The sequence below is a fragment of the Mauremys mutica genome, chromosome 1 (assembly GCF_020497125.1).
Source record: "Mauremys mutica isolate MM-2020 ecotype Southern chromosome 1, ASM2049712v1, whole genome shotgun sequence".
Lineage (NCBI taxonomy): Eukaryota > Metazoa > Chordata > Testudines > Geoemydidae > Mauremys > Mauremys mutica.
Genome location: NC_059072.1, coordinates 359,410,016 through 359,481,212, shown reverse-complemented (window position 1 = coordinate 359,481,212; position 71,197 = coordinate 359,410,016). Strand labels below are relative to the sequence as shown.

Below are 71,197 nucleotides of genomic sequence, written 5' to 3'. Positions count from 1 at the left end.
TCGTGTAACAGGTGTTGTGCATAAATTACATGCAACCTCTATTACACTCCCCTTTCCTACCCCTCAGCTCTAGTGTTTTCTGAGCCACAAACTCTCAGTTCTTTTCTCTCAGGACTTTTTGGAAAGTCTTGCCCAGGTATTACAGAGGTATTGTGTTCATGACCCTGAATGTAATTGTTAGAAACAGTTTCTGGTCAGTTACCAAGAGACAGTATCATACAACTGTTCACAGAACAATGTGTTAATTGCACAAAGCCATTTCAAATACTATTTGGAGAACTTCTGAAATACGTTCTAGAGTAAAAGCCATAGAAGCACAAAGTTACCACATCTCCTTGCCTTAGAGATTGCAACAACTCTGCAGCTGGCTCTCAACATATATTCATGTCATGAAAGGTTAGTCTGTAATATTTGTATTACAATGGAAAGTTCTGGCATAACATTTACACACTGTACTTTGGTATACACACGTCAACCCATTCTGTCCCCTCTGATCTTCTTTCAGAAAAAAAGAAGCAACAGCTCAAGAAAAGCCGTCTCTTAGTCACCACTCCAGGGAAGTGGAGAGAAAACAACGGAGCTATATGCTGGCAGAGCCTATTTCTGGACTCCAGCCATGCTGCTGAGTTTACAATGCTGAGAAGCTCTTCAGGCTGACATGCTCAGACATCGCTGGGAAAGTCTGAAGTCCCTCGGCCTGCCCAGGTCCCCATCAGAGTGGATCCAGAATGGAGCTAGCCTGCAGCCTTTACTCTTCACTTTGCATTTTAAAGACAGTGAAATCTACCATCGTACCCAATTCCTGCTTGATTTGGAGCCACTGACACTAGATGTCTTCACCCTAAAGGACAAGGAGTCATCAGAGAGGTTGCACAGGCAGCAGGCAGCATCTGTTCAGACAGGGAGGCAGCTGTCTTTATGAAGCATGTCTGCACATTCCCTTGGGGGCCACTTGGCCATCAGGGAATCTCAGCTGCTTGGCTTTGTGTGCACCAACTTTAAACTGCAGGAGGCCAAATCACAGGGGATCTGTGGTGATGTTACCCAACTGGACTGCAACACAAGCCCTGCTGCAGGCTCTATTCCTGGAATCTGGGCGTGTCATCACTGTTCGTATGGTTATGATTAGTCACAGGGCTATCTCGAGGGCGGCTGAGCGGTAATGACCATACTGTCACAGCTGTGATCTTTCTGAAATTAATAATAATAATAATAATAATAATAATAATAATAATAATAATAATATAGGGCTGGATTTCTCCCAGGCAGCCCCCTTTCCTGCATTACAAACCCAGGGTGCAGGCCAGGGAAGTGAGATTCCACAAGGCTTGCCACATGGAAATTTCACTTGGATTGTTTCAGGAGGCAGGTTTCCCTTCCCTGCTCCCTGAGGAATGAAAAGTTGGACAAAGTTAGGCACAGGGATCCCCAAAGTTATGCACAGATCTCAGTGATCCACTGGTAGCTCGGCCTCCCACCCACAATCTCTGGGCCTCCACACCTGCTCTAGGACCCTCACCAGCTCCCTGCTAGCACAGGTTCATCAGAGATGTGCTACCAGGGCCCGTCACAGTTGCCACTGACCACTGGATCTGCTGAAGGGGCCTTGTACACGGTGGAGGGGGCTGCACAGAGATTGGAAGTGCACAGTGCAGCCATAGATTCCGTCAGTGCCACCTTCATTTATGTTACGAGGAGGAGGCAGATGCAAAGACTCCCATTTCTCTTGGGGTACTCCAGGTGGTTGCGGCTGGGCAGCATCCAAAACAGATTACACCAGCCCTATAACAGAGGGATCCCCTGCCAAAGGTTTGTCTGCCCTAGCCCATCCATCAGAGCAACAATTTAAGAACATAAGAATGGCCATATTGATTCTGACCAATGTCCATTTAGCCCAGTATCCTGTCTTCTTTCAGTGGCCAATGCCAGGTACTTCAGGGGGAATGAACAGAACAGAGAAATTATCAAGTGATCCATCCTCCTTCATCTGCTCCCATCTTCTGACAGTCAGAGGTTTCGAGACACCCACAGCATGGGGTTGCATCCCTGGCCATCTTGGCTAAGAGCCACTGATGAACCTATCTTCCATGAACGTATCTAGTTCGGTTTTGGACCCAGTGAAACTTTTGGCCTTCACAACATCCCCTGGCAATTAGTTCAAGAGGCTCACTATGCATTGTGTGAAGAATTACTTTCTTTTGTTTGTTTTAAACATGCTGCCTATTAACTTCATGGGTGACCTCTGTTTGTTGTGTTATGTGAAAGGGTAAATAACACTTTCTTATTCACTTTCTCCACACCACTCATGATTTTATAGACCTCTATCTTATCCCCCTTTAAGCTTAAAAGTCCCAATCTTTTTAACCTCTCCTCATATGGAAACTGTTTCATACCAATAAACATTTTTGTCACCCATCTCTGTATCTTTTCCAATTGTAATATATCTTTTTTCAGATGGGGCAACCAGAATGGCACACAGTATTCAAGGTGTGAGTGTACCATGGTTTTATATAGAGGCAATATGATATTTTCAGTCTTGTTATCTATCCCTTTCGTAATGGTTCTCAATATTCTGTTTGCTTTTTTTCACTGCCACTGCACACTGAGTGGATGTTTTCAGAGAACTAGCCACAATGACTCCATGATCACGTTCTTGAGTGGTAACAGCTAATTTACACCCTATCATTTTGTATGTATAGTTGGGATGATGTTTTCCAATGTGCATTGCTTTGCATTTATCAACATTGAATTTCATCTGCCGTTTTGTTACCCAGTCACCCAGATTAGTGAGAGCCCTTGGCCTCCACACTTCTTTATCTGCTCTGTGCTTAAGTATATTGAGTCATTTTTCTCATCTACAAATTTTGCAACCTCACAGTTTACCCCTTTTTCCAGATTACTTATTAATATGTTGACTAGGACTGGTCCCCATTCTGCAAAGTGACCATTTATAGTTACCCTTTGTTTCCTGTCTTTTAACCGGTTACTGACCAATGAGAGCACCTTCCCTCTTATCCCATGACTGATTACTTTGCTTAATAGCCTTTGGTGAGGACCCTTGTCAAAGTCTTTCTGAAAGTCCAAGTAGGCTATATCCACTGAATTCCCCTTGTCCACGTGCTTGTTGACCCCCCTCAAAGAAATAGAACAGATTGGTGAGTCATGATTCCACTTTGAACAGCTGTGTTGATTCTTCCCCAACAAATCGTGCTTATCTGTGTATCTGATCATACTGGTCTTTACTATAGTTTCAACCAATTTGCCTGGTGCTGAAATTAGGTTTATTGGCCCATAATGCCAGGATTGCCTCTGGAGCCTCGTTTAAAAATCAGCATCACAATAGCTATCTGCTAGTCATCTGGCTCAGAGGCTGATTTAAGCCATAGATCATATATCAGAGATGGTAGTTCTGCAATTTGATATTTGAGTTCCTTCAGAACTCTTGGGTGAATCCCATCTGGTCCTGGTGACTTATTACTGTTTAATATATCAGTTTGTTCCAAAACCTCCTCAACAAAAATGATTAGGGGTATGGAACGGTTTCCGTATGAGGAGAGATTAATAAGACTGGGACTTTTCAGCTTGGAAAAGAGATGGCTAAGGGGAGATATGATTGAGATCTATTAAATCATGAATGGTGTGAAGAAAGTAGATAAGGAAGTGTTGTTTACTACTTCTCATAACACAAGAACTAGCGGCCACCAAATGAAATTAACAGGCATCAGGTTTAAAACAAACAAAAGGAAGTATTTCTTCACACAATGCACAGTCAACCTGTGGAACTCCTTGCCAGAGGATGTTGGGAAGGCCAAGACCATAACATGGTTCAAAAAAGAACTAGATACATTCATGGAGGACAGGTCCATCAATGGCAATTAGCCAGGATGGACAGGAATGGTGTCCCTAGCCTCTGTTTGCCAGAAGCTGGGAATGGGAGACGGGATGGATCACTTGATGATTACCTGTTCTGTTCATTCTCCCTCTGGGGCACCTGGCACTGGCCACTGTAGGAAGACAGGATACTGGGCTAGATGGACCTTTGGTCTCACCCAGTAGGGCCATTCTTATGTTATCTTATGTTATGTTACTGACACCTCAATCTGGGACAGTTCCTCAGATTTGTCACCTAAAAAGAATGGCTCAGGTGTGGGAATCTCCTTCACATCCTCTGCAGTGAAGACCGATGCAAAGAATTCATTTAGTTTCTCTGCAACAGCCTCATCTTCCTTGAGTGCTGCTTTAGCGCCTCAATTGTCCAGTGGCCCCACATATTGGTTGGTAGGGTTCCTGCTTCTAATGTAATTTTTTAAAAGTAGCTCTTAATTATTGTGTCTTTTGCTACTTGCTCTTCAGATCTTTTAAACTGGGTGCGCAGTATTGCTAAATCCCACTTAAATATTATGAGTACGTCACTAAAAAATCATGAAAATGGTTTAAAAATAATGAGATTTAAAAGTATACTAGTGTGGGATTTGTTTTCATGTGGCTCTCATTTCTGAGTGTTTCGGGTCACCTGCTACAGGTTTTCTAAGCTGTCTGCAACTCACTTTTTAAATTAACTTTCTTAGGAAAATGGAAAGCCGAGATTCCTGCGCAGTCTCTTGATTCCAGAATTTGCGGCTTTTAGAAATACAGGAAATAATGTGAAACTCCCAATAAAATCCCAGGAGTTGGTGCTGCTGGCCATTTCTCAAGCGGAGCACCCACACATGAAAATACTGAGGGTTGGTTAGGGGACATTTCTGGTCACACAGTGCATCCATGGCAGAGACGCTATTTTCCTCTGCACTGGGTCAGAGAGCCTCCTCTTTTAGGGAATAGAGTTATACCACAGAGGGCTGGACATAACAGCGACTGGCTCCCAGAGTCAATAGGTACCTGAGGCACAACTCAGAGAGTCTCTTCCTCATGTTCAGGCATGAGACATGCACTCACCGGGTAAGCAAGGCCATGCACATTATCAGTAGAAAGGGGCATGACCCAAGCCCAGCTCCAAATGCCTGCTGCTAGCTCTCTATTGGTCCCAAACAACCCCCTCCCCCAGATCCAGCTGTCCCTAACTTGGTGATGTTGAAATTTGGATGCAGGGTGTGAGATCTATATCCAGCGCTAAAGTGGCTCTCATTGCTCATGGAGTGGGTGGGGGTCAGAATCGGACCGAGGGGCAGCCCAGCAGGGCTCTGTTTGGCCAGGTAACTCTCTCCAGACCCTTCACTCTCTGAAAGACATCCTGATTCCCCCTTTGCCCCAAGTGGCAAAAAAAAAAAAAAAAAAGACAAGGGGCGGTACTTCGGCGGCAGCTACATTGCGCCACTTCTTCGGCAGCAGTTCGGCAGTGGGCCCTCCTTCTCTTCCTCTTCGGCGGCAATTCGGTGGCAGCTCAAAGAAGAAGAGAGGGAATGAGTGACCAGCCGCCGAAGACCCGGATGTGCTGCCCTGATACCAGACAGAGCGCTGCCCCTTTGAATTGGCCGCTCCAAGCACCTGCTTCCTACAGTGGTACCTGGAGCCGGCCCTGCCTCTGAGAGTGATAAGGAGGGACCACAAGACGCCCACTGGTGGGAAGAACCGTGGAGCCATATCCACCCCGCTAGAAGCAGAAGGGCAGGACAGGAAGGGGAAATACAAAAGTCGGGCCGCTCAGCTCAGTTGTGCTGTAGCCACCACAGGAGACAGATGCATCCCACATGGTGCTGGAGCCTGCAGAGGAGCTGCCAAGGCTGCCCCTGAGCAGTGGCCAGAGTTCTCTGGGCTGCCAGCTGGCTGAGATGCCGAGGGGCTGGTGGGACTGCCTCCTGAGGACTGTCTGGATCTCCCAGGACCGTTGGATGACCAAAGCTCCGAGGAGCTGCCGGGGCTGCCTCCTGAGGACTGAATGGATCTCTCTGGGCTTCCGGCCAACCGAGTCGCCGAGGGGCCATTGGGGCTGCCTCCTGAGGACTGGCCAGTGTTCCCTGAGATGATGGGCACAGGTACACCCAAGGGGGAGAGTAGGAAGCAGCCCAGGGGAACCTGGCAACTGTCTGGTTGGTAAGTGGCCTGCTACAAGGTCAGCATGGTGTGGGTGGATCCTCGCGGACCCAGAGGTGGGCCATTTTGAGGACCCTTGCTGGGACATGGAGGAGTTGGGTGGGCCTGTGTCCACCCTGCCCATGGCAGTACTCCCCTTTCTTAGGCCAGGAGCCCTGTGCTCCTTGGGCCCCATTCCTGTATTCTCAAACCCCTAGACATCATGTGCTCACCCTTCCCCGGGCCACTAGATTGCCAGAGCCGACCCATTACTTTTCTGTCCTGCCCTTACTGGGCCTGGGCCTCTTAGACTGCTTAGCCGCTCTGCCCTGATTGCAGGCCAGAGCCTACCCATTGGTTACTGCCCCACTCCGGCTGAGGGCCTGGGTCCCAAGGACTAGTAAATCGCTCCGTCCTGCTTGCGTGTCAGACCCCATCACCTGTTGGCTGCCGTACTGTTCTGCCTGGCCAGAGGACCAGAACACCAGGTGTAGCTCCAACACTTCCCACAGAAATCCACTTCCTACCCCTCACTCTCACCCCTGAGCACCCCTACATCTGCCACAGACACCACGGTGCTGGAGTCACGGGGCTTCCCAGAAGCAGCTCTCACAGGAGGCTGTGGGAAGAGGCCTTTGATAGACAAATGTCTGAAGTGTTGCTTTTCTGTGGAACCCTGACACAGCCCTGATCTTAGGTCTCAGAGAATTTATGCTCCCGCCATGGCTGTGAGGCAGGGCAGGGTTATTATCCACCTGTGCAGAGAGTTGGAGACACCCAATGGCTTGGCCATAGTCACACGTGGCAAAGGAATCAAATCAGACCACAGGACCAGCCTTCCAGCCATCCGAGTGGTGACAGGCCCGGCTGGATTCTCTGCTGTGCCAGCAGAGCTCCCTTCTGTGCTGCAGAGAGTGGGGAGGTCAAGAGCCAGTTATAGGAGTTTGATTCACTGGCCTGTTCTCCCTCTGCCTCAGCGGAGTTTAGAGCAGCCTGGGGGCTGAGCTGACATCTTCCCATTGGTAACGGCTTCCAAGAGCACAGCCCACTCTGGCCAACTTCCTGTGGATGGGGGCCACCCCAGAGTGCCCTGTTCGGGTCCGAACTGGCCCTGCAGGCTCCCTGCCCTTCCCTCTAAGCTCCTTGCAATGACTTATTTTCAGCCTGGATTACTTAAAACAAGAGCCCCTTTGTGTGCTCGCATAAATTTGGCCTTCTCCAAAACATAAGGTCTCTTAACCCCCAGCCCCATCCTCCTCCTTTACTCAGGAGCCCCCCAGTGCTCTACTTGCTGGGGTCAGTGTGGGTTCAGGCTTGCGGCACCCCCTGATCCTCCTTTTCCACTGAGGCCCCGACCCCTGCCCCATCTCTTCCCACTAGGCCCTTCCTCCTGCTCCTACATTCCAGCTGGAGCTGGTCCATGGTAAGAGCAGCCTGGGGAGCCCAGACCACTGTGGGGAGCCCTGGACTCTCCACCTTCCTTTACGTCCTGGATGGCAGGTTGAGGTCTTCTCTCTGGACCCCCATCCCTCTGACCAGGGCAGGTGGACAATCCGGGGCTCCTCACTGTGGCTCTGCCTCCCTGGGCTGCTCATCCCACAGCCTGGCACTGGCTTCTGGCCTGGAGAGGGGGTGGAGCCTCAGATAAAGAGGATCCACATGGTGGGGTTTTGGGGGAAGCAGAGGATGGGATCTCAAGGCAGAAGAATAGGGGAGGGGCGAGGTCTCAGGGGGAACGGGGCTCCTGCATGTGTCCTGCTTTTGCCTTTTGAAGATGTGGTCACTCTACACTGAATGGGCTGGGCTGGGATAGTAGGTAGCTGTGCCTCTGTGGGGGAGCTGAGGACCATTTCCACCCCTTTGCAAGCACCTGGGGTAGCACAAATGCAGGGGAAAAGGAGGGACTCTGGCCCTGAGTCTCTTGCCAGGACTGATGTGTGTCAGATCCTCACTCACACACGCAGCTCTGCTCTGCTTTGGGGGTATTACAGTTGGATGAGGGTAGGCTCAGTACATGTGTGGTGTGCAGAGCCGTCAACGAGAGAGGGGGCTGCCTGAATGGCTTCTCCTGGGGCTCCGGTGTTAAACATGACTCTGACATGACTCAGTCACAAGCACTTGGCTGAAGGCGTGGGGGAAGAGTGGGTGTCCATGCCCCTTGAATAGCCCCTGACCACAGCTGGTGCGGCCCCCATGGATAACAAAGCACCCAGAGCGCTCAGGAAGAGCCAGGAATGCAACTGCACAACATCTCTGAAGCTTTTTGCCTGCCCCATGGATGTTTAGCCAGAGACATGACAGTGACAGGCCAGGTGTAATGGGAAACAACATCCACATCCCTTCTCTTTATTGACTATCAACAGGAATTCTAAGGTTGGAGAAGCCTCCAATACGACTCTTTATGGGCCAACATCACACTGATTCCCTGGCTCTCCACGAACACAGTCACTTTGTAAATGCTGCTGCCTGCCTTGGTTCTCCTTCTCTGACTGCACTGTACTCCCTCACTAGCGGGTGGGGACATCCCTCTCCCATTCCTCCAGGCCTTACACCCCATTGGAACCTCTCTCTACAGAGGGGAGATCTGTAGCTGATGTCATCTGAGATGTAAAGGTCTGGAATAGAATTTGGGGCCAAAGCAGGTGTTGTTCATCTCCCATGTCAACAGCGATGGAAATGGGTGATAAGCAGACTCTTCACTTGATGAACACCCTGATTATCCTCGCACGAAGGTGTTTGCTTTTCACGCTGTACACAATTGGGTTCATCAGGGGCGGAACCAGCAGAGACATGTAACCCAGAAGAATCTGAAACAAAGGAGAAGATCCTTTCCCAAATCTGTGTATCACAGACAGGCCGATCTGTGGCGTGTAGAAGAGCAGAACGGCGCAGAGGTGGGAGATACATGTGTTTAGGGCCCTAAGGCACTCCGTGTGGGACACAATGCTCAGCACTGTTTTGAAGATAATCATGTAAGAGAGGAAGATGAGCAGTGAGTCCAACCCCATTGTTAAGAGTTTAGCAAACAAGCCATAGATGCTATTGACTCTGATATCCGAACAAGCCATCCTCATGATGTCCTGGTGCAGGCAGTAGGAATGGGAGAGGACATTGGCTCGACAGTATCGGAACCGTTTCAGGAGTATGGGGAGCGGGAATACTACAGCTACACCTCTGAGCACAAACACCGACCCCATCTTGGCTATTCTTGGCAGAGTTAAGATGGAAGCATATCTCAGTGGGTCATGGATTGCGAAGAAGCGGTCAAAGGCCATCAACAACAGCACAGAGGATTCAATGCATTCAAGCGAGTGGATAAAGAAGAGCTGAGCAAAACAGGCATTGAGGCTGATCTCCCTAGAGTTAAACAAGTATATGCCCAGTATCGTTGGCATGGTGGCTATCGATAAGCCAAGGTCTGTGATGGCCAACATGGAAAGGAAAATGTACATGGGCTCATGGAGGCTTGGATCTGTTTTTACAATGAACAGAATGACTGAATTTCCTAATATCGAAATAACATACATTAAGCAAAAGAGGATAGAGATCCAGAAAGGGACGTCTTCCAGCCCAGGTATCCCAGTGAGAAGGAACACTGCAGATTGGAGTTTGGTGTCATTGACAGTTAACATAATGTATTAGGCAGGTCCAAGGAGTTTTGAACTTTCCTTCCTAAAAGGAAAAAGAATAGGAAACTAGATGATATTTAACAAGACATCTTTCTGCTCCCAGTGGATATTTAAAGACAGCAAAGAGCTCAAGAAAGATCAGCAAAAACACAGTGGATCAGACATGTAGTCCATCTAGCCCATGGCCAGGTTCACATGCTTCAGAGGCAGGTGGAAGAAGCTCCGCAATAGGCAGCTATGAGATAACCTGCTCCCATGGAAAATTTCCCCCTGACTCCCTCTAGTTAAAAATATTTTGTAAATCAAAGAGGTTTAGAGCCTATCTGAAACCTGTTTTAAACATTCCTCACTACTGTAATTGGATTTTCTGGTTACCCATATAAATATCCAGTCCCTCTTTGAATCCTGCTAAGCTCTTGTCCCTATTGATGTCTTGTGCTTTTGCATTCCTACTTGAGCACTGTGTGATTTTTACAATTGTAACCTTCCAAAAGAAACCCTTTCCAGACCTCCACTTCTGAGTGTGGCCCATTGTATCAGGACATGTGTGTTAACACACGGAATATTCATAGTGAAAACAGTTATTGTATTTATCTGTCCTGCACTGAAGATATTTATAAACATTTTCCATAGCCTCATTTTATATATAATATATATATATAATTTCTCCACCCCTGAGAATGCAAATTATGCCACTACCTCTTTGTAGTACATAGGTAAATTCTTGGGCCAGCTTCTGAATCCAATAACAGTGACTTCAGCTACATCACTCCAGATTTACACGTGTAAATTCGATCAGAAACAGCCTCTATTAACTTTCCCTTACCAAATGCTCCTGGTGATAAACTCTGACCCCCAAGAATCCCTCCAAGAGAAGCTGAAGTGCATTGCCTTGCTAATGTTCAATGAATCCGAAGAATTTGATCATCCTACAAGTTTCTCTACCTCATCACAGCATCTGCATCCTCTGCCCATGTTAGGGTCTTTGGATACTTGGAAAGTTACAAGCCAATACAGTTACTTCAGTAGGTTGGAGGACAGTCACAAATGGGTGAATAGTGCAAACAATAGGTTTTCACTAATATCCACTTCAGCATGCAAGTTACTTCAGCCATGTTCGTGTAAGAGACAATGGGCATAAATTACATGCAACCACTATTACACTCCCCTTTCCCAGACTCAACTTTACTCTTTGCTGAAACACAGACCAGCAGCTCTCTTCTCTCCTGACTTTTTGGAAAGTCTTGCACAGGTATTGCAGAGGGACTGTGTGCATGACCCTGAATGTAAGTGTCACAAACAGCTTCTGAACAGTTGCCAGAAGACAGTATCATACAACTGTTCGCTGAATGAAGAGTTAATAGCACAAACCCATTGCACACAGTATGTGGAGCACTTCTGAAACACTTTCGAAAACCAAAGCAATTAAGCAGCAAAATTGCCACTGCTCCTTTTTGTAGAGATTCTAACAACTCTGCTGCTGGCTTTCAATATAAATGCATGTCATGCATAGTTTGTAATATTTGTTACTACAATTAAATGTTTCGGCATAACATTTACACATCTGTACCTTAGTACACACGTCAACCTATTGTTTCCCCTCTGATCTGCTTTCAGAGATGATTTCTCAGGTTACAGTGGGATTGAAAATGTAGCTTCTGTCATCGGGATTTCTTCAGAATCTGAAAAGATCCCAGCATCTCAGCCATTCAGTCGCTTGTCAGCAAACAAAAGTTTAGTAGCTCCTCTGTCCCTGGGTTAATAGCTGACTGGTTCTCCTCAGGTTCTGTTTTGTCAGTCTGTAGCCTGTATCCAGAGTGATAACAGCTACTCGGGTCAGTGTAGAAAATCTTCATTCCCTGAGCTCTCACGCTCTAGTACATAAAAAGAACAGGAGCACTTGTGGCACTTTAGAGACTAACAAATTTATTTCAGCATGAGCTTTCATGGGCTACAGCTCACTTCTTCGGATGCATAGAATGGAACACACAGACAGGAGATATTTATACATACAGAGAACATGAAAAGGTGTAAGTATGCATACCAACTGAAAGAGTCCAATCAACTGAGATGAGCTATCGTCAGCAGGAGAAAAAAAAACTTCCCAGCTCCTGTTATTTAGGCACGATGAGGGTTTTCAGGAAGTTGATTTCAAAGTCAAATGCCTGGGTATTCATGGAAATGGAACTTCATTTCCCACAGGAAAGTCGTCTATTGTTCTCTCTCTCTCTCTCTCTCTGTCTCTGCCCTGTATTCATAAAATATGTAGCACCCGGGAACAGCATTGTGACAGATATGGAGCTGAGCTGCCATATTTGGTTACACCAGTATGGCTCTTCTCACTTTAATAGAGGGCTGCTGGAAAAGAAGAAGGAAGGGAACTAATGGGTCAAGAAAAGCCACCTCTCAGTCAGCACTTCCGAGAGGTGGAGAGACCCAACCAGAGCTACTAGCTGGAAGAGCCTATTTCTGGGCTCCAGCCACGTTACACAGCTTGTTTTGCCAGCGCTGGGAGTCTGTCCAGAGCTGGGGCAGCTGTTGCTGAGTAGCTCTTCAGACTGACAGGCACAGACACTGCTGGGGAAGTCTGAAGGCCCTCGGCCTCTCTGAATCCGTGTCAGAGGAGGAGGGCTTGGGGCCAGAGATGTGTACAGACTGCTGTATAAAAACCCTCTTATTCTCCCATGTTAGACTTTATTCTTTCTGTTCAGATTAAATTACATTTTAGTTCCAGAAGGCTGGCTGGTCACTCGTCTCACCACTAGTCACAGACGCCCAGAGGGAAGAACCACAGGTGCCGAACGCACTCAGACCTGCTCGGCAAGCCCAGTCATCCCACAGTGTGCGTAGCCCAGGGCCCAGCCTGAGGGTGGGAGGATCACAGGATTCCATGGAAGGCTACGAGGCCTGACATCTAGCATTCACAGATCAGAGAGGGGGAAGAGATGCCAGTAGCCTTGTAACTCGGATGGGTAACCACAGCATAGAAATGCTGGAGTCCTCAGCCAGTCAGGAAACAGAAATATGCCCTGTCGGACCAGTTACCACAGAGTAACACAGCTCTGAATTCCTGCATTCACAATCGAGCCACAGAAGAAAACCTTTGAAAATGCATTTTCTGGTTAAATTTCCATGAGAAAATAAACCTGAGACAATTTGGGAACTAGTCACTGATATTCTGTGGGGTCTCTTCTCGCTCAGCCCCTGGCAGGATCAGGCCCAGAGCACACAGCACCTCTAGAAATGGAGGCCCTTGAGAAATCCTGATGCCGGGCATTGGGGTTTTAACACTCCAATCTCACTGTGAACATCAGATCTCTCTGTAACTTCAATAACCCACCATGCATCATGTGCAGATGTATGGGAGGGGTTTCCAAGCTAACTAGCACTGCCTGCCCTACAGCTACTATCACTGAGTCACCCCGACAGCCCAGCTGAGAGCCCTCTGCCACTGCACAGAACATCTGCCAATGGAAACAGCTCACAGCCTTTTCCCTTCACTGTGCATTTCAAAGAGAGTGAAACCTGCCAACGTACCCAATTCCTGCTAGAAGGGGAGCCGCTGACAACAGAAGTCTTCACCCTAAAGGATAAGGAGTCATCGGAGAGGTTGCCCAGGCATCAGCTAGTATCTGTTCAGAGAGGGAGGCAGCTGTCTTTATGAAGCATGTCTGCACATTTCCTTGGGGCCGACTAGGCCATCAGGGAACCTCAGCTGCTTGGGTTAGTTGGCACCAGTTTTAACCTTTGTCACAACCAATGGCAAACTGCAGGAGTCAAAATCACAGGGGATGCAGGATGATGCGACCCTGGAATCCGGGCTTGTCATCACTGTTCATATTGTTCTGATTAGTCACATGGCTCCCTCGGTGGCTGCCGAATGGTGAGAATGAGGCTGTCACAGGTGTGATCTTGCTGCATTACAAACCCAGGGTGCAGGCCAGAGAGGGTAGATTCCACCAGGCCTGTACAGGGAACTTACCCTCAGATCATTCTAGTAGGGGGGAAACTTCCTAACTGTCAGGGTGGTTTAGCACTAGAATAAATTGCCTAGGTAGGTTGTAGAATCACCATAATTGGAGATTCTTAAGAATGGGTTAGACAAACACCTGTCAGGGATGGTCTAGATAATACTTAGTCCTGCCATGAGCCCAGGAGGCTGCACTAAATAATCTCTCGTAGTTTCTTCCAGTCCTACAATTTGCCCAGAGGAGTAAACAGTGGGTCCCAGGATCCCCGTATCCCAAAGACATGCAAAGAGCTCAGTGATCCACTGGTAGCTCAGCCTACCCACCCACAATCTTTGGGCCTCCACAACTGCTGTAGGACCCTCCCCAGCTCCCTGCTAGCACAGGTTCATCAGAGATGTGCTACCGGGGCCTGTCACAGCAGCCACTGCCCACAGGATCTGCTGTACAGGGTGCAGGGGGCTGCACAGAAATGGGAGGGCTGGTTAGAGTAGCTGAGGGGCACAATACTCCAGCCATAGACTGGCCAGGAGATTTTGACCTTTCCATACCCCAAGTTCAGCCGTAGACTCCATCAGTGCAACCTTCATTTATGTTACAAGGAAGAGGCAGGTGAAAAGCCTCCAATTTCTCTTGCTGATCCAGATAGATGCAGCTGGGCAGCATCATGGCAGCTGAGCTTTCAGAGAAAAATTATCTGTTTTCTGTGAGAAATTACCCCAAAATATGGATAAAAAGGAAACATTTTAATTTGAATCAAAAAATTTCTTGGGAGAAAAGAGTCTTTTTTCCAGCTCAACTCTAATTCAAATTTACTCCTGGGGCAATTCTGCAACAAAAAAATAAAAAATTCTGCTCAAAATATTTTCAAATAATGTAAAATTCTGCATATTTTATCTGTCAAAATAACAGAATGTAATCACTCCAATTTCAATTATTTTTGGTCATTTATTTCTAAATACCTGTCAACAAGTATGCCTGCCTGTAACAATACAGAAAACAAAAAAGATTCAGACAAAATTTGACAACGATTTGACAAAGTGATTCCTTATGAGATATATTTGTAAGCAGAGTCAGGTGGTGAATTATGGCGAGTGTAGAAAAGAACTTCAGGGGCTGATATTGTTTGCATAGGCACACCCACCCTGTATAGCATGAGCCCACGGCAGCCCAAAATGGTCACTTTGACAGCTGTGAGATCCCAAATTACTCTGTTATTGGGGCAGGAGGAATAAATTGCTATTACCCTGATTATGTGAATGAAGGACTATGAAACTGTTTTATGGCAGAGGGTCTCACCATCAACTAAGTAGCACTCGCTAGACAAAGGACATGGGTTCCAAAACCCAGTGAATTGAGAGAGGTTGGGGGCAGGTATCAAGTATCAGAGGGGTAGCCGTGTTAGTCTGGTTCTGTAGAAGCAGCAAAGAATCCTGTGGCACCTTATAGACTAACAGACATTTTGCAGCATGAGCTTTTGTGGGTGAATACCCACTTCTTCGGATGCAAGCATCCGAAGAAGTGGGTATTCACCCACGAAAGCTCATGCTGCAAAACATCTGTTAGTCTATAAGGTGCCTGGGGGCAGGTATGTGTATCTGGGGGTATGCCCCTTGAGGGCCTGGAAAATCAATTGCACCATCTACCCTCTCTACTGTTAAATAGCTGAGCTAATTTTGATTCCATTAGGAGTCTAGCTAGAGGCTGCTGAGCTCAATTCACTTTGGGCCAATGGTGCACCAGAGCTCCTCTACTATAAGCTGAAATCACTAGAAGAGCTAAAATTACTGAGCGCTGTCTTAACTCGTTGGGGAGCCGGAAGCCATATTGCTGAGCAGTTTGCAGGACAGTTGGAGCGGCCCACGAAACAGTGAGGGGAGCGGAGCTGAGCAGTTTGTGGGGACAGCTGAAGCGGTTCACGGGACGGCTGGAGGAGCGGAGCGGCTGGTGGAGCGGACCCATTCATGGTGAAGGCTGCAGCAGAATTCCACAGAGAGGCAGGGCAGTCGGCCTTGGCCCACGTAAGGTGCCCCTTAACACCCCGTGTGCCCCCCGTCCTTTTCACCCAGGCTGGGAGGGTAAAACTCTGCAGATAAACTTTTGAACTCTGGGGCGGCACTGACCAGGGACAGAGACTTTTGGGTTGTTGGACTTTGGGGTGATTGGACTTAAGACCCTGAGGGAAAAAGGACACTGCCAAAACTTACTTGGCGGTGGGTCTTTTGCTCATGGTTTGTGTTATGAATCCTGTTTGTGGTATTTCCCCAACATGATTCTGCATTGTTTCCCTCCTTTATTAAAAGATTTTGCTACACTCAGACTCTGCTTGCGAAAGGGGAAGTATTGCCTCCTAGAGGCGCCCCGGGGGATGGGGGTATGTAATTGTCCCAGGTCACTGGGTGGGGGCTCAAGCCGTTTTTGCATTGAAACGGAACCCCTGGATACTGAATCCGGCCCTTGGTGCTGCCAACTCAGAGGGGCAGAAGGGTTACATATTAATGCAGAACTCTGAGAATAATATAAAACCATATTTCCCACACCCCTCAGAATCACTGCAAAGGCTTGGGGGAGTCAGGGGTAATGGAGGAGCTGAGGGAGAGGGAAGAAATTGCTGAAAATGTGCCTGGGTGTGAACTTGGAGGGTTGTTGAGTATGGGTGGGAAACGTATGGAACAGGTTTTCTGCAGGGTTGGACTGTTAGGCAGCTTTCCCTATCCATACCCTGGCTGACCCCTAGCCTTTCCCACTCGGTGAGGAACATCTGCCCCTGTCCACATGTTTCCCTCAACCCCTCCTCCCCCCATCCCTATGTGTCCCTGCCTCACAGCCTTTCATCTCTGTGCCCCCACTCAGCCATTTTCCTTCTCCCATGTGACCCTGCATCTCCCTCCCCCGTGTGGTCCTGCCATTCAGCCCCTGCCCTAGTCTATCCTCCCCAACTAGCCCTTCAGAGCCCCTTTCTGGCCCCGCAGTAGTCCCATGCTCTCTGTCTCCCCATGGGCCCTGTCTCCTGACCTGCCTCGACAGGTGCTGTGAAGAAGGCAGGCTCTTTCTCTTCCATTGCTGGCTGGGAGGTGCTGCTCTGTTCTAGTGCCACAGAGCCCTCTGTGCAAATTTAAAAAAAAATGCACGGCTTATTAATTATGCACATGCAAAGTGCACAGAATTCCCCCAGGACTACTCAAACCATGAGCCTTTGTCACTCTGGCTGAAAGGCGGAGTTTCAGGGAAAGTGAAGGCGCAGGGGGTATCTGAGCATCTTGAATGTATTTATCCTCCCGCCACCGCTGTGAGACAGGGCAGGGCTATTATCCACCTGTGCAGAGGCTCAGAGACAGCCAATGGCTTGTGCACGGTCTACCGTCTCACATGGCAGAGAATCAAATCCATCTCTCTTGAGATTCTGAGCAGTGCCAAGACCACAGGGCCAGCCTTCCAGCGGTGACAAGCCCGACTGGATTCTCTGCTGCACAAGCAGAGCTTCCCACTGTGCTGTATAGAGTGGGGATGGCATGTAGCAGTTACAGTGGTTTGATTCGCTGGCCTGTTCTCCCCCTGCCACAGAAGAGTTTAGAGCAACCGTGGAGCTGGGCTGACATCCGCCTGTTCGTAATGGCTCCCAGGAGCAGGGGACACTCTGGCCAAGTCCCTGCTGACAGATGCCACTGCAGAGTGCCCCCTTGGGTTGTGAAGTAGCCCTGCCCTTCCCTCTAAGATCCTTGCAATGACTTACTCTTAGCCTGGGATACTTAAAACAAGAGCCCCCATTTGTGGGGTCACATTAATTCAGTCTTCTCCAAAACACAGGTTCTCCTACCCACCAGCCCCATCCTCCTTCTTTACTCAGGAACACCCCAACTGTCCTACTTGCTGGGGTCTCCATTCAGACTGGCCGGACCCCCCACTCCCTTTTTTTCTCTGAAGCCCCACCCCCTGTCTTGCCACTAAGCCCTGCCCCCTGCGCCTTCACTTTCCCTGAAACTCCGCCTTCCAGCCAGGCCAAATTCAGGCCATGGTAAGAGCTGCTACACGTGCCCAGGCTGCTGTGGGGAGCCCCAGACTCTTCACCTTCCTGGGTGGGGGTAAAATGTGGAGTGTCTGGGGCTCCTCACAGTGGCTCTGTCTCTCTGGGCAGCTCTTACCAGAGCCTGGCTCTGGCTTCCAGCCTGGAAAGGGGGCAGATTCTTGGGTAAGCAGAGTGTAGAGGTACGGTTTTGGGGGAAGAGATGGGGCAGAGGGAGGGACCTCAGGGGAAAATGATCCATGATGGAATAGGTGGCTGTGACTGTCTCTTGCGTTTTTCGTCCCCCGGTCATCAGCCCAGGAGAAGGGTGATGAACTGACCCTTCACTTGACGAATGCCCTGATTATCCTTGCACGAAGATGTTTGCTTTTCACGCTGTACACAATTGGATTTATCATAGGTGGGACCAGCAAGTAGACATAGCCGAGGAGAATCTGAAACAAGTGAGAAGAGCTGTTCCCGAATCTGTGTGTCACAGCCAGGCCGATGTCTGATATGTAGAAGAGCAGGACGGCGCAGAGGTGGGAGACGCAGGTGTTCAGGGCCCTGAGGCACTCCCTGTGGGATGTGATGCTCAGCACTGTTTTGAGAATCATCACATAAGAGAGGAAGATGAGGAATGAGTCCAACCCCACCGTTAAGATTTTAACACACAAGCCATAGATGCTGTTGACTATGAAGTCCGAACAAGCCGCCTTCATAACCTCTGAGTACAGACAGTAGGAATGGGAGAGGACATTGTCTCGACAGTATTGAAACCGTTTTAGGAGAAAGGGGAGTGGGAATATTAGGGCCAACGATCTTAGCACAACCACCAGCCCCATCTTAGCTATTCTCGGCAGGGTTAAGATGGAAGCATATCTCAGTGGGTTACAGATCGCAATGAAGCGGTCAAAGGCCATCAACAACAGCACAGAGGATTCAATTTTTGAAAGTGAGTGGATGAAGAACAGCTGGGCAAAACAGGCATTGAGGCTGATCTCCCTAGAGTTAAACAAGTATATGCCCAGTATCGTTGGCATGGTGGATATCGATAAGCCAAGGTCTGCGATGGCCAACATGGAAAGGAAAATATACATGGGCTCATGGAGGCTTGGATCTGTTTTTATAATGAACAGAATGACTGAATTGCCTACTATCGAAATAACATACACTAAGCAGAAGAGGATAGAGATCCAGAGATGGACGTCTTCCTGCCCAGGTATCCTGGTGAGAAGGAACACTGCAGAGTTGAATTTGGTGTCATTGACAGCTGACATAATGTACTGGGCAGGTCCAAGGGGTTTTTACCTTTCCTTCCTAAAAAGAAAAAATAACAGGAGATTAGATGATATTTAATGAGACATCATTCTGTTCTCAGTGCAAGTCTAGAGATTCCCTGGAGCTCAAGGAAGATAAGCAAACACATGGTCTTAAATTTACACCACCGATAGGAAGACAAGCATTGCCAGATTGGATCAGACCTGCAATTCATCAAGCCCAGTATCCAGTGGCCAGTTCCAGGTGCTGCAGAGGAGGATGGAAGAAGCCCTGCAATAGCCAGCTGAGATAACCAGAGCCCAGGGAAAGTTTCCCCCTGACACCCACTGGTTAGACATATTTTGTGGTCTAAATCAGGAAGTTTTACAGCCCTTCCAAGACTTTTTTTTGTAATTGGATTTTCTGGTTACCCATATAAACATCCACTCCATCATTGAATCCGGCTAAGCTCTTGGCCCCATTGATATCTTGTGGTTGTTCCACAGCGTACTTGAGCACGGTGTGATTTTTACAGTGGAGACCTCTGCACACACACACACACTTTCCAGGCCTCCACTTCTGAGTGTGGCCCATTGTATTGTTGACTGAATCCTGATAGTTCAATCATCTTACAGGCTTCTCATCATCCTCACAGGAACTACACCGTCTCCTCATACAAGGGTCTGTAGATATCTACTAAGTTACAAGCTGCCACAGACAGTTACTTTAGCTGGTTTGGAGAGACGATGGTGTTGCAAATGGGTGAATGTGAATACACTAGTGTTGCACTCATATTCAGTTTAGTATGCAAGTTACTTGAGCCATGCTTGTGTAAAAGGTGATGGGCATAAATTACATACAATCACAAATAAACTCTCCTTTCTTGCACCTCAGCTCTACTCTTCGCTGAAACACAGAGCAGTGGTTCTGGTCTCTTGGGACTTTTTGGAAAGTGTTAGGTTCTTATGTTCTTGCATGTGTATTGCATAGCGATTGAATGGACAACCCTGAATGCAAGTGTTAGAAACAGCTTCTGGTCAGTTACCAGGAGAGAGTATCATACAACTGTTCACTGAACAAAGAGATAATAGCACAGACACATTGCAAACAGTATTTGGAGAACTTCTGATATGCTTTCTAAAGCAAAAGCCATTGAACAGTAAAGTTTCCACTACTCCTTCCTGCACAGTTTCCAGCAACTTTGCTGCTGGCTTTCTATATACATGGAAGTCATGAAAGTTTGGTTTGCAATATTTGTATTACAATGAAAAGTTTTATCATAACATTGACATACACCTGTACTTTAATACACACATGTCAAACCATTTTTCCTCCTCTGGTCTTCTTTCAGGGATGATTTCTCAAATTAGTGGGACTTAAAATGTAGCATTTGTCATCGTGATTTCTTTAGAACCTGAATATTTTGCAGCGTCTCACCCCTCCGTCAGTCACTTGTCAGCAAACAAAAATCTAGTAGCTCCTCTGTCCCTGGGTTAATAGCTGACTAGGTCTCCTCAGGTTCTGTTCTGTCAGTCTGTAGCCTGTATCCAGAGTGGTAACAGGCATTGGGGTCAGCATGGAAAATGTTCAGTCCCTGAGCTCTCACTCTCTAGTACATAGTAAGTCCAGCCTTGTTATTCAGCCAAAATGAGGGTTTTCAAGAAGTGGATTTCAATTTCAAATACATGAGTATTCATGGAAATGGAACTTCATTTCCCACATGAAAGTACTCTCTCTCTCTGTCTCTCTCTCTCTCTCTCTCTCTCTGACTGTCTATGTCCTCAAAAAGAACAGGAGTAATTGTGGCACCTTAGAGACCAACAAATTTATTTCAGCATAAGCTTTCGTGAGCTACAGCTCACTTCTTCAGATGCAACCTATGTCCTACGTTCATAAAATACATAGCACAAGGAACCGGCTTTGTGACAGACATGGAGGTGAGCTGTCATAATGAATGTGTACATTACATTCAATTCTTGGGATGTTTCCTGTAGACCTATATTGGGTTAGCTATTGAGATGTTTATGTTTTGGCTACATTAGGTGAAACTAGCACGGCTCATCCTAGTTTAATAGCAGCCAGCTGGAAAACAAGCAGGAAGGGAAGCAACAGCTCAAGACAAGCCATCGCTCAGTAACCACCCCAGGGAGGTTGAGAGACAACACTGGAGCTACACGCTGGGAAGAGCCTATTTCTGGGCTCCAGCCACATTACACAGCTTGTTTTGCCAGCACTGGGAGTCTGTGCAGAGCTGGGGCAGCTGTTGCTGAGAAGCTCTTTAGACTGAGAGGCACAGAGAGTCTGAAGGCCCTAGGCCTGTCTGGGTCCCTGTCAGAGTGGGAGGGTTTGGGGTCAGAGATGTGTACAGACTGCTGTTTGAAAATACTCTTCTTCTCCCATGTTACACTTTATTCTGACTATTCAGATTAAACAGTATTTTGGTTCAATAAGGCTGGCTGGTCACTCGTCTCACCACTACTCACAGACTCCCAAAGGAAAGAACCACAGGTGCCCAATGCACTTGGACCCGCCGGGCAAGCCCAGTCGATTTGCAGTGTGCGGTAGCCCAGGGACTAGTCTGAGGGTGGGAGGATCGCGGGATTCCACCCGCCGAGAGGGAAGGCTAAGAGGCCTGACACCTGGTTCTCAGAGACCAGAGAGGGACAGACATGCCAGTAGCCCTGTAACTCTGAGGAGTATCTACATGGTCGAGGTGCTGGAGCCCTCAGCCAGTCAGGAAATAGGGCGTATCTCTATTGGCCCTGTTACCACAGAACAACGCAGCCACCTTCACAATCAATGCAGAGAATAAAACCTTTGGAAATGCATTTGCTGATTAAATTTCCAGGAGGACATAAGCCTGAGGTGATTTGGAATTAGTCACTGATATTCCAGGCAGTCTCCTCTCCTCTCCCTCAGCCCCTAGCAGGATCAGGCCCATGGTTCACAGCACCTCTAGAAATGGGATCCTTGAGAAATCCTGACTTGGGACATTGGGGTTTTAACACTATGAGGTATTTATGTAGCTTAAACAACCTACTGTGGAGCTTTGGTCAGATGTAGTGGAGAGGTTCCCAAGCTACCTAGGGCTGCGGGTCCTTCAGCCCCATCACTTAGTTACCCAGATAGCCCGGTTGAGAGCCCTCTGCTACTGCACAGAACATCTGAAAATGGAAACAGCTTGCAGCCTTTCCCCTTCACTTCACATTTTAAAGATAATGAAGCTTACCAACGTACCCAGTTCCTGCTAGACGTGGAGCCGCTGACACCAGAGGGCTTCACCCTAAAGGACAAGGAGTCATCAGAGAGGTAGCACAGGCAGCAGGCAGTATCTGTTCAGATAGGGAGGGAACTGTCTTTATGAAGCATGTCTGCACATTCCCTTGGGGGCCACTTGGCCATCAGGGAACCTCAGCTGCTTGGCTTCGTGTGCACCAGCTTTAACCCCTGTCACGGCCAATGGCAAACTGCAGGAGGCCAAATCACAGGGGACGTGTGGTGATCCTACCCAGGCTCTGTTCCTGGAATCCGAGCTTGCCATCACTGTTTGCATTATTCAGATTAGTCACATGTCTATCTCAGGGGTGGCCTAGTGTTAACGATGATGCTGTCACCACTGTATAGTCACTGAAAAAAATAGAATAATAATAATAATAATAAAATAGGACCAGATTTCTCCCCTGCATTACAAACCCAGGTGAAGGCCAGGGAAGGGAGATTCCACAAGGCTCCCTACAGGGAAACTTCCCTCAGATAGTTCCAGTAGGGGGATCCCTTCCCTTCTCCTTAAGCAGCAGGTGGACCCAGAATTCTGGCATCCCCAAAGTTATGCACAGATCTCAGTGATCCACTGGTAGCTAGACCCACCCAGCCCCAATCTTTGTGCCTCCACAACTGCTCAAGAATCATTGAATCATAGAATCATAGAATATCAGGGCTGGAAGGGACCTCGGGACAAACCCCCTGCTCAAAGCAGGACCAATCCCCAACTAAATCATCCCAGCCAGGGCTTTGTCAAGCCTGACCTTAAAAACCTCTTAGGAAGGAGCACCTCCCTAGATAACCCATTCCAGTGCTTCACCACCCTCCTAGTGAAAACCCCCTCTGCAACTTGAGACCATTAGTCCTTGTTCTGTCATCTGGTAGGACCCTCTAGGACCCTCTCCATCTCCCTGCTAGCACAGGTTCATCAGATATGTGGTACCAGGGCCTGTCACAGCAGCCACTGCCCACAGGATCTGCTGAAGGGGCCTTGTACAGGGTGCAGGGGGCTGCACAGAGATGGGAAGGCTGGTTAGAGTAGCTGATGGGCACAATAGCCCAGCCATAGACTGGTTCAGATGTTTTGACATTTCTATACCCCGAGTGCAGCCAGAGACGCCGTCAGTGCCACCTTCATTTACGTTATGAGGAAGAGGCAGATGAAAAGCCTCCAATTTCTCTTGGGGATCCAGGCAGCTGCAGCTGGGCAGCATCATAGCAGCTGAGCTGTCAGAGAACAATGATCCATTTTCTGTGAAAACTCATCCCATGTGCCTCTGTCCCTTGTGCTACAGGGCCACACCCCTAGGTGGCAGCACTAGCCCCCCATCAGCCTCCCACACTGCGCAGGCCCTTAGGATTACCATATTTCCCAAAGAGAAATCACGCAAAGGTGCCCCGCCATGTCAGGCTGCTGCCCGTTGCTATCAGACACAAAGATGAACACACTTTGTTGGGGAAGAATCAACACAGCTTTTCAAAGGAAAATCATACCTCACCAATCTATTAGAATTCTTTGAGTGTGTCAAGAAAAATGTGGGCACGGGTGATCCAGGGCATATAGTGTACTTGGACTTTCAGGCAGTCTTTGACAAGGTCCATCACCAAAGGTCTTAAGAAAAGAAGGCAGTCATGGGGGAAGAAATAAGGTCCTCTCATCGCTGGGATGATTTAGTTTGGCTTGGTCCTGGTTTTATCACTGAGAAGTGTGCATAAATTTGTGGATTCCTGGATGCTAGGTCCCTCTTTTCATTCTTCAGGGGGAAGGGAAGGGAAGGGAACCCACCCACACACACACCCCAGAACAATCCGAGGGAAATTTCCCTGTACGGCGCCTTGTGGAGTCTCCCTTCCCTGCCCTGCACCCGGGGTTTGTAATGCAACAAAGGGAACTGCTGGAGAGAAATCAGGTCCTATATTATTATTCTATTTTATTTTATTTCAGCAAGATCACAGCTCCGACTGCATCATTGTTACCACTCAGCCTCCCCCAAGGTAGCCATGTGACTAATTGGAACCATATGAACAGTGATGACCAGGAATGGATTTACCATGATACAAACCATGTGGTGGCACGGAGCCCACAACCACAGCGGGGGAAGAGGAGAAATCTCATCTGACAACCTGCCCCCGAGTCCCGGCCAGCAGCGTAGTGGGGCTCAGGCAGGCAGCCTGTTGCATGCTGTGGCTGGTGGCCCCATGTCATACACAGAAGCGGCCGACTGCTGGCACGTCTCTGCGCACCCCTGGTGTGGGGCAGGAGGCAGCTCTGTGCGCTGCCCTTGCCCCAGAGACCCGCTGCCCCTCCCCTCCAGGGGCACACACAGAGACGTCCCAGCAGCAGCACAGCAGACCAAGACTAAGGCTGCTTCCTGCCCACTCTGCCTCCCTCCCACCACCTGGCTCCTAGAAGCAGCCGGCATGTCCCTGCAGCCCCTGGGGTGGGTGTCACCATGCGCTACCCCCACCCAGAGCACCGACTCCACAGCTCCTATTAGCCAGGATCTACAGCCCCCTACCCCTACCACCCCCCCTCCGCCTAGGAGCCATTGCCAGAGGGGTGTGAATGCCAGTCACTTTAGGAGCTGCATCACCCTAGGGAAGTGCCACCGTCTGACCCCCTCCTGTGCCCCAATGCCGTGTCTCAGCCCAGAGCCCGCACCCCGCACCCAACCTTCCTCCCAGATCCTGACCCCCACACCCCCTCCCACACCCCAACCCCCTGGCTCAGCCCAGAGCCTGCACCCCACACCCAACCTTCCTCCCAGATCCTGACTCCCGCGACCCCACCCGCACCCCAAACCCCTGGCTCAGCCCAGAGCCTGCACCCCACACCCAACCTTCCTCCCAGATCCTGACATCCACACCCCCTCCCACCCCAACCCCCTGGCTCAGCCCAGAGCCCACACCCCACACCCAACCTTCCTCCCAGATCCTGACACCCACACCCCCTCCCACACCCCAACCCCCGGCTCAACCCAGAGCCTGCACCCCACACCCCAACCTTCCTCCCAGATCCCGACCCCCACACCCCAACCCCCGGCTCAACCCAGAGCCTGCACCCTGCACCCAACCTTCCTCCCAGATCCTTACCCCAGCACCCCCTCCCACACCCCAACCCCCTGGCTCATCCCAGAGCCCGCACCCCACACCCAACCTTCCTCCCAGATCCTGACACCCACACCCCCTCCCACACCCCAACCCCCTGGCTCAGCCCAGAGCCTGCATCCTGCAACCAAACTTCCTCCCAGATCCTTACCCCCACACCTCCTCCCACACCCAAACCCCCTAGCCAGCCCAGAGCCCACACCCCACACCTAAACTCCTCCCAGAGCCCGATCCCTGCACTCCTCCCACACCCCAGCCCCCTATCCCAGCCCAGAGCCTGCACTTCACACCCAAGCTTTCTCCCAGAGCATGACCCCAAAACTCCCTCCCGCCATGGAGAAGTATCCCTTCCTATTGATGTACTCTGATGCAAGGTGGTCTGGCGCTGAAATTGGAATTTGTGTGCCATGAATTGCACCGCCACAGTTAGGGAAACCCATCTCTGCAAAGCCATCCACTATTTCATGCACATTTCCCAGCACCACGGTCTTCCATAGCAGGAAGCGATTTATTGCCCTGCACGCTTGGAGTAATACAGCCCTAACAGTGGACTTCCCCACTCCAAACTGATTTGCAACTGACCGGTAGCATTCTGGATTCGCCAGCTCCCACACAGTAATGGGGTGGGGAGGGATAGCTCAGTGGTTTGAGCATTGTCCTGCTAAATGCCGTGTTGTGAGGTCAATCCTTGAGGGGGCCTCTTAGGGATCTGGGGCAAAATCACTACTGGGCCCTGCTAGTGAAGGCAGGGGGCTGGACTCAATAACCCTTCAGGGTCCCTTCCAGTTCTAGGGGACAGGTCTATCGCCATTATTCAAAATTAATTGCAACACTCTTCTCTGCTGAAAGGGCAGCTCTCATTCTGGTGTCCATGTGCTGCAGGGCAGGGGCCAGCCCAGCACATGGCTCCAGGAAGGTTGCTTTATGGAACACCCAGGTCAAGATACACATCAGATCTTACCCACCAATCACGCTGTTGCCAATCCTTTAGAATCTAAAATCTACAGGTTTATTCATAAAAAGAAAGAAATATAGACGAGAGCTGGAATTGGTTACATGGAATCAGTTACATACATCGACAAAACTTGGTAGTGTAGACAAGCCCTTTGTAAATGCTGCTGACTGCCTTGGTCTCCATCCCCCAGTGAGTTGTCCTGCCTCAGCAGCCTCTATCCCGATGCTGCGGGCCTTAAACCCTGTCTGAACCTCTCTCTACAGAGTGCAGCTCAGTAGCTCATGTTGTCTCAGATGTAAGGGTCCAGCAAGGAATAGGTGGCCGGTGTTTTTCATCTCCCAGTTTGGCAGCTTTGGAGCCAGCAATGACATTTCACTTGACAAACACCCTGAATATCCTCACACGAAGGTGTTTGCTTTTCATGCTGTACACGATTGGGTTCATCAGGGGCGGGACGAGCAGGTAGATGTAGCCCAGGACAATCTGTACTAAGGGAGAAGAGCCCTTCCCCAATCTTTGTATCAAAGCCAAGCCGATAGCTGGTATATAGAAAAGCAGGACGGTGCAGAGATGGGAGACGCAGGTGTTCAGGGCCCTGAGGCACTGTGTGTGTGATGCAACACTCAGCACAATTTTGAGGATCATCACATAAGAGAGGAAGATGAGCAGTGAATCCAATCCCACCGTGAAGACGGCAAGAAACAAGCCATAGATGTAGCTGACTGTGATATCTGAACAAGCCAAAATCATGACATCCTGGTGCAGGCAGTAGGAATGGGAGAGGACGTTGGCTCGACAGTATTGGAACCGTTTCAGGAGAAAGGGTAATGGGAATGATACGGCCACCCCTCTTACCACACACACCAGTCCCATCTTAGATAGCCGTGGCAGGGTTAAGATGGAAGCATATCTCAGTGGGTTAGAGATCGCCACAAAGCGATCAAATGCCATCAACAAGAGTATGGAGGATTCAGTGAATACAAATGAGTGGATGAAGAACAGCTGGGCAAAACAGGCATCGAGGCTGATCTCCTTAGAGATAAACAAATATATGCCCAATATTGTCGGTATGGTGGATATCGATAAGCCAAGGTCTGTGACGGCCAACATGGAAAGGAAAATGTACATGGGCTTATGGAGGGTCTGATCTGTTTTTATAACGAACAGAATGATTGAATTTCCCAATATTGAAAAAAAATAAATGAAGCAGAAGGGGATAGAGATCCAGAGATGGATGTCATCCTGCCCAGGTATCCCGGTGAGAAGGAACATTGCAGAATTGAGTTTGGTGTCATTCACAGCTGACATAATGTACAGGGCAGGTTCCAGGAATTTTGGACTTTCCTTCCTGAAAGGAAAAAGAACAGGTGACTAGATGATAATGAGACATCATTCTGCTCTCTGTGCAATACTAGAGACTCCCAGGAGCTCAAGGAAGATCAGCAAAAATATAGTCTTGGATTTACACCACTGATAGGAAGACAGGCACTGCCAGACTGGATCAGACCTGCAGTCCATCTAGCTTGGTATCCAGGGCCAGGTCTAGATGCTTCAGTGGAAGGTGGAAGAAGCCCTGCAATAGGCAGCTATGAGATAACCTGCTCCCAGGAAAAGTTTCCCTCAACACCCACTAGTACGACATATTTTGTGGTTTAAATCAGGAAGGCTGTGGGCCCTTCCAAGACTTTTAAAAACAATCCTCAATACTGGAATTGGATTTTCTGGTTACCCATATACAAAACCAGTCACTCTTTGAAAGATTCTAAGCTCTTTGCGCCATTGATATCTTGTGGCTTTGAGTTCCGCAGCCTACTTGAGCACTGTGCAATTTTAATATTGTGACCTGCACACAGACACCCTTTCTGGCTCTTAAATTCTGATTGTGGCCCATTGTATCATGACATGTGTGTAAACACATGGCAAGTGCATGGTGAAAATGGTCATTATATTTATCTGCCCTGCATAGAAGCTATTTATAAACGTCTTTCATTGCCTCATTATATATTATTTTCTCACCTCCTGAGAGCCCAAATTATGTCTCTTAAGGTACATGGGATAAATTATTAGGGCCAGGTTCTTAATTCAATAATGGTGACTTCAACTACATCATTGCACATTTAAATGTGTAAATTTGTTCAGAACTGGGTTCTACTGACTTTCCTTTACCAAATACTCCCAGTGATACAATCTGAGCCCCAAGAATGCCTCCAAGAGAAGCTGAAGTGCTTTGCCTGAATAGTGTTGACTGAATCCAGAGATGTAGATCATCCTACCGGCTTCTCTTCATCCTCACGGTATGACTAGTGCAAACACTAAGTTTCCCTTTTACTTCTGCCATGCTCGTGTAAGAGGTGATGTGTGCAAATTTCATACAACCACTATAACACTCCTCTTTCCTGCACCTCAGGTCTATACTACTGAAACAGAGGCTTAGAGAGGTATTGCAGAGGGATTGTGTACATGACCTTGAATGTAAGTGTTAGAACCAACTTCTGGTTGGTTACCAGGAGACAGTATCATACAACTGTTCACTGAACAAAGAGTTAATAGCACAAACCCATTGCACACAGTATGTGGAGCACTTCTGAAATACTTTCTAAAGCAAAAGCCATTAAGCTGTAAAGTTACCCCTGCTCCTTCCTATAGAGATTCCAACACCTCTGCTGCTGGCTTTCAATATACAGGCATATCTTGAAAGTTTGAGTTGTAATATTTGTATTACAATGAGAAGCTTTGACATAACATTTACACATCTGTACTTTAGTACACACAAGTCAACCCATTCTTTCCCCTCTGATCTACTTTCAGAGATGATTTCTCAGGATAGAGGGGCCTTAAAATGTAACATCTGTCATCTTGGTTTCCTCACAAACTGAAAACATTGCAGCGGTCTTAGCCCTCATTCAGTCGCTTCTCAGCAAACAAAGTCTGGTATCTCCTCTGTCCCTGGTTAATAGCTGACTGGTTCTCCTCAGGTTCTGCTCTGTCAGTCTGTAGCCTATATCCGGTGTATCTGCAGCTCTGAATTCCTGAATTCACAATTGAGCCAGGGAGTAAATGGCACTGGGAAACCAGAGAGAGGACAGAGATGCCGGTAGCCCTGTAACTTTGAGGGGTCTCTACAGGGCAGAGATTCTAGAGTCCTCGGCCAGTCAGGAAACAGACATACGCCCGATCGGACCTCTTACCACGGCTCTGAATTCCTGCGTTCACAATCGAGCCAGACAATAAAACCTTGAAAATGCATTTGCTGATTAAATTTCCAGGAGAAAATAAACCTGAGGTGATTTGGGAACTAGTCACTGATATTCTGTGGGGTCTCCTTTCACTCAGCCCCTGGCAGGATTGAGCCAAGAGCACAAGGCACCTTTAGAAATAGGACTGACTGAGAAACCCTGAGGCAGGGCATCAGGATTTTCATACTCTGAGCTCGCTTTGAATGTCAGATTCCTGTGTAGCTTGAACAGCCCACCATGGAGCATGGGCAGATATAGGGCTGGGGTTCCCAAGCTACCTAGTGCTGCCCTCCCACCTGCCCAACAGCCCAGCTGAGAGCCCTCTACCGCTGCACAGAACATCTGCAAATGGAAACAGCTCGCAGCCTTTCCCCTTCACTTCACATTGTAAAGACAGTGAAACCTGCCAACATACCCAATTCCTGGTACAAGGGGAGCCACTGACAGCGGAGGTTTTTCACCCTAAAAGACAAGGAGTCGTCAAAGAGGTTGCATCAGCAGCAGGCAGCATCTGTTCGGATCGGGAGGCAACTGTCTTTATGAAGCATGTCTGCACATTCCTTTGGGGGCCACTTGGCCATCAGGGAGCCTTAGCTGCTTGGCTTTGTGTGCAGCAGCTTTAACCCCATCAGAGCCAATGGCAAACTGCAGGAGGCCAAATCACAGGGGATGCACGGTGATGCTACGCAACTGGACGGCAGCGCCAGCCCTTCTGCAGACTCTATTCCTGGAATCTGGGCTTGTTGTAACCAGTGGAAGATTTAGAGTTAGTGTGGCCCCATGCGTAGCTTTATTTTGGGGTTCCCCTGTTGGGACCTAGCCAAGGAAAAGAACATTCTCTCTTATCTCCCCCTCCCATTTTTCATTCTGTTTTTCTTCATCATCCTCCTATATTATAAGTAACAGGAAGTAAATGAAAATAAAGTGAGATACTTTTATTGGCACAGGGGGTTACAGACCGCGAGGCGCTAAGACACTATAATGATTGGGGTCAGAGCTAAGTACTGTAGGGAAATTTCAGCTCTGTGTGCCTCATAAGGACAATTTGGGGCACTGGGTGGAGAACCTGAACCCTTCCCAACACCCCTTGGTGATGAGGCCTGTCACTAGCACAGCCCCCTTTGACGAGGGAGGTCTGGGCCTCTCCTGCTGCTCAGCAGTAAGAGGAGGAATCAGGACGTGGTTTCATAGTGATGGATCTGGAGAGCATTGCCTGGCCCAACAGAGACCTGCTGCGATGTCCATCGGGCTGATCCTGACCCCCACACCCACTCCATGAGCAATGAGAGCTGCTGTAGCGCTGGATAGACCTCCCAGCCAGCATCCAAATATCCATCCTCACCAAGTCTGGGGGTAGCTGGATGTGGGGGAGGCAGCTGTTTGTGCTCAATAGAGAGCAGCAGCAGGCACTTGGAGCTGGGACTGGGTCACACCCATTTCCATGAGGAATGTGCATGGCCTTGCCTACCTGGTGTGAGCGTGTCTCATGCTTGAACAGGAAGAAAGACCCTCTGAGCTGTGCCTCAGGTACCCAGTGACTCTGCGAACCCGTCACGGTCATGTCTGGCTGGCTGTGGTGTAAGCTTGTTCCTTACAAGAGGAGGCTCTGTAGCACAGTACAGAAGGAAAGAACATCTCTGCCACTGATGGATTGTGTGACCAGAAATGTCTACTCAATCTCACTTCCTCTGTTTGTTGGTGCTCTGCCTGCAATACGCCCAGCAGCGCCACCTTTGGAGATTTTCTTAGGAGTCTTGCATTATTTCCTGCCATTTTTAAAGCGCCAACTTCTGGAATCAAGAGATTGCACGGGACCCTCCACTTTTTTTGTAATTGAATTTTCTGGTTACCCATATAAACATCCACTCCATCACTGAATCCGGCTAAGCTCTTGGCCCCATTGATATCTTGTGGTTGGGAGTTCCACAGCTTACTTGAGCACGGTGTGATTTTTACAGTGGAGACCTCTACACACACACACACCCTTTCCGGGCCACCACTTCTGAGTGTGGCCCATTGTATTGTTGACTGAATCCTGATAGTTCAATCATCTTACAGGCTTCTCATCATCCTCACAGGAACTGCATCCTCTCCTCATACAAGGGTCTGTAGATATCTACCAAGTTACAAGCTGCCACAGACAGTTACTTTAGCTGGTTTGGAGAGACGATGGTGTTGCAAATGGGTGAATGTGAATACACCAGGTTTGCACTCATATCCAGTTTAGTATGCAAGTTACATGAGCCATGCTTGTGTAACAGGTGATGGGCATAAATTACATAATCACAATTAAACTCTCCCTTCTTGCACCTCAGGTCTACTCTTCGCTGAAACACAGAGCAGTGGTTCTGGTCTCTTGGGACTTTTTGGAAAGTGTTAGGTTCTTATGTTCTTGCATGTATATTGCATAGTGATTGAATGGACAACCCTGAATGCAAGTGTTAGAAACAGCTTCTGGTCAGTTACCAGGAGAGAGTATCCTACAACTGTTCACTGAACAAAGAGATAATAGCACAGACACATTGCAAACAGTATTTGGAGAACTTCTGATATGCTTTCTAAAGCAAAAGCCATTGAACAGTAAAGTTTCCACTACTCCTTCCTGCACAATTTCCAGCAACTCTGCTGCTGGCTTTCTATATACATGGAAGTCATGAAAGTTTGGTTTGCAATATTTGTATTACAATGAAATATTTTATCATAACATTGACACACCTGTACTTTAATACACACATATCAAACCATTTTGCCTCCTCTGGTCTTCTTTCAGGGATGATTTCTCAAATTAGTGGGACTTAAAATGTAGCGTTTGTCATCGGGATTTCTTTAAAACCTGAATATTTTGCAGCGTCTCACCCCTCAGTCAGTCACTTGTCAGCAAACAAAAATCTAGTAGCTCCTCTGTCCCTGGGTTAATAGCTGACTGGGTCTCCTCAGGTTCTGTTCTGTCAGTCTGTAGCCTGTATCCGGAGTGCTAACAGGCATTGCGGTCAGCATGGAAAATGTTCATTCCCTGAGCTCTCACTCTCTAGTACATAGTAAGTCCAGCCTTGTTATTCAGCCAAAATGAGGGGTTTCAGGAAGTGGATTTCAATTTCAAATACATGAGTATTCATGGAACTTCATTTCCCACATGAAAGTACTCTCTCTCTCTCTGTCTCTCTCTGACTGTCTATGTCCTCAAAAAGAACAGGACTAATTGTGGCACCTTAGAGACCAACAAATTTTTTTCAGCATAAGCTTTCGTGAGCTACAGCTCACTTCTTCAGATGCAACCTATGTCCTGCGTTCATAAAATACGTAGCACAAGGAACCGGCTTTGTGACAGACATGGATCTGAGCTGTCATAATGAATGTGTACATTACATTCAATTCTTGGGATGTTTCCTGTAGACCTATATTGGATTAGCTATTGAGATGTTTATGTTTTGGCTACATTAGGTGAAACTAGCATGGCTCATCCTAGTTTAATAGCAGCCAGCTGGAAAACAAGCAGGAAGGGAAGCAACAGCTCAAGACAAGCCATCGCTCAGTAACCACCCCAGAGGTTGAGAGACAACATTGGAGCTACACGCTGGGAAGAGCCTATTTCTGGGCTCCAGCCACATTACACAGCTTGTTTTGCCAGCGCTGGGAGTCTGTCCAGAGCTGGGGCAGCTGTTGCTGAGAAGCTCTTCAAACTGAGAGGCACAGACAGTCTGAAGGCCCTAGGCCTGTCTGGGTCCCTGTCAGAGTGGGAGGGTTTGGGGTCAGAGATGTGTACAGATTGCTGTTTGAAAATTCTCTTCTTCTCCCATGTTACACTTTATTCTGACTATTCAGATTAAACAGTATTTTGGGTCAATAAGGCTGGCTGGTCACTCGTCTCACCACTACTCACAGACTCCCAAAGGAAAGAGCCACAGGTGCACAATGCACTTGGATCTGCTTGGCAAGCACAGTCGATTTGCAGTGTGCGGGGACTAGTCTGAGGGTGGGAGGATCACGGGATTCCACCTCCCGAGAGGGAAGGCTAAGAAGCCTGACACCTTGTTCTCAGAGACCAGAGAGGGACAGACATGCCAGTAGCCCTGTAACTCTGAGGAGTATCTACATGGTAGAAGTGCTGGAGCCCTCAGCCAGTCAGGAAATAGGGCGTATCTCTATTGGCCCTGTTACCACAGAACAACGCAGCCACCTTCACAATCAATGCAGAGAATAAAACCTTTGGAAATGCATTTGCTGATTAAATTTCCAGGAGGACATAAGCCTGAGGTGATTTGGAATTAGTCACTGATGTTCCAGGCAGTCTCCTCTCCTGTCCCTCAGCCCCTAGCAGGATCAGGCCCATGGTTCACAGCACCTCTAGAAATGGGATCCTTTGAGAAATCCTGACTTGGGACATGGGGGTTTTAACACTATGAGGTATTTATGTAGCTTAAACAACCTACTGTGGAGCTTGGCCAGATGTAGCGGAGAGGTTCCCAAGCTACCTAGGGCTGCGGGTCCTTCAGCCCCGTCACTTAGTTACCCAGATAGCCCAGTTGAGAGCCCTCTGCTACTGCACAGAACATCGGCAAATGGAAACAGCTTGCAGTCTTTCCCCTTCACTTCACATTTTAAAGATAGTGAAGCTTACCAACGTACCCAGTTCCTGCTAGACGGGAGCTGCTGACACCAGAGGGCTTCACCCTAATGGACAAGGAGTCATCAGAGAGGTTGCACAGGCAGCAGGGAGTATCTGTTCAGATAGGGAGGCAACTGTCTTTATGAAGCATGTCTGCACATTCCTTTGGGGGCCACTTGGCCATCAGGGAACCTCAGGTGTTTGGCTTCCTGTGCACCAGCTTTGACCCCTGTCATGGCCAATGGCAAACTGCAGGAGGCCAGATCACAGGGGACGTGTGGTGATCCTACCCAGCTGGACTGCAGCACAAGCCCTGCTGCAGGCTCTGTTTGCATTATTCAGATTCGTCACATGTCTATCTCAGGGGTGGCCTAGTGTTAACGATGATGCTGTCACCACTGTAAGGTCACTGAAAAAAAACAGAAGAAGAATAATAATAAAATAGGACCAGATTTCTCCCCTGCACTACAAACCCAGGTGAAGGCCAGGGAAGGGAGATTCCACAAGGCTCCCTACAGGGAAACTTCCCTCAGCTAGTTCCCTTCCCTTCCCTTCTCCTTAAGCAGCAGGCGGACCCAGAATCCTGGGATCCCCTGTTATATCCTTGGGGCAGCCGGTGTAGGAAGCAATCACTTGAGGCCAGAGAGCAGGCAGCTAACCAAAACCTCCATTTTATTTACAGATATACAGAGAGCTCACTCAGCTGGTTGAAACCGGCTGAGCTAACCCATAATAATCTAACTCAGTTGCCATAGCAACAAAAACCATGACAACCAAATACACAACATATTCCTCCCCCCCTAATAAGAACATCCCCTAAATACAACACACACTAGACTAGAGAAGGAGGGTAGACTGCCTCCATTCCCGGCTAAACCCTGGGGATTATTTTGCCCCATAACCGTGGGTTCGCCCTAGCTAAAGATCCAGCCGATGAGGAGGCCTTCTGTCTCTAGGTGGATTACGGCGAACTTCTGGTGTTATTGCACCCGAAAGCACTAGGGGCTCAGGGTCCGCAGCACGAACAGGTGAGGAGGTGGTATCAGCTCGTGCTGGGCAAAGGGGTATCTCAGCCGCCGGCAGTAATGGAGGAGAACAGTCAGAAACAGGTGACTCGTGATTCGGTCCCTCACCAGAAGAGGTGAAGTCAGACCCCTCAACTGCAGATGGGTCCTGAGGACTGGCATGACCTGGCAACAACTGATCTACATGTCGCCGCCAGGTAAGATTCTCTGCAGTCCGGACTGTGTAGGAAACAGGTCCTGTTTGAGTGATGACTGTGGCCAGAACCCATTTAGCTCTGGAAGTATAATTCCGAGCCAAAACTGGCTGTCCCGGGCTAAAGGTTCGATCTTTTGCTCTGGGTGCCCGTCTGATGACTTGATATTGCTGCTGATGTTGCACAATTTGTCGGGGTTCAGAAGGTTTCAGCAGATCAAAGCAAGTGCGCAGCTGTCGTCCCATCATTAGAAGGGCCGGAGATGCGTGGGTCGTAGCATGAGGTGTGTTTCTGTAGGAAAGTAAAAAGGTATCCAGACGCTTTTGAATGGAGTGTTGTCCCCTTGATGATTTCAAAGCGTTTTTCATTGTCTGCACAAATCTTTCAGCTAATCCGTTGGTGGACGGATGATATGGTGCTGACGTGATGTGGTGTATCCCATTTGCCTTCATAAAATTTTGAAACTCCTGAGAAACGAACTGCGGTCCGTTGTCGCTCACAAGTTGTTCTGGCAGACCAAAACGACTAAAGAGTCCTCGTAGTTTTTGGATAGTACTCTCTGCAGAAGTGGACTGCATTATAGAGACTTCTGGCCATTTAGAATGGGCATCTATTGCCACCAAGAACATGCTTCCTTCAAGGGGGCCAGCAAAGTCAACGTGAATACGTTGCCACGGGTTTTCAGGTCAGTCCCATGGGTGTAGGGGTGCCCACTGGGGTGCATTCCTCACACCCTGACATGACATACAAGCTTTTGCCTTCTCTTCAATAGCGCTGTCCAGTCCAGGCCACCAAAAATAGCTTCGTGCAATTTTCTTCATGCGCACTATTCCACAGTGACCGGAATGTAGCTGTTCTAACATCTGTGATCTCAGTGGTGGTGGAATAATGACACGTCTCCCCCACAACAAACAACCAGATTGGACCGATAACTCCGTCCGCTTGGACATGTAGGGAACAAGGTCGGATGAGACCGGAGAGATTTGTCGAGATTTTCCATGCATCACCAGGTCCATAACGTGGGACAATACTGGGTCAACGCGAGTTGCCTTCTTTATCTGAGTAGCAGTGATGGGTGTATTCTCTACCTGTTCAAAGTAGAAGATTTCCTTTTGGGCACTATCTTGGTGTTTGACCGGCAAAGGCAACCTTGAGAGGCCATCTGCATTGCCGTGCAGAGTGGATTTCCGATATTTGATTTCATATGTGTGTGCTGAAAGTAACAATGCCCAACGTTGCATACGACTAGCAGCTAATGGGGGAATGCCTGTGTAGGGTCCAAAAATTGATGTCAGAGGTCGATGGTCTGTGAGAAGAGTAAATTTTCGCCCAAACAGGTACTGATGAAACTTCCGAATTCCAAAAACAATTCCTAATGCCTCACGTTCGATTTGGGCGTAGTTAGTTTCTGCTTTGCTTAGAGTGCGTGAAGCAAAAGCAATAGGTCTCTCTTCTCCTGAAGGCATAATATGTGACACGACTGCTCCCACTCCATAAGGGGAGGCATCGCAGGCCAATTGCAGTGGTAAGGATGGATCAAAGTGCGTTAGAACTTCAGAATTTAGCAATGCATCCTTAGCTTTGTTAAACGCAACATCACAGGCTTCAGTCCACTTCCAGGCCTTGTTCTGCCCAAGGAGCTCATGAAGTGGTTTTAGCAGTGTGGCTAACTGTGAGATGAACTTTCCATAATAGTTCAGGAGTCCTAGAAATGAGCGCAGCTGGCTTACATTTCGAGGTGGGGGAGCCTCCACAATAGCTTTAACTTTTGCAGGGGCCTTATGAAGACCTGCAGAATCAATGATGTGTCCCAAATATTCAACAGAGGGCTTGAAGAATTCACACTTGTCTTTGCGAACTCGTAGGCCATACTCTTCCAGTCTTTGTAGGGTAGCCTCTAAATTCTTTAAGTGATCCTCTTCATTTCTTCCAGTGACCAGGATATCATCCAGATAGCACTGAACTCCTGACAAGCCACACAAGATCTGGTCCATAGCCCTCTGGAACAGGGCGGGAGCAGATGTTATTCCGAAGGGTAGGCGACAGTATCGATAAAGCCCCTTATGAGTCACAATAGTCAACAGCTCTTGGGACTTTTCATCGACGTGCATCTGTAAATATGCTTGACTCAGATCAATCTTACTGAACTTTTGTCCCCCAGCCAGGCCTGCGAAGAGTTCATCGATGCGGGGAAGCGGGTATTGCTCTGCACACAACACTGGGTTGACAGTGACTTTAAAATCACCGCAAATCCGGAGAGAGCCATCTTTCTTCACTATTGGAACGATAGGAGTGGCCCATGAGCTATGGGTAACTGGTATTAGGACTCCATTGGTGACCAGGCGCTCCAGGTCTGCTTCAACTTTTGGCCTGATGGCATATGGCACAGTTCGGGCTTTCAGATATTTTGGTGGACTGTCAGGTTTAATGTTCAATGTCACAGTGATTCCCTTCATACTTCCCAAATCATCTCCAAAAACAGCAGCATGTTTCCTTAGAATAGGGGTTAGACTGGTTTCTTCTTTAGTCATCCGGTGCACTTCTGCCCAGTTCAGTTGAATCTTCCCAAGCCAAGACCTACCCATTAAGGCTGGGTAGTCACCTCTCACCACAAACAGTGGCAATTTAGCCGCCTGTCCATTGAGCTCCACCTTAACATCAATAGTGCCCAACATGGGCACAGCTTCACCTGTATACGTCTTCAGAACAGTTTTTGTTGCCTTAAGCGGAAGATGCTGTAGCTTTTCCTTATACACAGTCTCAGGAACCAGCGAGACAGCTGCACCGGTGTCTAGTTCCATGCGTATAGGTTTGCCCTCCAATAAAGGGGTTACCCAGTATTCATGTGAGCCCGCTGCCAAAGACAAAACATGCAGTGGCACTTCCTCTTGTGAGGAGGTGTCACCTTGATCATCCTGGGTCTGCTCTAGGGTATGCAAGGTTCCTCTTTTTGTCGGCCAGACCACAGGCCTCTTTTTCTTTTGTTTACAGGCATACTCAATGTGTCCCTTTTTGCCACAGTGTCGACACACTAGGTCCTTACACCAGCATTCTGATGCCTGGTGACCCAGCTTACCACAGCGGTAACATTCTTGACTCTGCACCGTTTTGTGGGTCAGTTCTTGTGACACTTTTTGCACCCTAGGGGATGCACCGATGTATTGTGCCTCCCTTGTAGCCAGTTCCATGGAGACAGCAATATCAACAGCCTTCTGTAATGTAAGCTGAGCCTCTGTCAGTAGGCGCTTCCGTATAGCTTCACTGCAGAGGCCACACACTAACCTGTCACACAGGGCATCATTTAACATCTCTTTAAATTCACAGTGTTCTGCTAGCTTTTTTAAAATGGCTACAAATTGTACAACTGTTTCATCTTCCTTTTGGTCTCTTTTGTGGAACCTATATCTTTCAGCAATTACCAGTGGTTTTGGGGAGAAATGAGACCCCAGGATTTCCATAATGTCACTGTAAGATTTAGTCTTAGGCTTAACAGGGTGTAGTAAGCTGCGTAGCAGAGAGTAGGTTTTAGCCCCTACAACACTTAAGAATATTGGCACCTTCTTCGCTTCTGTAATGTCATTTGCAATACCAAAAAGCTCAAAACGCTCAGTATACACATGCCACTGCTCTGTATTCTCATCAAAAGGCTCCAGGGGCCTGGTCAGAGTAGCCATGATTTTTAGTTTCACTTTCACAGTCAGTGCAAACAAGCAGCTTTTTTTCTTTGTTTGGTCTTTACCTTAACTTCTACTTCCTTCTGTTACTGGAGCAGCACCGAGTCTCACCCTCGTCGCCAGTGTTATATCCTTGGGGCAGCCGGTGTAGGAAGCAATCACTTGAGGCCAGAGAGCAGGCAGCTAACCAAAACCTCCATTTTATTTACAGATATACAGAGAGCTCACTCAGCTGGTTGAAACCGGCTGAGCTAACCCATAATAATCTAACTCAGTTGCCATAGCAACAAAAACCATGACAACCAAATACACAACATCCCCAAAGTTATGCACAGATCTCAGTGATCCACTGGTAGCTAGAGCCACCCACCCCCAACCTTTGTGCCTCCACAACTGCTCTAGAATCATTGAATCATGGAATCATAGAATATCAGGGCTGGAAGGGACCTCGGGAGGTATCTAGTCCAACCACCTGCTCAAAGCAGGACCAATCCCCAACTAAATCATCCCAGCCAGGGCTTTGTCAAGCCTGACCTTAAAAACCTCTAGGGAAGGAGATTCCACCACCTCCTTAGGTAACCCATTCCAGTGCTTCACCACCCTCCTAGTGAAAACCCCCACTGCAACTTGAGACCATTGCTCCTTGTTCTGTCATCTGGTAGGACCCCCTAGGACCCTCTCCAGCTCCCTGCTAGCACAGGCTCATCAGAGATGTGCTACCAGGGCCTGTCACAGCAGCCACTGCCCACAGGATCTGCTGTAGGGGCCTTGTACAGGGTGCAGGGGGCTGCACAGAGATGGGAAGGCTGGTTAGAGTAGCTGATGGGCACAATAGCCCAGCCATAGACTGGTTCAGATGTTTTGACATTTCTATGCCCCGAGTGCAGCCAGAGACGCCGTCAGTGCCACTTTCAATTATGTTATGAGGAAGAGGCAGATGAAAAGCCTCCAATTTCTCTTGGGGATACAGGCAGCTGCAGCTGGGCAGCATCGTAGCAGCTGAACTTTCAGAGAACAATGATTCATTTTCTGTGAAAACTCACCCCATGTGCCTCTGTCCCTCGTGCTACAGGATCACACCCCTAGGTGGCAGCACTCGCCCCCCATCAGCCTCCCACACTGCGCAGGCCCTTAGGATTACCATATTTCCCAAAGAGAAATCACGCAAAGGTGCCCCGCCATGTCAGGCTGCTGCCCGTTGCTGGAACCCTATAGGGACCCGCTCCGGCCTGAGGAGGCTGTCTCTTTAAGCTGGAACGCTGCCCCCCTCCCAGCTCTGCCCTACCCATCTGGGGGGCCTGACATTACTTCAGGGGACAGGGTTTAAAAGAGTGATCTTTGGTCACCCTACCATGGGTGTCTGCAAGGGTGGCTACACCAGCTCTGTAACAGAGGGAACCCCTGGAAAAGGCTTCTCTTCAGCAGCCCATCCATCAGAGGATTTAAGAACAGAAGAATGGTCATATTGATTCAGACCAATGGTCCATCTAGCTCAGCATTCTGTCTTCTGACAGTGGCCGGTGCCGATGCTTCAGAGGGAATGAACAGAACAGGGCAATTATCGCATGATCCATCTCCCGTCATCTGCTCCCATCTTCTAGCAGTCAGAGGTTTAGAGACACCCGGAGCATGGGGTTGCATCCCCGACCATCTTGCTACAAATAGCCACAGATATACCTATCCTCCTTAAACTTACCTAGATCATTTTTTGACCCAGTTATACTCCTGGCCCTCACAACATCCCCTGGCAATGACTTCCACAGGCTGACTGTGCATCGTGTGAAGAAGTACTTTCTTTTATTTGTTTTAAATGTGCTGCCTATTAACTTCATGGGTGACCTCTGGTTGGTGTGTTTTGTGAAGGGATAAATAACACTTCCTGATTCACTTTCTCCACACCACACATGAGTTTATAGACTTCTACCATATCCTCACTTCGGCGTCTCTTTTCCAAGCTGAAAAGTCCCAATCTTTTTAATCTCTCACCATATGGAGACTGTTCCATACCCCTAAACATTTTTTGTTGCCCATCTCTGTACCTACTCCAATTCAAATATATCTTTTTTGAGATGGGGTGACCAGAACTGCACACTGTGTTCAAGCTGTGAGCATATCATGGATTTATATAGAGTCAATGTGATATTTTCTGTATTCTTATCTATGTCTTTCCTAATGGTTCCCAACATTCTGTTTGCTTTTTTGACTTCTCCTGCACAACGACTGGATGCTTTCAGAGAACTATCCACAATGACTCCAAGATCTCTTTCTTGAGTGGTAACAGCTAATTTAGACCCATCATTTTCTTTGTATAGTTGGGATAATGTTTTCTGATGTATATTGCTTTCCAGTTATTAACACTGAATTTCATCTACCATTTTGTTGCCCAGTCACCCACTTTTGTGAGATTGCATTCTAACTCTTCATAATCTGATTTTCTCTTAAATATATTCAGTAATTTTATCTCATTTGCATATGTTGCCACCTCACAGTTAATCTCTTTTTCCAGATAATTTATGAATATGTTGAACAGCACTGGTCCCAGTACAGGCCCCAGAAGGACACCACTATTTACCTATCTCCATTTTGCAAACTGACCATTTATTGCTACCCTTTGCTTCGTATCTTGTAACCAGTTACTGATCTACGAGAGAACCTTCCTTCTTCTCCCATGACTGCTTCCTTTTCTTGAGAGCCTGGATGTGGGACCTTGTCACTTTCTCAAATTCCAAGTACAATATTTCCACCCGATCCCCTGACCCCACATGTTTGTTGACCCCACTGGTGAGGCACGATTTCCCTTTGAAAAGCTGTGTTGATTATTGCCCAACAGATCGTGTTCATCTGTGTATCTGATCATTCTGATCCTTACGATAGTTTCAACCATAGTTTCCAGTTGTAAGGAATATGGCTACTGCACAGAGAGCCGACATGACAGTGATGGGCTAGCAGAGTCACTTGGTGCCTGAGGTGCAGCTCAGAGGGTCTTTCCTTATGTTTAGGCATGGGACATGCACATGCAGTTAAGCAAGGCCATGCACATGTTTAATAGAAAGGGGTGTGATCAAAGCCCAGCTCCAAATGCCTGCTGCTAAGTCTCATTGGGACCCAAACAACCCCCTCCCCCAGATCCACGTACCCCCAGACTGTGGATGCAGGGTGTGAGATCTATCACCAGCACTAGAGTGGCTCTCAGTGCTCATGGAGCAGGTGGGGGTCAGGATCAGAGCGAGGGGAAGCCCAGCAGGGCTCTGTTCAGCCAGGCAACATTCCCCAGATCCTTCGCTCTCTGAAAGCACGTCTTGATTCCCCCTCTTACTGCCGAGCTGCAGGAGGGGCCCTGTCAAGGTTTCCTCCCTCACTCTGCACTTTAGGGTACAGATGTGGGGACCTGCATGGACCCTTCTAAGCTTAATTTCCAGCTTAGACCTGGTAACACTGCCACCAGCCAGAAGTCAGTGTCTGGCACACTCCCTGTCCCCCCAAAACCTTCCCTGGGGAACACAGATTCAAAGCCCTTAGATCTTAACACAAGGAGAAATTAACCATTCCCCCCTCCTTTTCCCCCAGACTTTCCCCTCCCTGGGTTGCCTTGAGAGGCTTCACACAGATCCAAACTCCTTGGATCTTAAAACAAAGCGGAATTAACCATCCCCCCTCCTTTTTCCCCCGACCAACTCCTGGTGAGTCCAGACCCAATTCCCTGGATTTTAAAACAAAGAAAAATCAATCCGGTTCTTAAAAAGAAAGCTTTTAATTAAAGAAAAAGAAAAGGTAAAAATTATCTCTGTAAAATCAGGATGGGAAATGCTTTACAGGGTATTTAAATGTATATAGCCAGAGAAAACCCCCTCTAGCCTCAGGTTCAAAGTTACAGCAAACAGAGGTAAAAATCCTTCCAGCAAAGGAAACATTTACAGGTTGAGAAAATAAACATAAGACTAACACGCCTTCCTGGCTAGGTACACATTTGAAACATGAGACTGATTCAGAAAGATTTGGAGAGCCTGGATTGACGTCTGGTCCCTCTCAGTTCCAAGAACGAACAACCCCCAAAACAAAAAACACAAAACAAAGACTTCCCTCCACCAAGATTTGAAAGTATCTTGTCCCCTTACTGGTCCTCTGGTCAGGTGTCAGCCAGGTTTACTGAGCTTCTTAACCCTTTACAGGTAAAAGAGACATTAACCCTTAACTATCTGTTTATGACACGCCCAGAACTCCCTCGTCAAAGGGGGCTGTGCTGATGACAGGCCTCATCACCAAGGGGTGTTGGGAAGAGTTCAGGTTCTCCACCCAGTGCCCCAAATCGCCCTTATGAGGCACAAAGAGCTGAAATCTCTCTACTGAACTTAGCAATATCCCAACATTTTGTAGAATCCGAGCACCTCACAATCTGTAACATATTTATCAGTACAACATACTGTGTAGTGGGGCAGTGATATTCACACTACTGGGCAGATCCCAAGGCCAGAAGGCACCACTGTGGTCATGTAGTCTGACCCTCTGCCTAGCACAGGCCAGAGACCTGCCAAAAAATAAGTCCTAAAGCAGAGATGTTAGAACTACACCCTGCCTTGATTTAACAATTGCCGTGGCCTCATCAGGGATACTGTTCCTGACAGCTTGTAGTCTATCCTAGTGTGGAATATTGGCGTAAAGAGCTTCTACATCCATGGTGGCCAGGATGGTGTTTTCAGGAAGATCACCAATGCACTGTAGTTTCCTCAGGAAGTCAGTGGTATCTCAAAGATAGCTGGGAGTGCTGGTATCATAGGATCTGAGCAGAGAGTCCAAATAGCCAGGTAATCCTGCTGTAAGAGTGTCAATGCCTGAGATGATGGGGTGTCCAGGGATTCCAGGTTTATGGATCTTGGGTAGCAGATAGAATACTCTATGAGCTCTATGGGTGTGTCTGTGTAGATTTGTCCCTGTACTATAGTAGGGAGTTTCTTGAGCAGACGGTGTACTTTCTTTTGGTATCCATCAGTAGAATCAGAGAATAGTGGCGTTGGAGAATGTGGTGTTGGAGAGTTGCCTGGCAGCCTCCTCTTCATATCCGACCCGTTCATGATGACGACAGCACCTCATTTGTCGGGCCCTAAAATGTCAGAGTTGTTTCTGAGACTGTGGATGGCGTTGCCCTGCTGAAGTTACGGGGCAAGTGATGCTGTTTGTTCACAATTTCAGTCCGTGCACATCTACGGAAGCACTCTGTGTAGAAGTCCAAACTGTCATTTCGACCGGCAGGAGACCATGCAGAATTCTTCTGCTTGTAGTGCTGGAAGGAGGGTTATAAGGATATTAATACTTCCCTATCTTCCCTATCTCGCCTGACACATTCTATGATCTCATTTGCTTTGTTCACTCCTGCATCACACTTGTGGCTCACAATCATCACTGACTAATACATCTTTCTCCTCCTTGCTCGGTTCCCACTTCCCCTTGGCTGTATAAACTGGCATGTGGGGAGTTGAACTAAGAAAGATTGAGAACTGACTTGATAACAGTGTACAAGCACTTTTACAGGAATGAAATACCAGGAACTATTGGTCTCTTTAACCTATCAGGGAAAGGTATAACAAGGACCAATGGCTGGAAATTGAAGCCAGAGAAAATGAATTTGGAAATGAGGGACATATTTTTAACTGTGTTGGTGATTAACCAGGGGAACTAACTACTAAAGGACATTGTGGATTCTCCTGATATCTCCAAGCCCATATTAGATGCTTTCCTAAAAGATACACTTTAGATTGACAGAAGTGATGCTATAATCAGATACAAGCCATATTAGATGCTTTAGATGAACAGAAGTGATGCTATAATCAGATGCAAGTCATTGGGCTCAGTATGGGGGTAAACTGGGAAAAATTCTCCAGTAGGTCAGACTCGATAATCTAATGGTCACCATAGTGCTCAGCCGGGTCCCTGTTACAGGGCCAAGGTGTGGAACTGACCTTTCCCCTCAAACTGCTTTCTCCCAGCCAGACATCTAAGACGAGGCCCCCAAGGCCGTTGATCCATAGTTTGGCAGTTAGACCCATTTAGCCTCAGTGACTTACAATCACTGGTTCTGTGACTGTGCTGAAACTCCTGGAATCTCTGTGACACTCCAGCATTACTCTCAGAAATCCACTACTTAACCCTCACTGTTACCTGCACATCTGCCACAGACACCAAGGAGTTGGAGTCTCAGGGCTTCCCAGAAGCAGCTGTCACAGGGGCTGTGGTAAGAGGCCTTTTGAAGACAAATGTCAGAGGTGTTGCTGTGTGGAACCCTGACACCACAATGATTTTTGAGTCTCAGAGTCTCTCACCGCATTGAATGTATTTATCTTCTCACCACCGCTGTGAAGCAGGGCAAGGCTGTTATCCACCTGTGCAGAGACATCCAATGGCCACAGTCACGCATGGCCTGGGAATCCAACCCAGCTGTCTGGAGCTACCGAGCCTTGCCCAGAGCACAGGACCAGCCTTCCAGACACCTGAGCAGTGTCAGGACCAGTTGCATTCTCTGCTGTGCCAGCAGAGCTCCCCCATGTGCTGCAGAGAGCAGGGATGGCAGGGAGCCAGTTACAGGGGTTTGATTCACTGGCCTGTTCTCCCCCTGCCTCAGCGGAGTTTAGAGCAGCCTGGGGGCTGGGTGGACATCCACCCATTGGTAACAGCTTCCAAGAGCACAACCCACTCTGGCCAAATCCCTCTGGATGGGGCCACCCCAGAGTGCCCAACTGGGGTCTGAGGTGGCCCTGCAGGCACCCTGCCCTTCCCTCTCAGCCTGGGATAGTTAAAACAAGCATCCCCTTTGTGGAGTTACAAAGAACCCCCTTTGTGGGGTCACATTAATTCAGTTTTCTCCAAAACACAAGATCTCCTACTCTCCAGCCCCAGCCTCCTCCTTTACTCAGCATCAACCCCACTGTCCTGATTCCTGTGGTAAGTGTTGGTTCAGACCCCATTCCTCTTTTTCCCTGAAGCCTTGTCCCCTGCCCTATATCTTCTCACTAAGCCCAGCCTCTTGCTCCTCCACGTTCACCGACGCTGCACCTCCCAGGCAAGCCAGAGTCAGGCCATGGTAAGAGCTGTCTTGGGATCACAGGTTGCTGTAGGAAGCCCCAAACTCTCCACATTCCCTGACTTGTACATCCTGGGGGATAAAATGTGGAAGGTGTGGGGCACCTCACTGTGGCTCTGGTTGCTGGGCAGCTCTTACCAAGGCCTGGCTCTGACTTCCAGCCTGGAAAGGGGGCAGAGTGTCCGGCAAAGGGGAATAGTAGAGGTGTCATCTTCAAGGAAGAGATGGGGCAGAGGAAAGGGCCTCAGGGGAAGAAGTTCCAGGATGGAATATGTGGCCATGGCCATTGCTTGTGTTTTTCCTCTCCCATGTCACCAGTGCTGGAGCCAGGATATGAACTGACCCTTCACTTGACAAACACCCTGATTATCCTCTCACGAAGGTGTTTGCTTTTCACGCTGTACACGATTGGGTTCATCAGGGGCGGGACCAGCAGGTAGACGTAGCCCAGGATAATCTGAAGCAAGTGAGTAGAGCTATTTCCAAATCTGTGTATCAAAGCCAGGCCGATATCTGATATGTAGAAGAGCACGACAGCGCAGAGGTGGGAGACACAGGTGTTCAGGGCCCTCAGGCACTCTTTGTGGGATGCAACACTCAGCACAGTTTTGACGATCATCACATAAGAGAGGAAGATGAGGAACGAGTCCAACCCAACTGTGAAGACTTTAACAAACAAGCCATAGATGCTGTTCACTGAGATGTCTGAACAAGCTGCCTTCATGACGTCCTGGTGTAGGCAGTAGGAATGGGAGAGGACATTGTCTCGACAGTATTGGAACCGTGTCAGGAGAATGGGGAGAGGAAGTATTACAGCAACCGATCTTAGAACAGCCACCAGTCCCATCTTGGCTATTCTTGGCAGGGTTAAGATGGAGGCATATCTCAGTGGGTTACAGATCGCAATGAAGCGGTCAAAGGCCATCAACAAGAGCACGGAGGATTCCATTTTTGAAAGCGAGTGGACGAAGAACAACTGGGCAAAACAGGCATTGAGGCTGATTTCCCTAGAGTTAAACAAGTATATGCCCAGTATCGTTGGTATGGTGGCTATCGATAAGCTAAGGTCCGTGATGGCCAACATGGAAAGGAAAATGTACATGGGCTCATGGAGGCTTGAATCTGTTTTTATAATGAACAGAATGACAGAATTTCCTACTATTGAAATAACATAAATTAAGCAGAAGGGGATAGAGATCCAGATATGGACATTTTCCATCCCAGGTATCCCAGTGAGAAGGAATACTACAGAGTTGAATTTGGTGTCATTGACAGCTGACATAATGTACTGGGCAGATCCAGAGACTTTCGAACTTTCGTTCCTGAAAAGAAAAAGAACAGGACACTTGATGATATTTAGCGAGACATCTTTCTGCTCTCAGTGCAAATCTAGAGATTCCCAGGACCTCAAGGAAAATCAGCAAAAACGTTGTCTTGGATTGATACTACCAATATGCAGATAGGCATTGCCAGACTAGATCAGACCTACAGTCTGTCTAGCCCAGTATCCAGTGGCTGGTACAAGATGCTGCAATGGAAGATGGAGGAAGCCCTGCAATAGGGAACTAAGAGACACCCTGATCCCAGGGAAAGTTAGACATATTTTGTTGTGTAAAGCAAGAAGGTGTAGAGCCCTTACAAGACATTTTTAAGAAAAATTCTCAGTACTGTAATTGGATTTCCTGATTACCCATTTAAACATTCCATCTCTCGTTGAATTCTGAGAAGCTTTTGGCCCCATTGTTATCTTGTGGCTGGGAGCTCCACAGCCTACTTGAGCACGGTGTGATTTTATAGTTGTGACCTTCAACAGACACCCTTTCTGGCCGTCCACTTCTGAAATGGCCCATTGTATCATGATGTCTATAAACACATGGCAAGTGCATGGTGAAGCCGGTCATTGTATTTATCTGCCCTGCATTGAAGCCTTTTATAAACGTGTTTCATTGCCTCATATATATACTTTTTATTTTCTCCACTTCTGAGACTTTCAATTATTCTACTGTCTCTTTCCAGCACGTAGGATAAATTCTTAGTGCCAGGTTCTTAATTCAATAACAGTGACTTCAACTGGGTTGCTCCAGATTTACATGCGTAAATTCAGTCAGAACCGGGTTCTCTTAACTTTCCCTTACCATATGCTCCCGGTGATACACTCTGACCCCAAGAATCCCTCCAAGGGAAGCTGAAGTGCTTTGCCTGGCCAATATTAACTGAATCCTGAGCATTTAATCTATCTCACTGGACCTGCATCTCTCCCCGTGCAAGGGTCTATAGATACTTGGCAAGTTACAAATGAACACAGACAGTTACTTCAGCTGGGCGGGGGAGGGATTGGCATCACAAAAGGGTCAGTATGCAAACACTACGTTTGCACTAATATCCACTTGTGTGTGCAAATTACTTCAGCCATGCTCATGTATGAGGTGATGGGCATAAATTTCTTACAACTAATATAACACTCCCCATTCCTGCACCTCAGTTCTGTAACAATACTAAAACAAAGACCGGCGGTTCTGTTCTCTCATACCTTTTTGGAAAGACTGGCAGTGGTATTTGAGAGGGATTGTGTTCATGACCCTGAATGTAAGTGACCCTCCGCAAGGAGGTCGAGAGACAACACCGGAGCTACAAGCTGGGAAGAGCCTATTTCCGGGCTCCTGCCACGTTACACAGCTTGTTTTTCCAGCGCTGTGAGTGGGTCCAGAGTTGGGGCAGCTGTCGTGAGAATCTCTTTAGACTGGCAGGCACAGACACCGCTGGGGAAGTCTGAAGGCCCTCGGCCTGTCTGGGTCCCTGTCAGCGCAGGAGGGCTTGGGGTCAGAGTCGTGTACAGACTGCTGTTTTGAAACCCTCTGATTCTCCTATGTTATGCTTCATTCCCCATATTAAACAGTTCAAGGAGGCTGACTGGTCACATGTCTCACCACTAGTCACAGACTCCCAAAGGGAAGAACCACAGGAGCCGAACCCACTCAGACCTGCTGGGGAAGCACCCTATGAGAGGGAAGACTGCAAGGCCTGACATGTGGCACTGAAAGACCAGAGAGGGGGCAGAGATGCAGGTAGCCCTGTAACTCTGAGGGGTATCTACATCGTAGAAATGCTGGAGCCCTCAGCCAGTCAGGAAATGGAAATTTGCCCTATTGCAGCTGTTACCACAGAGCAACGCAAATCTCAATTCCTGTGTTGACAATCAAGCCACAGAATAAAACCTTTGAAAATGCATTTGCTAATTAAATTTCCCTGAGAAAATAAAACTGAGACAATTTTGGAACTAGTCAGTGATATTCCATGGGGTCTCTTCTTGCTCAGTCCCTGGCAGGATTGGGCCAAGAGCACGTGGTACCTTCAGAAATGCTGATTTGGGGCTTTGGAGTTTTATATTTTATAATTGGAGATATACCAATCTCCTAGAACTGGAAGGGACCTTGAAAGGTCATTAAATCCAGCCCCCTGCCTTCACTAGCAGGACCGAGTACTGATTTTTTGCCCTAGATCCCTAAGTGGCCCCCTCAAGGACTGAATTCACAACACTGGGTCAAGCCAGTGAGCTATCCCCCCCTGAGAGTTTTAACACTCCAAACTCGCTTTGAATATCAGATTTTTGTGCAATTTGAATAACTCATGGAGCTGCATGGCAGATGTAGGTGAGGGATTCCCAAGTTACCTACCGTTGCCTGCCCTCCAGCCACTGTCACTGAGTAACTCCGACAGCCCAGCTGAATCCTCGGCCACTGCACAGAACATCTGCAAATGGAAACAGTTTGCAGCCTGTTCCATTCACTTCGCATTTTAAAGGTAGTGAAACCTGCCAACGTACCCACTTCCTGCAAAAGGGGAGCCGCTGACACCAGAGATCTTCACCCTAAAGGACAAGGAGTCATCCAAGAGGTTGCACAGGCAGCAGGCAGTGTCTGTTCAAATCGGGAGGAAACTGTCTTTATGAAGCATGTCTGCACATTCCCTTGGGGGCCACTTGGCCATCAGGGAACCTCAGCTGCTTGGTTTCACGTACATTATCTTTAACCCCGTCACGGCCAATGGCAAACTGCAGAAAGCCAAATCACAGGTGATGTGTGGTGATGCTACCCAACTGGACTGCAGAGCCAGCCCTGTTGCAGGGTCTACTCCTGGAATCTGGGCTTGTCATCACTGTTTATGGTTCCAATTAGTCAGAAGGCTAACTTGAGCAGTAATGGTGATGCTGTCACAGCTGTGATCTTGATGAAATAAAATAAAATAGAATAATAATATAAATAAGAAGCAGATTTCTCTCCAGCAGTCCCCTTTCCTTCATTACAAACCCAGGGTGCAGACCAGGGAAGGAGGATTCCATATAATTTCCTGGCATCATTATGGGGTGGGGGGTACCTTCTCTTCTCCATGAGGAATGGAAATGGGGATCCAGGATCCAGAGATCCCAAAGTTAGGCACAGATCTCAGTGATCCACTGGCAGCTAGACCCCTCCCACCCACAATCTCTGAGCCTCCGCAACTGCTGTAGGACCCTCTCCAGCTCCCTGCTAGCACAGGTTCATCAGAGATGTGCTACCAGGGCCTGTCACAGCAGCCACTGCCCACAGGATCTGCTGAAGGGGCCTTGCACAGGGAGGAGGGGGCTGCACAGAGATGGGAGGGCTGGTTAGAGAAGTTGATGAACACAGTACCCCAGCCCTAGTCTGGTCGGGAGGTTTCGACCTTTCCATACCCATAGTGCAGCCATAGATCCCATCAATGCAACCTTCATTTACGTTATGAGGATGAGGCAGATGAAAAGCCTCCAATTTCTCTTGAAGATCTACATAATATAATAATAATAATTGGAGATATACCAATCTCCTAGAGCTGGAAGGGACCTTGAAAGGTCATTGAGTCCAGCCCCCTACCTACACTAGCAGGACCAATTTTTGCCCTAGATCCCTAAGTGGCCTCCTCAAGGATTGAATTCACAACCCTCGGTTTAGCAGGCTAATGCTTAAACCACTGAGCTATCCCTCCCCCCTGCTACTTAGTTACAGCTGGACAGTATCATGGCAGCTGAGCTTTCAGAGACAAAATATCCATTTTCTATGAAAACTCACTCAAAAAATGATAAAAAGGAAACATTTGGGGCTGGGTCAAAATTTTTCATGGAGGGAAAAAACCTTTCTTTTCCAGCCCAGCTATAGCTGAAATTATGAGCCTCTGTCCCTCATGCTAGAGGACCGCACCCCTAAGTGACAGCCCTCATCACCCATCAGCTTCCCACACTGAGCATCCCCTGAACGTCTGCTAGGGTGGCTATGCCAGTTCTGTGACTCAGTAGCCCATTGATCAGCAGAAGAATTTAAGAACATAAGAACAGTCTTATGAGGTCAGACCAATGGTCCATCTAACCCAGTGTCCTTTCTTCTGATAGTGGCCTGTGAAGATACTTGAGAGGGAACAGAGGAGTGGAAGTATTGAGCGATCCATCCACTCTGTCTGCTCCCAGCTTCTGGCAATCAGAGGTTTAGAGACCCAGAGCATGGGGTTGCATCCTTGACTATCTTGGCTAATAGATATTGATGGACTTATTCTCCATGAACTTATCTGATTCTCTTTTGGACTAGTTACTCTTTTGGCCTTCACAAGTGTAGCCTTTAGGGCTAATCTGCTTGCTTGCCTATATATCTTTTCTTGTGGATTTCTTATTGTCTTATGGTTTAGCTATTTTTTTATTAAAATAGGTTGTAATAAGTTTATATTAAAGTAGTTTGGCTGTAACGCAAGGGACTTACAGGCCATGTCCTGTATGTTGAGCTAAGGCAAAGTTAGCATAGATATGTCTGGGACCTTTCACCTAGATAGACGGTGATGGGCTAGAGCATAAGGTCCATGTATGATGTGTTAAAGCTGACTAGAAAGAGACTAGTCTGTAAAAGGAAGCTTACTGGGTGAGGTTTTTATCTGTATTCAGTTTCTTGGACACAGACTTGCATGTTTCATTTTATTTTGCTTGGTAATTCACTTTGTTCTGTCTGTTACTACTTGGAACCACTTAAATCCTACTTTTTGTAATTAATAAAATCACTTTTTATGTATTAATTAACCCAGAGTATGCATTAATACCTGGGGGGGGGTGGCAACTGTGCATATGTCTCCCAGTGTTATAGAGGGCAGACATCTGAGTGTTAAAGGCAGGAACACTTCTGTAAGTTACTTCAAGTTAAGCCTACAGCTGTTGGGGTTCAGACCTGGGTCTGGGTTTGCTGCAGGCTAGTGGGTCTTGTTCAAACCAGGCAGGGCACTGAAGACCTAAGCCACCAGGGCAGGAAAGCAGGGGCAGAAGTAGTCTTGATGCATCAGTTGACAACCCCAGGGAGGTTTCTGTGATCCAACCCATCACACGTACCCTTTTAAACTTAACAGGTACACCACAACTTGGAAAAACCTGAAATAACAGGTTAGGACAGAAATAACAAGTGTGATACCTAACCACAAAAGGGCCAAGAATATTAAAGTGACGTATATAATAATAATAAGTTGAGATCATTGATATACTAACTGTAGCGGGGTGGTCACCCACTCCCGGCCTGAAATGTTAAAAGCCAGGCCTTGGAGAGGGCTGGAGCTGGGACCCTTAGGCTGGGCTGATTGGGGAGGCAGCCTCAGCTGTGGCCATGCCCCAAACAGACCCAGCTGGCCCTATAAAAGCCAGGTCTGGGAGGGAGACGGGGCCCAGAAGCAGCAAGTAGCGAGACATTGGCCTGCAGAGGGCGCTCCGGGGCTGGTGAGCTAATTCCCAGAAGGTACCAGCAGAAGGCGCCGCAGGGGTGAGTCCGCCCTGTTACACTAACCTAGGGGAAAAAGACACTCCAACATTAGTAAGGGGAGGAAATACAAATAAGGAAAGTGGGGGGGGAGAAATCCTCTGCTGAATATGTATCAAATATAATGGCATCAGCGTAACAAATTATAAAAGTGTCATCCCAGCCTAGGGGCAGTAAGGAGATGTAGTCTTTGGGAGGTGTCAGACTGATGGCCATTGGTGGTGATGGGGAAGGTGATGGTGATGAGGATGATGACTGATAACACTTCAGGTTGTTGTACAAGGGATGGTGTGAGTATATGGAAGTGTAGATGTACATTCTCTATCTATCTTGTTAAGTTGGAGTGTTTTTGACTGCGCTGAATGTATCGATGGACTATGTTAAATATAGTAGAGTTGCTATGGTGTGAGTGTTGTAGCTGTGCACATCAGGGTTCACTCAAAACACACTGGTAATGATAAAAAATAAAACAAATGTATTAACTAAAGAAAGATTTTATGTGAATACAAGCGATAGCAAACAGATCAAAGCAGATTACCTAGCAAGTAAACTGACCTACAAACTGAACCTAACATACTAAAGACAGGATATGAATTAGATGTTTGTCAACCTGACTGATCATACTAGCAGTCCATCATGTTCTCATAGAGGCTAGAAATCCTTTTAGCCCAAGACCAGCACTTCCCCCAGTTCAATCTTTGATCCTCAGGTGTTTCCAGGAGTTCTCTGCTGTGGGGACTGAGTCAAAGAGATGATTTTAAAATGTGGAAGGTGTGGGGCACCTCACTGTGGCTCTGGTCCCTGGGAAGCTCTTACCAAGGCTCTGGCTTCCAGCCTGGAAAGGTGGCAGAGTCTCGCGTAAAGGGGAATAGTAGAGTTGTGGTATTCAGGGAAGGAATGGCACAGAGGAAAGGGCCTCAGGGTAAGAGGATCCAGGGTGGAATATGTGGTCATGGCCATCGCTCGTGTTGTTCCTCTCCCATGTCAACAGCACTGGAGCCAGGTAATGAACTGACCCTTCACTTGACAAACACCCTGATTATCCTCTCACGAAGGTGTTTGCTTTTTACACTGTACACAATTGGGTTCATCAGGGGCGGGACCAGCAGGTAGACGTACCCCAGGATTATCTGAAGCAACTGAGTAGAGCTATTTCCAAATCTGTGTATGAAAGCCAGGCCAATGTCTGATATGTAGAAGAGCACAACAGCGCAGAGGTGGGAGACGCAGGTGTTCAGGGCCCTCAGGCACTCTGTGTTGGATGCAACATTCAACACTGTTTTGAGGATCATCACATAAGAGAGAAATATGAGCAGCGAGTCCAACCCTACCGTGAAGAATGTAAGAAACAAGCCATAGATGCTGTTCACTGAGATGTCTGAACAAGCTGCCTTCATGACGTCCTGGTGCAGGCAGTAGGAATGGGAGAGGACATTGTCTCGACAGTATCTGAACCGTTTCAGGAGTATGGGGAGTGGGAGTATCATGGCCACTGGTCTTAGCACAGCAACTAGTCCCATCTTGGCTATCCTTGGCGGGGTTAAGATGGAAGAATATCTCAGTGGATTACAGATCGCGATGAAGCGGTCAAAGGCCATCAACAAGAGGACGGAGGATTCAGTTTTTGAAAGCGAGTGGATGAAGAATATCTGGGCAAAACAGGCATTGAGGCTGATTCTCCCAGAGTGAAACAAGTATATGCCCAGTATCGTTGGCATGGTAGCTATTGATAAGCCAAGGTCTGTGATGGCCAACATGGAAAGGAAAATGTACATGGGCTCATGGAGGCTTGGATCTGTTTTTATAATGAACAGAATGACTGAGTTTCCTACTATTGAAATAACATACATTAAGCAGAAGGGGATAGAAATCCAGACATGGACGTCTTCCAGACCAGGTATCCCGGTGAGAAGGAACACTACAGAGTTGAATTTGGTGTCATTGACAGTTGACATAATATACTGGGCAGGTCCGGGAACTTTTGAACTTTCCTTCCTGAAAGTAAAAAGAACAGGAGACTAGATGATATTTAGCGAGACATCTTTCTGCTGTGAGTACAAATCTAGAGATTCCCAGGATCTCAGGGAAAATCAGCAAAAACATTGTCTTGGATTTATACCACCAATAGGAAGATAGGCATTGCCAGACTGGATCAGACATACAGTCTGTCTAGCCCAGTATCCTGTGGCCAGCTCAAGATGCTGCAAAGGAAGATGGAGGAAGCCCTTAAATAGGGAACTAAGAGATACCCTGATCCCAGGGAAAGTTTCCTCTTGACACCAACTAGTTAGACATATTTTGTCGTGTAAATCAGGAAGATTTAGAGCCCTTACAAGACTTTAAAAAAAAAATTCTCAGTACTGTAATTGCATTTCCTGATTACCCATTTAAACATCCCATCCCTATTTCAATCCTGAGAAGCTCTTGGCCCCATTGCCCATTGTATCATGATGTCAATAAACACATGGCAAGTGCATGGTGAAGCTGGTCATTGTATTTATCTGCTCTTCACTGAAGCTATTTATAAACGTGTTTCATTGCCTCATATATATACTTGTTATTTTCTCCACTCCTGAGACTTCAAATTATTCCACTGTCTCTTTCCAGCATGTGGGATAAATTCTTAGTGCCAGGTTCTTAATTCAATAATAATGACTTAGACAGGATTGCTCCAGATTTACATGTGTAAATTCAGTCAGAACTGGGTTGTATTAACTTTCCCTTACCATATGCTCCCGGTGATACACTCTGACCACCAAGAATCCCTCCAAGGGAAGCTGAAGTGCTTTGCCTGGCTAATGTTAACGGAATCCTGATCATTCGATCTATCTCACTGGACCTGCATCTCTCCCCATGCAAGGGTTGATAGATACTTGGCAAGTTACAAGCTAACTCAGATAGTTACTTCAGCTGTGCGGGGGAGGGATTGGCATCACAAATGGGTGAACATGCAAACACTACGTTTGCACTAATATCCACTTGTGTGCCCAAATTACTTCAGCCATGCTCATGTAAGAGATGATGGGTGTAAATTACTTACAGCTAATATAACACTCCTCTTTCCTGCACCTCATCTCTTAATACTACTGAAACAAAGACCAGCGGTTCTAATCTCTCATAACTGTTTGAAAAAACTGGCAGTGGTATTTGTGAGGAATTGTGTGCATGACCCTGAATGTAAGTGTTAGAAACAGCTTCTGGTCAGTTACCAAGGGATACTATCATACAGCTGTTCCCTGCACAAAGAGTTATTAGCACAACCCATTTCAAAAAGGATGTGGAGAACTTCTGAAATACTTTCTAAAGTGAAAGCCAATAAGCAGTAAAGTTTTCACTGCTCCTCATGAAAGTTTGGTTTGCAATATTTTATTAAAATGAAAAGTTTTGGCATAACATTTACACATGTGTTCATTAGCACACACATGTCAGCCAATTCTTTCCCCTCTCCTCTTCTTTCAGTGATGATTTCTCAGGTTAGAGTGGGACTTAAAATGTACCGTCTCTCATCTGGATTTCTTCAGAACCTGAAAAGATCACAGTGTTCCAGCCCTTGAGAAATCCTGAGAAATCCTTGAGAAATCCAGGGTTTTAACATTCTGTGCTCACTTTGAATATCAGATTTTTGTGCAACTTGAATAACTCATGGAGCAGCATGGGCAGATATAGGGGAGAGATTCCTGAGCTACCTAGCACTGCCTGCCCTCCAGCCCCTGTCACTGAGTAACCCCGACAGCCCAGCTGAGAGCCCTCTGCCGCTGCACAGAACATCTGCAAATGGAAACAGCTTGCAGCCTTTCCCATTCACTTTACATTTTAAAGATAGTGAAACCTGCCAACGTACCTAATTCCTGCTAAACGGGAACCTGCTAAAACCAGAGGTCTTCAGCCAGAAAGGCAAGGAGTCATCGGAGAGGTAGCACGGGCAGCAGGCAGTATCTGTTCAGACAGGGAGGCAACTGTCTTTATGAAGCATGTCCGCACATTCCCTTGGGGGCCACTTGACCATCAGGGAACCTCAGCTGCTTGGCTTAGTGTGCACCAGCTTTAACCCACGTCCCGGCCAATGGCAAACAACAGGAGGCCAAATCACAGCGGGAGCGTGATGGACTGCTGCAGGTTCTATTCTTGGAATCTGGGTTTGTCATCATGGTCCGTATGGTTCTGATTAGTCACAGGGTTCCCTCAAGGGCAGCTGAGAGGTAATGGTGATGCTGTCACAGCTGTGATCTTGATGAAATAAAATAAAATAGAATAATAAGAATATAATGTAGGTGCATATTTCTCTCCAGCAACCCTCTTTCCTGCATTAGAAACCCAGCCTGCAGACCAGGGAAGGGGGATACCATACAATTTCCTGGGATCATTACGGGGGGTCCCTTCTCTTCTCCATGAGGAATGAAAATGGGACCCAGGATCCAGGGATCCCCAAAGTTATGCACAGATGTCAGGGCCTCATCCTCCCTGATTGAACTAACCTCATTATCCCAGATTGCTTCTTGCTTGCATATATAAGCCTGCCCCTGGAAATTTCCACCACTTGCATCCGAAGAAGTGGGTATTCACCCACGAAAGCTCATTCTGCAAAACGTCTGTTAGTCTATAAGGTGCCACAGGATTCTTTGCTGCTGGTTTTCACTCAACTGCTAGAACAGGGCCTCATCCTCCCTGATTGAACTAACCTCATTATCTCTAGCTTGCTTCTTGCTTGCATATATAAACCTGCCCCTGGAAATTTCCACCACTTGCATCCGAAGAAGTGGGTATTCACCCACGAAAGCTCATGCTGCAAAACGTCTGTTAGTCTATAAGGTGCCACAGGATTCTTTGCTGCTTTTACAAATCCAGACTAACACGGCTATCCCTCTGATACTTGATACCCTGATTATGTGGATGAAGGACTATGAAACTGTTTTATGACAGACAGTCTCACCATGAACTAAGTAGCACTTGCCAGACAAGGGGCATGGGTTCCAAAACCCAGTGAATGAAGAGAGGTTGTTGGCTAGCATGTGTGTATGGGCTGCTTTTCATGGTGTGGAACACCAATTGCATTTTCTCTCTCCACTGTTGAATAGCAGAGCTAATTTTGATTCTATTTGATGTCTACCTAGATGCTGCTGAGCTGAATTTAGTTTGGGCCAATGGTGCACCAGCACTGGGGCTCCTCTACTACAAGCTGAAAGTGCTAAGAGCTGAAATCACTAAAAGAGCTAAACTTACTGAGCTGAGATCACTGAGTGCTGTGTTAACTAGTGGGGGAGTCTGAAGATATATTGCTAGATGGCTGGCAGAGTGGAGCATAGTGAGTGGAGCTAAGCAGTTTGTGGGGACGGCTGGAGGAGTGGAGCGGCTGGTGGAGCAGAGCTGTTTGTGGTGAAGGCTGCAGCAGAACTCCACAAAGAGGCGAGGCAGTCAGCCTCGGACCACGTAAGGTGTTCCTTAACACCCCGTGTGCCTCCCCTCCATTTCCACCCAGGCTGGGGGCGTAAAACTCTGCAGATAAACTTTTGAACTCTGGGGCAGCACCAGGGACAGAGACTTTTGGGTTGTTGGACTTTTGGGTGATTGGACTTAAGACCCCGAGGGGAAAAGGATATTGCCAAAACTTACTTGGTGGGTCTTTTGCTCATGGTTTATGTTATGAATCCTATTTATGGTGTTTCCCCAATATGATACCACATTGTTTCCCTCCTTTACTAAAAGGATTTTGCTATACTTAGACTCTGTGCTTGTGAGAGGGGAAGTATTGCCTCTTAGAGACACCCAGGGGGGTGGTATGTAATTGTCCCAGGTCACTGGGTGGGGGCTTGATCCGGGTTTGCATTGCGTTATTGAAACGGAACCCCTGGATACTGAACCTGGCCCTTGTTGCTGCCAATTCAGAGGGCAGAAGGGTTACATAATAATACGTTGAGATCATTGATATACTAACCTAGAGGCAAAAGACATTTCTTTGTGGAATAAGTGTGACCAGAATTTGACATAGTTTGCCAGAGGAAGTCTGACCAGTGTCTGTTATATGGATAAAAACAATGAGGAGTCTGGTGGCACCTTAAAGACTACCAGATTTATTTGGGCATAAGCCTTCGTGGGTAAAAAACCCAGTTATTCAGATCCATGGAGTGAAAATTATAGATTCAGGCAACATTATATAAGGGAGTTACCTTACAAGTGGAGAACCAGTGTTGACAGGGCCAATTCAATCAGGGTGGATGTGGTCCACTCCCAGTAATTGATGAGGAAGTGTCAATACCAAGAGAGGGAAAGTTGCTTTTGTAGAGAGCCAGTCACTCCCAGTCCTCATTCAAGCCCAACTGAATGAGGTTAAATTTGCAAATGAATTTTAGTTCTGCAGTTTCTCTTTGAAGTCCATTTTTGAAGGTTTTTTCTGTTGAAGTATGGCTACTTTTAAATCTGTTATAGAATGTCCAGGGAGATTGAAGTGTTCTCCTACTGGCTTTTGTATTTTACCATTCCTGATGTCTGAGTTCTGTACATTTATTCTTTTACATAGAGCCTGTCCGGTTTTCCAATGTACATGGCAGAGGGGCATTACTTGCACATGATGGCATGTATCACATTAGTAGATGTGCAGGTGAATGAGTCCCTGATGGTGTGGCTGATGTGATTGAGTCCTCTGATGGTGTCGCTAAAGTAGATATGGGGACAGAGTAGGCAACGGGATTTGTCACAGGGATTGGTTCCTGGGTTAGTATTTCTAAGGTGTGTAGTTGCTGTTGAGTATTTACTTCAAGTCTGGGAGCTGTCTGTAAGTGAGGACTGGCCTGCTCCCCAAGGTCTGTGAGAGTGAGGGATCATTTTCCAGGACAGGCTGTAGATCGTTGGTGATGTGCTGGAGAGGTTTTAGCTGGGGGCTGTACGTAAATGGCCAGTGGTGTTCTGCTATTTTCCTTGTCGGTCCTGTACTGTAGTAGGTGACTTCTGGGTACCCGTCTCCCTCTGTCAATCTGTTTCATCACTTCCCAGGTGGGTATTGTAGTTTTTAAAATGCTTGATAATGATCTTGTAGGTGTTTGTCTCTGTCTGAGGGATCGGAGCAAATGCGGTTGTATCTTAGGGCTTGGCTGTAGACAATGGATCGTGTGATGTGTCCTGAATGGAAGATGGAGGCATGTAGGTAAGTATAGCGGTCAGTAGATTTCCAGTATAGGGTGGTGTTTATGTGACCATCACTTATTTGCACTGTAGTGTCCAGGAAATGGATCTCTTGTGTGGACTGGTCCAGGCTGAGGTTGACGTTAGCGTAGAAATTCTAGAAATCCAGGTGGAATTCTTCAATGGCCTCCTTCCTGTAGGTCCATATGATGAAGATGTCATCAGTGTAGTGGAAGTAGAGATGGGGCACTAGGGGACGAGAGCTAAGGAAGCCTTGTTCTAAATCAGCCATAAAAATGTTGGCATAATGTGAGGCCATAGCAGTGCCGCTGACTTGAAAGTATAAGTTGTCCCCAAAGTCACAAAGCTCAGCCATCAAGTGTGGCGTGGCCTCATCAGGGATACTGTTCCTGACAGCTTGTAGTCCATCCTACTGTGGAATATTGGTGTAAAGAGCTTCTACATCCATGGTGGCCAGGACAGTGTTTTCAGGAAGATCACCATTGCATTGTAGTTTCCTCAGGAAGTCGGTGGTGTCTCGAAGATCGCTGGGAGTGCTGGTATCGTAGGGTCTGAGCAGAGAGTCCAAATAGCCAGGTAATCCTGCTGTAAGAGTGCCAATGCCTGAGATGATGGGGTGTCCAGGGATTCCAGGTTTATGGATCTAGGGTTGCAGACAGAATACCCCTGGTCGGAGTTCTAGGGGTGTGTCTGTGTCGATTTGTTCCTGTGCTATAGTAGGGTGTTTCTTGAGCAGACGGTGTAGTTTCTTTTGGTAATCCTCAGTGGGATCGGAGAATAGTGGCCAGTAGAATGTGGTGTTGGAGAGTTGCCTGGCAGCCTCCTGTTCATAATCCGACCTGTTCATGATGACGACAGCACCTCCTTTGTTGGCCCCTTTGATTAAAATGTCAGAGTTGTTTCTGAGGCTGTGGACAGTGTTGCGTTCTGTATGGCTGAGGTTATGGGACAAGTGATGCAGTTTGTTCACAATTTCAGGCTGTGCACTTATACGGAAGCACTCTCTGTAGAAGTCCAATATGTCATTTCGACCGATAGGAGGAGTCCACGCAGAGTTCTTCTTCTTGTAGTGTTGGTAGGAGGGTTATAAGGATATTAATACTTCCCTAACTTCCCTATCTCGCCTCACACATTCTAGACTCTCATTTGCTTTGTTCACTCCTGCATCACATTGGTGGCTCACAATCATCCTGGGACTGACTAATACATTTCCCCTCTTCGGTTTGTTCCAACTTCCCCTTGGCTGAATAAACTGGCATGTAGCAAGTTGAACTAGGGAAGATTGAGAACTGACTTGATAACACTGTACAAGCACTTTTACATGAATGAAATACCTGGAACTAATGGTCTCTTTAACCTATCAGGGAAAGGTATAACAAGAACTAATGGCTGGAAACTGAAGCCAGAGAAATTAAATTTGGAAATGAGGCACACATATTTTTAACTGTGTTGGTAATTAACCAGGGGAACAAACTCTCAAAGGACATTGTGGATTCTCCTGATATCTCCAAACCAATATTAGACGCCTTCCTAGAAGATACGCTTCAGCGGAACAGAAGTGATGCTTCAGTGAAATACAAGTCATTAGGGGTAAACTGGGAGAAATTCTCCAGGAGGTTAGCCTCAATAAACTAATAGGCCCTTCTTTCTCTCAATTCTATGAATATATGATTTATTGTCTTGAGTGAATTTCTGTTTTGGATGCAACTGGAAAAAGTTGCTCATCTGAATGCTTATAATCACTCAACAAGAATATATGCTGGCCTAGAAGACTCAAGATTGCCACAGTGAATCCGGGATATATGGTCTCTTTCCCCTGTAAACCAGATCATTTCCCATCATGAGAGGACTGTCACAATTTAATCATGACGGGTGTGGAGAAAGTACATAGGGAAGTGTTATTTACTTCTTCTCCTAACACAAGAACTAGGAGTCCCCAAATGTAACTAATAGGAAACAGGTTTAAAACAAAAAAAGGAAGTATTTCTTCACACAAGACACAGCCACCCTATGGAACTCCTTTCCAGAGGATTTAGTGAAGGCCAAGATGATAACAGGGATAAAAAAAGGACTAGATAAATTAGTGGAGGAGAGATGCTTCAATGCCTATTAGCCAGGATGGGCAGAGATGGTATCTCTGGCTTTCGTTTCCCAGTAGTTGGGAATGGGCAACAAGGGATGGATCACTTGATGATTCTCTGTTCTGTTCATTCCCTCTGGGGCACCTGGCATTGGCCAATATTGAAAGACAGGATACTGGGCTAGATGGAACATTTTTCTGATCCCGTATGGCTGTTCTTATAGTCTCAGGTTTTCAATTATCTCACTCTTCGAGCTGGGAATGACATCCCATCTATGATAAAAGCTTATCACCAAGCAGCACTGACTGGACACTTGAGACTCCTACTTGTGACCAGACCTATACAGCCACCCCCAGCCTCCTTAAAAGGAGTAGGTTTATTAGCAAACAGAAATGGCCCAATTTTCATTCTTTTGGGAATTCAAGGAGCTCTTGGGACCCAGCCTTGTTTCCTTGTGTCTCTGAGCATCTTCCCATCTCTTTGCCCCTTTCTTGTGGAAGCAGCCTGTGCTGAAACCTGTGTGAGCCTCAGCGCAGTCACCATAGTGCTCAGCCGTGGCCATGTTACAGGGCCTAGGTGTGAAGTTGACCTTTGCCCTCAGACTGCTTTCTCCCAGCCAGACCATCAAAGAGAGGTCCCCAGGACCATTGAGTGGTAGTTTGACTTACAATCACTGGTTCTGTGACTGTGCTGAAACTCTGGGCATCTCTGTGACACTCCAACATTACCCTCAGAAATCCACTACTTAACCCTCACTGTCACCCGCACACCTGCCACAGACACCAAGGGGCTGGAGTCACAGGGCTTCCAAGAAGCAGCTGCCACAGGGGCTGTGGTAAGAGGCCTTTTATAGACAAATGTCAGAGGTGTTGCTGTGTGGAACCCTGACACCACAATGATTTTTGAGTCTCAGAGTCTCTCACCGCATTGAATGTATTTATCTTCTCGCCACCGCTCTGGGGCAGAGCAAGGCTATTATCCACCTGTTCAGAGACATCCAATGGCTTGGACACAGTCACGCACAGTCTGGGAATCCAACCCAGCTGTCTGGAGGTACCGAGCAGTGCCCAGACCAGAGGACCAGCTTTCCAGACACCTGAGCAGAGACAGCCTAGTTGCATTCTCTGCTGTGCCAGCAGAGCTCCTCGGTGTGCTGCAGAGAGCAGGGATGGCAAGGACCCAGTTACAGGGGTTTGATTCTCTGGCCTGTTCTCCCCCTGCCTCAGCGGAGTTTAGAGCAGCCTGGGGGTTGGGCTGACATCCATCTGTTGGTAACGGCTTCCAAGAGCACAGTCCACTCTGGCCAAATCTCTGTGGATGGGGGCTACCCCAGAGTGCCCCCTTGTTGTCTGAGGTGGCCCTGCAGGTGCCCTGCCCTTCCCCCTAATGTTCTTGCAATGACTTACTCTCAGCCTGGGATACTTGAAAGAAGAACCCCCTTTGTGGGGTCACATTTATTCAGTTTTCTCCAAAACACATGGTCTCCTACCATCCAGCCCCAGCCTCCTCCTTTACTCAGGATCAATCCCACTGTCCTGATTACTGTGGTAAGTGTTGGTTCAGACCCTACTCCTCATTTTCCCTTGAAGCTCTGTCCCCTGCCCCATATCGTCTCACTAAGCCCAGCCTCTTGCTCCTCCACGTTCACCGACGCTGCACCTCCCAGTCAGGCCAGAGTCAGGCCATGGTAAGAGCTGCCCTGGAACTACAGGTTGCTGTGGGGAGCCCCAGACTCTCCACATTTCCTGACTTATACATCTTGAGGGATAAAATATGGAGAGTGTGGGGCACCTCACTGTGGCTCCGGTTCCCTGGGCAGCTCTTACCAAGGCCTGGCTCTGGCTTCCAGCCCGGAAAGGGGGCAGAGTGTTCGGTAAAGGGGAATAGTAGATGTGTCGTCTTCAAGGAAGAGATGGGGCAGAGGAAAGGGCCTCAGGGGAAGAGGTTCCGGGATGGATTATGTGGCCATGGCCATTGCTCATGTTTTTCCTCTCCCATGTCACCAGTGCTGGAGCCAGGAGATGAACTGACCCTTCACTTGACAAACGCCCTGATTATCCTCTCACGAAGGTGTTTGCTTTTCACGCTGTACACGATTGGGTTCATCAGGGGCGGGACCAGCAGGTAGACATAGCCCAGGACTATCTGAAGCAAGTGAGTAGAGCTATTTCCAAATCTGTGTATGAAAGCCAGGCCGATGTCTGATATGTAGAAGAGCACGACAGCGCAGAGGTGGGAGACGCAGGTGTTCAGGGCCCTCAGGCACTCTGTGTGGGATGCAACACTCAACACTGTTTTGAGGATCATCACATAAGAGAGAAATATGAGCAGCGAGTCTAACCCCACCATGAAGAATGTAAGAAACAACCCATAGATGTTGTTCACTGAGATGTCTGAACAAGCTGCCTTCATGACGTCCTGGTCCATGCAGTAGGAATGGGAGAGGACATTGTCTCGACAGTATCTGAACCGTTTCAGGAGTATGGGGAGTGGGAGTATCATGGCCACTGGTCTTAGCACAGCAACCAGTCCCATCTTGGCTATCCTCGATGGAGTTAAGATGGAGGTATATCTCAGTGGGTTGCAGATTGCAATGAAGCGGTCAAAGGCCATCAACAAGAGGATGGAGGATTCAATTTTGGAAAGCGAGTGGATGAAAAACGTCTGGGCAAAACAGGCATTGAGGCTGATTTCCCTAGAGTTAAACAAGTATATGCCCAGTATTGTTGGCATGGTGGCTATTGATATGCCAAGATCTGTGATGGCCAACATGGAAAGGAAAATGTACATGGGCTCATGGAGGCTTGCATCTGTTTTTATAATGAACAGAATGAGTGAATTTCCTACTATTGAAACAACATACATTAAGCAGAAGGGGACAGAGATCCATATATGGACGTCTTCCAGCCCAGGTATCCCGGTGAGAAGGAACACTGCAGGGTTGAATTTGGTGTCATTGACAGCTGACATAATGTCCTGGGCAGGTGCAAGGAGTTTTGAACTTTAGTTTCTGAAAGGAGAAATAACAGGAGACTAGATCATATTTAGCAAGACATCTTTCTTCTCTCAGTGAAAATCTAGGGATTCCCAGGACCTCAAGGAAAATCAGCAAATATATTGTCTTGGATTTATACCACCAATAGGAAGATAGGCACTGCCAGACAAGATCAGACCTACAGCCTGTCTAGCCCAGTGGCCAGTGGCCAGTACAAGGTGCTGCAAAAGAAGGTGGAGGAAGCCCTGCAATAGGGAACTAAGAGATACCCTCATCCCAGGGAAAGTTTCCTCTTGATGCCCACTAGTTAGACATATTTTGTTGTGTAAATCAGGAAGGTAGAGCCCTTACAAGATGTTTTCTAAAAAAATTCTCAGTACTGTAACCGGATTTCCTGATTACCCATTTAAACATTCCATCTCTCATTGAATCCTGAGAAGCTCTTGGCCCCATTGATATCTTGTGGCTGGGAGTTCCACAGCCTACTTGAGCACTGTGTGATTTTACAATTGTGACCTCCACATAGACACTCTTTCTGGCCCTCCACCTCTGGGCGTGGCCCATTGTATCATAAGATCTATAAACACATGGCAAGTGCATGGTGAAGACGGTCATTGTATTTATCTGCCCTGCATTGAAGCCTTTTATAAACGTGTTTCATTGCCTCATATATATACTTTTTATTTTCTCCACACCTGAGACTTCAAATTATTCCACTGTCTCTTTCCAGCACATGGGATAAATTCTTAGTGCCAGGTTCTTAATTCAATAATAATGACTTCAACTGGGTTGCTCCAGATTTACATGTGTAAGTTCAGTCAGAACCGGGCTCTATTAACTTTCCCTTACCATATGCTCCCGGTGATACACTCTGACCACAAAGAATCTTTCCAAGGGAAACTGAAGTGCTTTGCCTGGCCAATGTTAACTGAATCCTGAAAATCTGATCTTCCTCACTGGACCTGCATCCTCTTCCCTTGCAAGGGTTGAGAGATACTTTGCAAGTTACAAGCTAACACAGACAGTTACTTCAGCTGGGCGGGGGAGGGATTGGCGTCACAAATGGGTGAATATGCAAACACTACGTTTGCACTAATATACACTTGTGTGTGCAAATTACTTCAGCCATGATCACGTAAGAGGTGATGGGCATAAATTACTTACAACTAATATAATACTCACCATTCCTGCACCTCAGCTCTGTAACACTAATGAAACAAAGACCAGCGGTTCTGTTCTCTCATAACTTTTTGGAAAGACTTGCAGCGGTATTTGAGAGGGATTATGTACATGGCCCGGAATGTAAGTGTTAGAAACAACTTCTGGTCAGTTACCAAGGGATACTATCATACAGCTGTTCTCTGCACAAAGAATTATTAGCACAAACCATTGTAAAAAGTATGTGGAGAACTTAAAAGCCATTAAGCGGTAAAGTTTTCACTGCTCCTCGTAAAAGTTTGGTTTGCAATATTTTATTAAAATGAAAAGTTTTGGCATAACATTTACAGGTCTGTAGTTTAGCACAAACATGTCAACCCATTCTTTCCCCTCTTCTCTTCTTTCAGAAATGATTTCTCAGGTTACAGTGGGACTTAAAATGTAGTGTCTGTTATCTGAATTTCTTCAGAAAATATCACAGTGTCTCAGCCCTCATTCAGTCACTTCTCAGCAAACAGAAGTCTAGCAGCTCCTCTGCCCCGGGGTTAATAGCTGACTGGTTCTTTTCAGGTTCTGTGCTGTCAGTCTGTAGCCTGTAGCTGGAGTGGTAACAGGCATTGGGGTCAGTATAGAAAATATTCATTCCCTGAGCTCTCACTCTCTATTACATAGTAACCCCAGTACCTGTTATTAAGCCATAATGAGGGTTTGCAGGAAGTGCATTTCAAAGTCAAATGCATGAGTATTCATGGAAATGGAACTTCGTTTCACACATGAAAGTAGTCCATTGCTCTCTCTCTCGCTCGCTCTTTGACTGTCTATGTCCTGCATTCATAAAATACGTAGCATCTGGGAACAGCATTGGGACAGACATGGAGCTGAGCTGCCATAATGAACGTGTATGTTAAACCCAGTTCTTGGGATGTTTGCTATAGAGCTATATTGGGTTAATATTTGGGATGTTTATGTTACGGCTGTATTGGGTGAAACCAGTATGGATCTTCCTATTTTAATAGAAGATGGCTTGAAAACAAGCAAGAAGGGAAGGAACGGCTCAAGAAAAGCCATTGCTCAGTCAGCACCACAGAGAGGTTGAGAGACAACACTGGAGCTACAAACTGGGAAAAGCATATTTCTGGGCTCCAGCCATGTTACACAGCTTGTTTTGCCAGCGCTGGGAGTCTGTGCAGAGGTGGGGCAGTTGTGAGAATCTCTTTAGACTGGCAGGCACAGACACCTCTAGGGAAGTCTGAAGGCCCTCGGCCTGTCTGGGTCCCTATCAGAGTGGGAGGGGTTGGGGTCAGAGACATTTACAGACTGTTGTTTTAAAACCCTCTTATTCTCCCATGTTACACTTTATTCCTAATATTCAGATTAAACAGTATTTTGGTTCCAGAAGGCTGGCTGGTCACTCGTCTCACCGCTAGTCCCAGACTCCTAAAGGGAAGAACCACAGATGCCAAGCACACTCGGACCTGCTGGGCAAGAACAGTGGACTCGCAGTGTGCTGTACCCCAGGGCCCAGTCTGAGGGTGGGGGGATCATGGGATTCCACCCCATGAGAGGGAAGACTAAGAGGCCTGACATGTGGCACTGAAAGACCAGAGAGGGGGCAGAGAGGCAGGTAGCCCCATAACTCTGAGGGGTATCTACAGCATAGAAATGCTGGAGCCCTCAGCCAGTCAGGAAATGGAAATATGCCCTATTGCAGCTGTTACCACAGAGCAACACAGCTCTGAATTCTTGCATTGGCCATCGAGCCAGAGAAAACCTTTGAAAACAAATTTGCTGTTTAAATTTCCCTGAGAAAATAAACCTGTGGCGATTGGGAACTAGTCACTGATATTCTGTGGGCTCTCATCTCGCTCAGCCCCTGTCAGGATTGGGCCCAGAGCACACAGCACCTCTAGAAATGGGAACCCTTGAGAAATCCTGACTCGGGGCATCAGGGTTTTAACATTCTGTGCTCGCTTTGAATATCAGATTTTTGTGCAACTTGAATAACTCATGGAGCAGCATAGGCAGATATAGGGGAGCGGCTCCCAAGCTACCTAGCGCTGCCTGCTCTCCGGCCTCTGTCACTGAGTCACCCCGACAGCTCTCTGCTGCTGCACAGAACATCTGCAAATGGAAACAGCTCGCAGCCTTTCCCCTTCTCTTCGCATTTTAAAGACAGTGAAACCTGCCAATGTACCCAATTCCTGCTAGAAGGGGAGCCACTGACACCAGAGGTCTTCAGCCAAGAGGACAAAGGTCATCAGAGAGGTTGCATGGGAAGCAGATAGTGTGTTCAGAAAGGGAGGCAACTGTCTTTATGAAGCATGTCTGCACATTCCCTTGGGGGCCACTTGGCCATCAGGGAACCTCAGCTGCTTGGTTTCACATACAGCATCCTTAACCCCGTCACAGCCAATGGCAAACTGCAGGAGGCCAAATCACAGGGGTGCACGGTGACGCTATGCAACTTGGCTGCAGCGCCAGCCCTGCTCCAGGTTCTGTTCCTGTAATCCAGGCTTGTCATCACTGTCTGTAAGGTTCCGATCAGTCACAGGGCTACCTCGAGGGCAGATGAGCGGTAATGATGGTGCTGTCACAGTTGTGATCTTGCTGAAATAAAATATAATAGAATAATAAGAATATAAGGTAGCAGAAGATTTCACTCCAGCAGCCCCCTTTCCTGCATTAGAAACTCAGGATGCAGACCAGGGACGGGGGATTCCATACAATTTCCTGGGATCATTATGGGCTGGGGGGTACCTTCTCTTCTCTATGAGGAATGAAATGGGGGACCCAAGATCCAGGGTTCCCAAAGTTATGCACAGATCTCAGTGATCCACTGGGAGCTAGGCCCATGCACCCCCAATCTCTGTGCCTCCACAACTGCTCTAGGACCCTTCCCAGCTCCCTGCTAGAACAGGTTCATCAGAGATGTGCTACCAGGGCCTGTCACAGTAGCCGCTGCCCGCAGGAGCTGCTGAAGGGGTGTTGTACAGGGTGGCAGGGGCTGCACAGAGATGGGAAGGCTGGTTAGAGTAGCAGATGGGCACAATACCCCAGCCACAGACTGGTTGGGAATTTTTGACCTTTCCATACCCAGAGTGCCGCCATAGATTCTGTCAGTGTAACCTTCATTTACATTATGAGGATGAGGCAGATGAAAAGCCTCCAATTTCTCTTGGGGATCCAGGCAGCTGCTGCTGGGCAGCATCATGGCAGCTGAGCTTAACAGGTACACCACAACTTGGAAATAGCCAAGATAACCGGTTAGGACAGAAATAACAAATGTGATACCTAACCAGAAAAGGTCCAGGGATAACAAATTGACGTATATAATAATAATTTGAGATCATTGATATACAAACCTAGAGGAAAAACACACTCTAACCTTAGTAAGGGGAGGAAATACAAATAAGGAAAGGTGGCGGGGGGGATCCCCTACTGAATATGTATCAAATATAATGGCATGAGCGTAACAAATTATAAAAGAGTCATCCCAGCCTAGGGGCAGTTGGGAGATATAGTCCTCGGGCGGTGTCAGAGAGATGGCCGCTGGTGGTGATGGTGATGGTGATGAGGATGATGATGGATATGGAAGTATATGAGTATATGGAAGTGTAGATGTACATTCTCTATCTTGTTAAGTTGAGGTGTTTCTGACTGCGTTGAATGTATTGATGGACTATGTTAAATATAGTAGAGTTGCTATGGTGTGAGTGTTGTAGCTGTGCACAACAGGGTTCACTCAAAACACACCGGTTATGATAAAAAAAATAAGTTTATTAACTAAAGAAAGATTTTATGTGAACACAAGCGATAGCAAACAGATCAAAGCAGATTACCTAGCAAGTAAATTGACCTACAAACTGAGCCTAACATACTAGAGACAGGATATGAATTAGATCTTTGTCATCCTGACTGATCATACTCGCAGTCCACCATGTTTTCATACAGAGGCTAGAAATCCTTTTAGCCTGGGACCAGCGCTTCCCCCAGTTCAATCTTTCATCCTCAGGTGTTTCCGGGAGTTCTCTGCTGTGGGGAGTGAGGCCAAGAGATGATGTCACTCCACATCTTATTTAGTTTTTCCATTTGGTGAGAACCCTTTGCTTCAAGCTAAATTCCCAGCCCAGTTTGTGGAAAAATACAGATACTAAATTAGAGTTCAGTTTCATGAGGTCTGGTCCCATGCCCTTGCACGCCCCGTGAATTCATAGCAGCCATTACTCATAGGGTGGCTGAAATGCTCACAGGAAGGCTAAGCATTTCTATGGTTCAGTGTCTTGCTTTTTTGTACCTGAAAGGCTAGTTGTGGGTGTTACCCGGAGTAAGCACATTGGAAATACAGATATATAGTCCATATTGATCACTTCAGGTACAAAAATAATACATGCACACAAATATGATAATAATATTCGGCAAATCCTAACTTTTTCAGTGACATACCCCAAGACATATCTTGTATCAGATACATCATTATTATGTCATAATCATACCACTATCATGAATATGGGGTGTAGCATCACAACCTCCTCTACTGACAACTTGATGTGGGACTCAATCTGTCTCCTAAAAAGAGGGACTCATTTGTGGAAATCTCCCTCACATCCTCTGCAGTGGACACCAGTGCAAAGAATTCATTTACCCTCTACGCAAAAGCCAAATCGTCCTTGAGTGCTCCTTTAGCACTTCAGTCATCCAGTAGCTCCACTCCTTGTTTGGCAGACTTCCTGCTTCTCATGTACTTTTTAAAAAATTGTTCTTAATTTTTATGACTTTTCCTAGTTGCCCTTCACATCTTTTGAACTACTTGCGCAATATCGCCGAACCCAATTAAAAATTATGAGTCACGCCCCCAGAAAATCATGAGGTTGGTTAAACATAATAAGATTTTAAAATATACTTATGAGAGTTTCTTTTTCATTTGCCTTTTGTTTCTGACCCTTTGGGGTCACCTGCTTTAGGTTTAGTAGCTTTTCTGCAACTCACTTTTAAAATATACTTTTTTAAGAAAACTGAAAGCTGAGACCCATTT

The 71,197-nt window shown here is 47.4% G+C and overlaps 6 protein-coding genes across 6 annotated transcripts; all 6 read right to left on the bottom strand.

The window, feature by feature from the left end:
- Positions 1-8,705: 8,705 nt before the first annotated feature.
- Positions 8,706-9,641, bottom strand: LOC123348807 (olfactory receptor 51G2-like). Its single transcript, XM_044986450.1, has one exon. The coding sequence runs from the start codon at positions 9,639-9,641 to the stop codon at positions 8,706-8,708; it is 936 nt and encodes a 311-aa protein (XP_044842385.1).
- An 8,312-nt stretch (positions 9,642-17,953) lies between these two features.
- LOC123361816 (olfactory receptor 51G2-like) lies at positions 17,954-18,889 on the bottom strand. The gene has a single exon (XM_045001966.1). The coding sequence runs from the start codon at positions 18,887-18,889 to the stop codon at positions 17,954-17,956; it is 936 nt and encodes a 311-aa protein (XP_044857901.1).
- A 7,676-nt stretch (positions 18,890-26,565) lies between these two features.
- LOC123375350 (olfactory receptor 51G2-like) lies at positions 26,566-27,501 on the bottom strand. Its single transcript, XM_045026132.1, has one exon. It carries the CDS (start codon positions 27,499-27,501, stop codon positions 26,566-26,568), a length of 936 nt encoding a protein of 311 aa, XP_044882067.1.
- An 18,845-nt stretch (positions 27,502-46,346) lies between these two features.
- On the bottom strand, positions 46,347-47,306 carry LOC123351404 (olfactory receptor 51G2-like). Its single transcript, XM_044990725.1, has one exon. It carries the CDS (start codon positions 47,280-47,282, stop codon positions 46,347-46,349), a length of 936 nt encoding a protein of 311 aa, XP_044846660.1. The 5' UTR covers positions 47,283-47,306.
- Positions 47,307-53,813: 6,507 nt separating this feature from the next.
- LOC123361770 (olfactory receptor 51G2-like) lies at positions 53,814-54,749 on the bottom strand. Its single transcript, XM_045001901.1, has one exon. It carries the CDS (start codon positions 54,747-54,749, stop codon positions 53,814-53,816), a length of 936 nt encoding a protein of 311 aa, XP_044857836.1.
- Positions 54,750-64,046: 9,297 nt separating this feature from the next.
- Positions 64,047-64,982, bottom strand: LOC123358885 (olfactory receptor 51G2-like). Its single transcript, XM_045001031.1, has one exon. The coding sequence runs from the start codon at positions 64,980-64,982 to the stop codon at positions 64,047-64,049; it is 936 nt and encodes a 311-aa protein (XP_044856966.1).
- Between the last annotated feature and the right edge of the window lie 6,215 nt (positions 64,983-71,197).

Bases quoted from the DNA above. Each gene is read 5' to 3' on its own strand.
- LOC123348807 (XM_044986450.1), bottom strand. From the start codon at position 9,641: ATGTTAACTGTCAATGACACCAAACTCCAATCTGCAGTGTTCCTTCTC.
- LOC123361816 (XM_045001966.1), bottom strand. From the start codon at position 18,889: ATGTCAGCTGTCAATGACACCAAATTCAACTCTGCAGTGTTCCTTCTC.
- LOC123375350 (XM_045026132.1), bottom strand. From the start codon at position 27,501: ATGTCAGCTGTGAATGACACCAAACTCAATTCTGCAATGTTCCTTCTC.
- LOC123351404 (XM_044990725.1), bottom strand. From the start codon at position 47,282: ATGTCAGCTGTCAATGACACCAAATTCAACTCTGTAGTATTCCTTCTC.
- LOC123361770 (XM_045001901.1), bottom strand. From the start codon at position 54,749: ATGTCAACTGTCAATGACACCAAATTCAACTCTGTAGTGTTCCTTCTC.
- LOC123358885 (XM_045001031.1), bottom strand. From the start codon at position 64,982: ATGTCAGCTGTCAATGACACCAAATTCAACCCTGCAGTGTTCCTTCTC.